The 72,089-nt window shown below is 37.4% G+C and overlaps 2 protein-coding genes across 2 annotated transcripts; one reads left to right on the forward strand and one right to left on the reverse strand.

The window, feature by feature from the left end:
- Positions 1-1,069: 1,069 nt before the first annotated feature.
- LOC134387757 (V-set domain-containing T-cell activation inhibitor 1-like) lies at positions 1,070-18,496 on the reverse strand. The gene is made up of 5 exons (XM_063110217.1): positions 18,445-18,496; positions 8,549-8,953; positions 7,286-7,570; positions 6,008-6,063; positions 1,070-1,222 (listed from the first exon to the last, which is right to left on the reverse strand). The coding sequence occupies exons 1-5, from the start codon at positions 18,494-18,496 to the stop codon at positions 1,070-1,072; spliced, it is 951 nt and encodes a 316-aa protein (XP_062966287.1).
- A 12,013-nt stretch (positions 18,497-30,509) lies between these two features.
- Positions 30,510-51,469, forward strand: LRRC58 (leucine rich repeat containing 58). Its single transcript, XM_063109500.1, has 4 exons — positions 30,510-31,056; positions 41,387-41,515; positions 42,196-42,473; positions 45,237-51,469. Exons 1-4 carry the CDS (start codon positions 30,557-30,559, stop codon positions 45,443-45,445), a joined length of 1,116 nt encoding a protein of 371 aa, XP_062965570.1. The 5' UTR covers positions 30,510-30,556; the 3' UTR covers positions 45,446-51,469.
- Positions 51,470-72,089: the final 20,620 nt, after the last annotated feature.

Genomic DNA, 72,089 nt, shown 5'->3' on the forward strand with positions numbered 1-72,089 from the left:
GAAGCTTGAGTCGTGTCCCCCCCTTTTTATGTATTAGAAACTTGGTCCCCACTGTGGCTGTCGAGAGGGTGGGAAATCCCATTATCATAATTGAAAGGGGGAGCCTCGAAGAGGTGATTGGATTTTAGGATCATGCAGTAGTGAACGGATTAAAAATGGTGGTTGCGGGTGTGGTTCTGAAGGCTTTAAAAGGAGAGTCTCTCTGCTCTCTCTCTCTCTCTCTCTGCTCTCTCTGCTTCCACCACCTTGCAATGTGAGAGGTCACTGCTGCCACCACCAGATGTGCTCCTTGGACTGTGGATTTCCCAGCCTCAGAAACTGTAAGCAAATAAATTTCACTTTTTTTTATAAATTACCCACTTCCGTATATTTTGTTATAAGCAACAGCAATGGACTAATACAGAAAATTGGTACCAGAGAAGTGGGGTGTCGTTTATAACAGATACTTGAAAATATGGAAATGGCTTTGGAACTGGGTGTTGAGGAAAGGTTGGAGGAGTTTGGAGAACTCAGAAGAAGACAAAAATAAAAGGGAAAATTTGGAATATCTTAGAGACTTGGTTACGTGATGGCAAGCAGAAAGCTGATAGAAATATGGACAGTAAAGGCCATTCTGAGATGGTCTCAGATGCAAATGAGAAGGGACTTATTGGAAACAGGGCAAAGCTCACCCTTGCTGTAAACTGGCAAGGAACTTGGCTGCATTGTGTCCATGCCCTAGGACTTTGTGGAAGTTGGAACTCCGGAGTTGTGAACCAGAGTATCTGGCGGAAGAAATTTCTAAGCAGCAAAGCATTAAAGAAGCTGCATGGCTACTCTAACAGCCTATGCTGAGTTATGACGCCAAAAGCACAACGTAAAGCCAGAATATAAAAGGGAAGCAGAGTGTAAAGATTTGGAAATTTTGCAGCCTGGCCATGTGGTAGAGAAGCAGAGAGCATTTTTAGAAGAAAGATCCAATGGTGCTAAGAAGATAGTAAAAAGGAAAGGGAATATTAGAAGGGGGGAAAGGCCCTGAAGGCATTGAAGAAGCCTCTTGTGCCAACCCTTCCATTTCAGTCTCAAAAGCCTAGGGAGACAAAATGATCTTGGGGAACAGGCTTGAGGAGCCCTCTAAGGGGTCGCTGCCTAGGGCCACTTTGGCAAGGTGCTTCAAGCACCAGCACCCTGGCTGCTTTGGCTGCTCCAGCTGTGGCTTAATTGACTGCAGGTGTGGCTGGACCTGCAGCTTTGGAAGATAAAAGCTAGAAGACTTGGCAGCATCCACATGGTGTTAGATCTGTGGTGTTAGAATGCCAGAGCTGTGGAGGTTTGGGAGCCTCCACCCTGATTTCACAGGATGTATGGAAAAGCCTAGAGCCCAGGAAGAGATCTGTTGCAGGAATGGTGTCACCACAAACAGCCGTTGCTAGAGCTATGCTAAGCAGAAACACGGGGTTGGAGTTGCAGCAGAAAAACCCCACTTGAGGCCATGCCTAGTGGAATTTTGGGAGCACCATGGAGACCCCAGCAACGTGGAGCTACCAGCATGTAACCCAGCCTGGGAGAGGTGAAGCATGTTCTAAGACCAGGAATGCCATAGGAGTGGAGCTACCTGAAGATTTGGGGACCCAACCTCCACACCAGTGTGCAGAGGATGGCAAACATTGAGTCAAGGTACATGACTCACCAGCTTTGAGATTTAATGCCTACTCTGCTGGGTTTCAGACTGGCTTAGGTCCTGTTACCCCTTTCTTTTGGCCTGTTTCTCCCTTTTCAACAGGAATATGTACCCTATGTTTGTTCCACCACTGTATCTTGGCAGTAGATAACTTGTTTGATTTCATAGGTGCAACTTTTAAATTTGGACCTATGAGTTGAAAAAAGTAAAGAGTTTGGGGATGTGTTGGGAAAATAGAATAATTTAATCAGGCCCCCTCACCTTAGGTGCAGTTGGGGGAGGTGTGGCACATTCTTTGTAAGCAAATTGTGTGGGGGGGGGTGGAGTTGGCACCCATGTGTGGCACCATGACTTGGCTGGCATCTGCCTCGGACGTCTGCTCTGCACAGCCATGCTCTCCAACCTACAGCTTCCAAGGACCCGTCTGCTGGTTACCTAGCTCACAGACCTGCGTGTGAGGGGTCTGGTGACAGAGCCTGGCATGTGAAGGGTTTGTGACCCAGTCTGGGCAATGGGCTTGAGAGGTCTGTGAGCTCTAGACCCAACCCTCACTCGACAATTGGCCCAGTTGGCAGGATTACAAGCAGGTGAAAGAGCTTGACAGGATGAAATGAATGTATTTGTATTTGAAAAGGACATGAATTTTGGGGGGCCAGGGTGAAATGCATTGGACTGAATGTCCACCCAAAACTCAGCTGTTGAGGGTGGGAAATCCTATTATGGTAATTGAAAGGTGGGGCCTTGAAGACGTGATTAAGTCGATGGTTTAATGGTGGTCCTGGGTGAGGTTTTGAGGGCTCTAAGAGAATGCATGAGGAGCTATCTCTCTCTCCCTGCTCCATTTTCTGCCATGTGTGACCACCGCATTGCTGTAAAACCACCACCAAAGAAAACCCTCATTGTTAGGTACCTGGAACTGAGAGCCTGACTTTTAGAAAATCCCTGTCCTTCAGCTTTGTTTCTCTAAGTTTCTGTTTTCCTAAGTCTCTGTTCCCATGAGCAGGCTGTACCCAGAAGAAATCTCAAGGGAATTTAGAAAATACTTTGAGATGAATGAAAACGAAAATATAACATACGAAAACTTATGGGATGCAGCTAAATCAATGCTCAAAGGGAAATGTACGCTGCTGTAAATGCCAATATTTAAAGAGAAAAAAGATCTCAAAGCAACAACCTAACCTTCCAAAATTAAGTTACTAGAAAAATAAAACTGAACCCAAAGCAAGCAGAAGGAAAGAAATAGTAAAAACTAAAGGGGAAGTAAAATAAATAGAGAATAAAAAAAAAATAGAGAAAATAAACAAAACCAAAAGTTGAAGAACTAAAGAGTTAACACCAACCCCTCACAAACTCTTCTAAAAATCAAAAGATAAGGGAACACATTTCAACTTATGCTATAAGGCCATATTATCCTTCTACCAAAACCAAACAAAGACATACAAGAAGAGAAAACTACAGACCAATATCCCTTATAAATACAGATGAAAAATCCTCAATAAAATACTAGAAACTGAATCCAGCAACATATAAAAAAGATTATATATCATGACCAACTGGGATTTATCCCAGGAATACAAGATTGGCTCAATATATAAAAATCAATCAGTGTAATACATCATATTTATAGAATAAAGAACAAAGACCACTTTATTATCTCAATAGATGCAGAAAAAGCATTTGGCAAAATCCTAAATTAATTCATTATACAAAGAAAACTAAGCAAACAAGCAATAGAAGAGAACTTTCTCAACCCGATAAAGTCCATCTACAATAAACCCACAGGTAACACCATACTTAATGATGAAAGAGTGCTTTCTGCCTGAGATCAGCAACAAGACAAGAATGTCTGCTCTTACTTCTTCTATTCAGCATTGTACTGGGGGTTCTAGCCAGGGCAATTAGGCAAGAAAATGAAATGTAAGTAATCAAGATTTGAAAATAAGAAGTAAAACTATCTCTATTCATAGGCAACATTATCTTGTATAAAGAAAATACTAAGGGATTCACAAAAATTAATTGTATTTTTTAATATTATCAACAAACACTCTAAAAATGAAATTAAGAAAACAATTGCATTTATAAAGCATCAAAAAGAATAAAACAGAGGAATAAATTTAACAAAAGAAATACGAGATTTATACATTGAAAACTACAAAGCATCAATGAAAGGAATTAAGGAAGACAAATAAATGGAAAGATATCTGTGTTCACAAATTGGAAGACTTAATATTTTTAAGATGGCAATATTCCTAAAATTGATCTATAGATTCAGTACATTCCCTATTGAAATTCCAAGTGCCATTTTTGCAGAAATTGATGAGTCAATCCTAAATTTCATGTGGAAATACCAAAACAAGAATACCCAAAACAGTTTTGAAAAAGAAGAACAAAGCTGGAGAATCCTCACTTCCCTGTGTCAAAACTTACTAAAAAACTATCGTAATCAAGACAGTGTGATACTGGCATAAGGACAGATACATAGTTCAATGGAATATAATTGAGAGTCCAAAAACAAATTCTTACATTTATGTTCACTCGATTTTCGAAAAGGATGTCAAGACAATTCAACAGAGAAAGAATAGTCTTTTCAACAAATGGTCCTGGATCAACTGAAAATCTCCACACAAAAGAATAATGTTGGACTCCTATCTTATACCATATATAAAAATTATTTTTAAATGAATCATAGACCTAAATGTAGGAGGATGTATAAAACTCTCGGAAAAAAACATAGGAGTAAATCTTTGTGAATTTAGGCAATGATTTTTTTAGACATAACGCCAAAAGTGTAAGTGACAAAAAAGATAAATTGGACTTCTTCAAGATTAGGAACTTTTCTGCTTCTAAGAACATTATTAAAAAGTGAAAATACAACCCACAGAATAGGAGAAAATACTTGCAAATTATATATCTGATAAGGGATTGGTATTCAAAATATATAAAGAACTCTTACAAGTCAATAATAAAAAGATGAATAACCCACTTTTTAAAGGGCAAAGTATTTAAATAGACATTTCTCCAAAGAAGATGTACAAATCATCAATAAGCACATGAAAAGATGCTCAATATCATGAGCCATCAGGGAAATACAAATCAGAACCACAAATACCACTCACACCTATTAGGATGGCTAAAATAAAAAAGACAGATAACAATGGGTGATGGCAAGGATGTTGAGAAATTGGTACTCTCATGTATTGCTGGTGAGGATGTAAAAGTGTGCAGATACTTTGGAAAACAGTCTGGCAGTTCCTCAAAAGTTTAAAAAAACTGTTACTACATGACCCAGGAATTCCACTCATATATGCTCAAGATAAATGAAATATCCACAGAAAAACCTGTACATGAATGTTCACGGGAGCATCATTCATCATAGCCAAAAAATGGAATCAATCGAAATCTCCTTAGACTGATGAAGAGAAAAATTGTGGTATATCCATACAACAGAATATTATTCAACAGGGAAAATGAATGAAGTACTGATATATGCTACAACATGGCTGAATCTTGAAAACATTATACTGAGAGAAACCAGTTACAAAAGACCACGTGTTGTGTGATTTCATTTATATGAAAGGTCCAAAATAGGCAAATCTATATAGTCAGAAAGTAGATTAGTAGTTGCCTCAGACTGGGGAACATAGTATAGAGAATGGAGAATGACTGCAAATGGGTATGGCGTTTCTTTTCAGGGTAATGAAAATGTTCTAAATTTATATAGTGGTGATGATTGCACTATACTGTGAATATACTAAAACAATTGAATCATACACTTCAAATGGGTGAATTTTATGCCATGTGAATTATATTTCATAAAGATGTTAAAAAAAATTTTAAGTATAGCTTTTTCAGACTATAAAAATAATACATGTTCGTTATAGAATGTCGCATAAAACAGACAAGCACAAAGAAGAAAATAAAAATTGCTTGTAATCCCATCATGCAAAGGTAACCAGTAATTTTTGCTAATAATTATGATAATAATTATAATAATAATAATACTTCCTATCTTTTAAATCTGCATATAGGTAAACAACTTGGGCTCATGCTACACACAAGCTTTTATCTTGTTTCATAAAATTTTAAAATATTATGAGCCTTTCCTCATGTTATTAAAAGTTTAAATGAATATTTTTAACAGTTATATAATATTCACAGATAATTACTCAAAGATCTGGGATTGCTATAGTGTTTTGAATGTTTTGATTAATTGCCAGGCCCATACAGACTAGAACTGAAAGGTGACCCACCAGTCTTTGCATGAAGTCAGACTGCCTTAATACTCTTTGTATAGAGGCTCTATGACTTGCGCAACTACCTCACCTCTCTGGACTTCTGTTTTCTTACCCCTACATGCTGTGGTTTGTAGAAGATGATGGCTAAAGTACCTGCCAGGTCTAACCCTACAAAGAGGTTTTAGTAAGGATCTCTAAGTTGCGGACACAGGAAAGTAGAAGGAATTAGTTTACAGTACAAGTTTGCCCATCATCATCACTTCTTTCTTGATGGAGAGATAGGTGGGGCCACATGTGGCTGCACAGATCAATGACCTCTGTGTGAGGCTATGGACACTATAACACAAAGAACTTAAGGCCCCTGAGTCAATCATGATATAGTGGAAAGTACCCAGGCCTTCGTTAATGGTTAGACCTGGGTTCAAGTCTCAGGTTCTAAAAGTATCGGCTGTGTAGCCTTTAGTAAATAATTTACCTTCTCTCAGCCTTAGTTTCCTCCTCTGCTGAATGGGGCAATATTAGTATATAATTCAGAGGTCACTGTGGGTTAAATATTGTATGAGAATACAGTATGTGTTCAATCAGTACCTGTTCTTTTTCTTACATGCTTTTTCAAATTGCTGCACTGGGGATGGTTTAGAAGTAATAGAATAGCTACAAAAAAATTATTCATCAGATTTTCTCTCAAGGACCCTAACAAGGAACTGCAAAGTTCCACAGAATGCAGTTAGAAGGCCTTTGATGTAGCAACATTAAGACTGTCCAGGATTCATGAGTGGGAGAAGTGGTTTCATTTCCTGCCTCATTACTTATCACACAGGGGCTCCCATTCTCCCAGCTCATATGACTTAAATCTGTTCGTGCAGTCTACTTTGGATTCAAAAAGAATGGGTTCGGATCTTGACTCTTGTGCCTATTAGCTATGTCCTTAGTCAGATTACCTAACTTCTTGGTTTCCTCATATAGAAGGGGGGACAGTAATAATTACCTTACAGGGTTGAGGTAAGGACTTAAAGTGACATATGTAAAGTACCAGACACCTGGTGAGAGGCTGATAAATGGCCACCATGACTACACTGTCTGTCACATCATAAAGCTGATATTTTTACCAGAGGAACAGGGGCTTCATCAATAGTAACAGCCACATCCGTCAGGATGAAAGCTGTCAGTCCTTGAAGCATGGTCTTTTCTCAAACCCAAAGAGACTCCACCTCACTACCTTCTCTTGACTCAGGCTACAAGCTTACGTTCCTGATGCTTCTTTAAATCCCCAAAGTGCCTAGGAGTGCCCAATATATCTGGCATCTAGTAAATACTCATATTAATGAATGATGACTTTTTAGAGTGAAATGCATCTTACTTCCACTCTTCCTTTCGGATTTCCACTTACTCGGGTACTTGTGGATGATTCTGAAGGGCTGGTTGTTTACATCTGTCTCTCTTATGCGGCAGACATATTTCTCATTTAACTTGACAGGGTATTTTAGGACAGAGAACACCCTATAGAAGCCGTTCATCTGCTCCTCCAGGACCTCCACGGTACTGTGGTTGCTCAGGTCCCTCTCTGCCCGGTCCAGCCAGGTCACACTGGGCATGAGGTACCAGCCCTTGGAGATGCACGTGGCCACATCCTCATCATCAATCCTGTCAAACTGTACCTGGGGCATTTCAGAGTCTGGTTAAAGAAAATAACAAAACAATTAGTTCCTTTTTTATTTCAGTCCCAGAAGGCTCAGGCTAGCAGAAACCTTGCCCTCAGTTGTTACACTAACTCCTTATGTAGGCAACACATCTCGAGTCTTACTGTAGTTAAAATTTTGACCCAAGCATAGTAAGAGAAGAACAGAATAAGGATACATGTATGTTCCTGCCCCCCAGGTATCACCTACCACTGCTGTCTTTATTACTGGAATTGTCCCCTCTTTGAGTGAGTTCACTCCAGACTCTCCACTGACCTCAGACACACTGCTGAGAATCACTGAAGATAACAAATGATTCTCACCACCACCACCTTTCCATTTCTTCCCACTTATCCTGGAGGAATTCTGGCATGCCTCCCCCAATCCTCATGAGGTCTCTGGTGGGAAAAGGAAGCTCCTCATGCAATCCTGTGAAGGGTAAGGATCCTTGGGGCTCTATGGAGACCCACTGATCCAGTCCAACCTATATTTGAATAGTGAAAAAAGTGAAGGCTAGAAAAGCTAAATGAGTTGCCCAAAGTCATCCAGAATTAGAACATGGGCCTTCTGACTCCCAATGCAGGGCTCTTCTCACTAAACCACATGTCATATCTGAGTTTTCAGGTAGAACTATTGTGTTGTATTATATTTTGGTTTTTCAATGTTATAATTTGTTTGGAGAGTTTGGGATAAGACCAGTATTGTTTTTTGTTTGGGGTTTTCTTTTTTTGTTTTGTTTGTTCATGTGAATAAACAATGCATACAGATACAGATAGAGCACCTTTTGTTCAGAGTAATGTTTTTAGCTAAGATTAATTGAAATCTCAAACACCTGATTCTCATCAGGAGAATAAAAAGAACCTTTAACAATTTGAGTAGAAGACAAAAAAGTGAGAACATCAGAAGAGAAAACTTACAACTTATCCTTATAAACAGAGACAGAACTTGAAATAAAGTTCAATACATTCCCTTACCTTCTACTATTAGCTTAATTACACTTTTGCCTCTTCCATCTGGTGTGATGGCTGAGCACTTGTAGATAGCTTCATCTGTGAAATCCACATTTCTTAGCAAAAGTGATAGAGTCCCCTCAGAAATTTCATCCTGATCCACAGAGACTCTTCCCTCATACAAGGAGTTTTGATCTTCCAGTTGTTCTGTGTTATTGTGAAACTGGTAAACCAACTTTGAGAAAATGTCAAAAAAATCATAGTATCTGAAAAAGCGATAATATTCTTTATCATCCTCTACCTCATATTCCTCTTTGATGTCTTCTCTTTCCCAAGAAAACTCAAGATTTTCTGTGCCCTTCACAAAGGAGAAATGGCAGGAGAGGGTAACATCAGTGAATGGGTGGGCCCGCAACTCTTCTGCATACACTGGGAATGTCAAATAATTGAAGTTAGTAACGACCAATGAACACTGCATCAGGTAGGGTTTCATAACAGATAAAAGAAATCACTCTAGCTATTTCAAGCAAAAAGGGATTTAGTACAGGGAACCAGACATTTACAAAATCATTGGAAGGCTGGAGGAATGAGCCCAAAGAAGAATGCGGAACGTGAGACTTGCGATATGTGTGTTCTGTCCTTCCCCACATTACACTAGGCTCAGGACAACACTGCCAGAGGAGCTGCTGCCTCTGCCTTATCAAGAAGCTGGTGATTCAGGAAGTCAAATTGCTAGAGTCACATGGTAAAAGAAAGGATGCCACATACACTATCACTTTTCAATGTTGCCAATTTAATTCTTGAGCAAGTGTATCTGATTGGCAGAGCCAAAGTCACTTCCAGAATCCTAATTGCACAGGAATCTTGGAAATGTCATTTTTTACTCTCCAGCTTCAGTAATCCAGGAAGGCACATCAGAAAGACAGAAGCAGATGTTCAGTAAGTAAATCTATTTTACCTGCTGCAAATACCTGCTCTAGTCTGAGCAGAGTTCTCACTAGTAGGGGCTGAGGGCTGTGAGGAATACAGCCATGCACTTTGTACTATTTATAGAATCATGACATGGAATAGAATCCTGATATGTTATAGCTAAAAGAAAGCTCAGAGATCATCTGATTCAATGTTTTCAAACTATTTTCCCCAGACCACCCCAGAGGTTGCCACTGGTGTCTAGGTAAAGATCAAATCAGTGCGATATCCACTACCTTACCACTTAAATCAGAACAATCCCTCTCTAATTTACTTTATAAATTAGGCTTCCAAATCAGAATTCCTCTGTCAAATGTCTCTGCTACTAACAGACAAAACTGATTCCCAGGAAACAAAGTAAGATATTGGTAGCACTGCAAAAAGAAACAAGACCTCTCAGAGTTTAAAAAAGACATTTAAGGTTATAGTTACCAAACTTTTGAGCTAAAAGGCTTATTAAATTCCCAACTTGAGCAAGACAGAATAATGAGATTTAAGCATTATAAAAGTAGGGACTCCAATAAGAAGGCTTTTTTTTCCTCTTAAGGACACTGTGCAGGTAACAAACACTGGAAAAGAGGAAGAGTCGGTCAGTGTTAGCCTAAGTAAGAATACTGTTTGATATAATGAGGTGAGATGAAATAGAAGCCAAAACAGATGAAGCACCAAGAGCAAATCCAAATGATAAATTAGTAGGCAAGGAAGCTTCCAAGACACCAGCCTGGCAAAAAGCAGCCTGAGAGACATTCAGTTGCAGACATTCTAGCTGAATAATAGATACAATCTGCTCATTCCAGCAGTGGCAGCCCTTGGCTATTGATGGGTTGCCCAGATTTGGTCAGACATTACTCTTTGTGTGTCTGTGAGGGTGTTTTACAATGTGCTTAACATATGAATGAATAGACTGAATAATGCAGATTGCTCTCTCTAATGTGGGTGGCCCTCATCCAATCAGTTGAAGTCCTGAATAGAACAAAAAAGCTAACCCTCCTACAAATAAGAGGGAACCCCTCCTGCCTGACTGCTTGAGCAGTCTTTTCCTATCTTCCAGCTGAAAACTGAAATATGATCTTCTTGGGTCTCAAGCCTTTAGACTCAGACTAGAACAACACCATAGGCTCTCCTCAGCCTCCAGCTTTCTGACTGCAGATCTGGTACTTCTCAGCCTCCATAATTGCATAAGCCAATTGCTTATAATAAATATATACCCCCTCCTCCATTTTGTTCTGTTTCTCTGAAGAACTCTGACTATATCAGGTAACATTTACAACATGCTAAAAGTATTCTAAGAGTTTTTTTGGTATTAATTCATTTAATCTGCATACAAACACTGAGGTAGGTATTATTATTATCCTCAACTTATTACTGAGAAACCCAAGGCATGATGAGGTGAAGTAAGTTGCTCAGGAATACATAGCTAGTGAGTAGTAGAGCTACAATTCAAATCCAGACAGTCTAGCTCCAAAGCCCTCCATCTGAACCATGTTCTTTCATCTCCTAATAGTAGGCACTCATTCTAAGTCTGATGAAGGAATTGATGACTAATTGAATGAGTGAATGAATGAATGAATATAAAGGAAGACAGGGTAGACAGAAGGAGGCAGAGAGAAACAACTTACATAACTTTTAGAAAGATGGACTTTCAAATAAAAAACTAAGGTGCTTTCTGGCTCAAAATTTTTTGTTGTGGTTATAATCAAGAAGCAGTGTTTTGAGGCAGCAGCATGGGGACCTCAGGAGCCAAGGGCAGCCCATGAATACAGCAAGCAAGAGTGCAAAGTGCCCATTGCACAGGCAGCCCACTACTACTGCAGAAACCACTGCCATGCACAGCCACCACCACAGCCACCACCATAGCCACCACTTCTGCAAGGGCAGCCCACCACCACTAAACTGCATTGACCAAAGGAGGGTAACCAGTGGAGCCTGGGGAACGAACTGAGTGAACACCGACCCACAACCCAGTGGCTCAACACACAGGGTGAATTACGCTGCCCCCATCCCCCAAGGTAGTGCATGTGGGGGTAAGAGGTATATGCACAGCCCATACAACTGCCTTGATCCAAGGAGAGACACATGCAGAATCCCCAGAGAGTGCAGAAACCCAGGATAGCCAAATAGAGTAGTGAAGAAAATTCCCACCCACCACCAACACATCCCCCAGTTGGAGGAAGCAAGGATGAAGGAAGAGTCTCTGCCTGTAGGAAAGAGGAAAGAGAAACCCCATACAGGGTCACCCATTCAACTTGAGGCACTCCAGTATACCCCAGTGTACCCATCAGAGTCACAAGACTCTAGCTGAGGTGCCAATAAGCCTACTAAGGGTCTCCCACCCCAGCCAAAGAGTGACAGGGCACTCAGGAACTTCTCCCAAGAACTCAAGAGCTCACTCATGTCCTCAACAACCCAACACAGTAAGGAATCACTAACTGCCCCAGTGCCTAGGCCACAGAGGCATTCACATGCAGCTCCAACATTGAATATGGACATGGAGACTACACTACTGCATCTACCTGAAACCAATACTAAAACACCCTACTCAATGGTCAATATAAAATGCATCTACAGGAGGAAGCCTCTCTCCTCAAAGCATAGTCCAGAGTAACAGAAAAAGCAACGCTCTACCAGATGACCAGACATCAGCATAGAGATAATAGAAATATGAGAACAACAAGAGAATATGACACCACCAAAGTAATACAATAATTCTCAAGTACCCGACCCCATGGAACAGGAAACTCTGGAAATGACTGAAAAGGAATTCCAAGCAACAATCTTAGGGAACTCAATGAGATACAAAAATATTTAGCTAAATGACACAACAAAATGAGAAAAACTACCTAGGATGTGAAGGAGGAAATTTACAAAGAGATTAATACCTTAAAAAAGAATGTAGCAGAACTTATAGAACTGAAGGATTCATTCAATAAAATAAAAAACACAACTGGGAGCATAAGCAGCAGACTAGAAAAAGCAGAAGAAAAAAATTCTGAACTTGAAGACAGTCTTTTTGAAATAACCCAGGTGGACCAAAAAAAAAAAGAATTTTTAAAAAATGAAGAGCTAGCAGATAACATTAAGCACACAAATATCCAAATCATGGGTGTTCTGGGAGGAAAGAAGAAAGAAAAAGGCATTGAAAACATATTCAACAAAATAATAGTGGAAAACTTCCCACGTACAGAGAGACATGGACCTTCAGAACCAGGAAGCTCAAAGATCCCCAAACAGATTCAATTCAAAAAGTCCTCTCTGAGACACATTACAGTCAAACTGGTAAAACTCAAAAACAAAGAGAAACTCCAAAAAACAGCAAAAGAAAAGCATCAAGTCACCTCTAAGGGAGTCCCTATCAGACTAATGGCAGACTTCTCAATAGAAATTCTACATTCCAGAAGAGAGTGGAATGATATATTCAAAACACTAAAAGAAAAAAAACCCACCACCCAAGAATACTATACCCAGCAAGGCTATCCTTTAGAAATGAAGGAAATAGTGTATTTCCCAGACAAACAAAAACTAAGAGAGCTTACCACCACATGACCAGCCCTACAAGAAATCCTCAAGGGAATCCTGCATCTGGACTCCAAAAAATGATAACCACCACCAGGAATACTCAAGAAAGAATAAAACTGCCTTGTGTTGAATGTCCCCCCCACCCCCAACTTAATCCCCACTATAACTGTTGAGGGTAGGAAATCCTATTATGGTAATTGAAAGTTGAGACCTTGAAGAAGTGATTAGATTGTAGGACCATGCCTAGTGAATGGATTAATAATGGTGGTCAGGGGTGTGGTTCCATGGGCTTTAAAAGGAAAGCACATGAAGAGTTTTTCTGTCTCTGCTCCACCATTTCACCATGTGATACCCTGCCATCACTGAAGTCACCACCAAAGCCTTCCACATGTATTCCCTGGACTTTGACTTCCCAGCCTCCAAAAGTGTGAGGAATAAATTTTGTTATCTTACATATTACCCAGTTCCAAGTATTTTGTTATAAGCAACAGAAATGGACTAATACAAAAACCCACTGGTAGAACAAAATGCAAACGGGAAAGAGAAAGAAACTATATCTTATGACTTCAAAACACCAACAAACACTGAAGACAAACAATAAAAGAGGAAGAAAGGAACAAAAGATATTTAAAACATTTAACCTAAAATCAGTAAAATACCAAGAAGAAGAAAATACCTTTCAATAACAACCCTAAATGTAAATGGATTAAATTCCCCACTCAAAAGACACAGACTGACTGATTGGATGAAAAAGCTAGACCCAACTATATGCTGTCTACAATAGACTCAATACACCTGTATAGACACACACAGACTAATAGTAAAGGGATGGAAAGAGATATGCCATGCAAATGGAAACCAAAAATGAGCAGGAGTAGCTATTTTCAGATCAGATAAAATAGACTTTAAACAAAAAAACCATAAAAAGAGACAAAGGAGGCCACTGTATAATGATAAAAGGATCTATCCAGCAAGAAGACATAACAATCATAAACATATATGAACCCAAATATATAAAGCAAATGCTATTAGACCTAAAGAAAGAGACAGACCCCAGTACAATAATAATTAGGGACCTTGACACCCCTCTCAGCATTGGACAGATCATCTAGGCAACAAATCAATAGAGAAACACAGGATTTAAAATACACGTTAGACCAATTGGACTTGGCAGATATATATAGAACATTTCATACAACAACTATAGAATACACATTCTTCTCATCAGCACATGGAACACTCTCCAGGACAGACCACATGTTAGGTCACAAATCAAGTCTCAACAAATTTTTAAAAATTGAAATCATTTCAAATATCTTTTAAGACCAAACAGATTAAAACTATAAATTAATAAAAAGCAAAACTCTTGAAACTATACAAATACAAGGAAATTAAACAACACACTCCTGAACGGTCCAAGAAAAAATTAAGCAGGAAATCAAAAAATTTCTTGTAGTCACTGAAAATAAAGACATGTCATACTAACACCTGTGGGATACTGCAAAAGCAGTATTAAGATGGAAGATTATTGCACTAAATGCTTCCATCAGAAGGAAAGATTTCTATATCTCAAAGAACTAGAAAAACAAGAACAATCCAATCCCAAATTAGTAGATGGAAAGAAATAATTAAGATTACAGCAGAACTAAATGAAATAGAGACCCCAAAAATGATACAAAAGATCAATGAAACAAAAAGTTGTTTTTTTGAAAAGATAAACGAAATAGACAAACCATTAATGAGGCTAACTAAAAAAGGAAGAGAGAAGACCCAAATAACAAAAATTGGAAATGAAAAAGGAAACATAATCAATAACACAGAAATACAAAGAATCATAGAGACAATTACAAACAACTATAGGCCAAAAAATTGAAAACCTGAGAGAAATGGGTAAATTTCTGGATACATATAAACTACCAAGACTGAACCAAGAAGAAACAGAAAACCTAAACAGGCCAATCACAAGCAACAAGATTGAAGCAGTAATCATCAGCCTACCAACAAAGAAAAGCCCAGAAATAGATGGCTTTACTGCTGAATTCTACCAAACCTTTAAAAGGAGAATTAATACCAATTCTCTTCAGACTCTTCCAAAAAATTGAAACACTGTCCATTCTCTAAAACTCACTCCATGAGGCCAGCATCACCCTGATACCAAACCAGACAAAGATACAACAAAAAAGAAAACTACAGGCCAATATCTCTGACGAACATAGATGCAAAAATCCTCAACAAAATATTAGCAATCAAAATACAGCAATACATCAAAAAAAATTCTACACCATAATTGAGTGGGATTCATCCTAGTGATGCAAGGATGGTTCAACACACATGCCAATAAATGACATATACCACATCAACAAAATCAAGGACAAAAAACCATATAATTATCTCAATAGATAGAAAAAGCATTTGACAAAATTCAGCATACCTTCATGATAAAAACTCTCAACAAATCAGGTATAGAAGGAAAATATCTCAACACAATAAAAGCCATATATACAACAAACCCACCACCAATATCATCCTGAATGGGGAAAAACCCAAAGCTTTTTACTTAAGAACACGAACAAGACAAGGATGCCCACTCTCACCACTCTTATTTAACATAGTATTAAAAGTACTAGCCAGATCAGGCAAGAGAAAGGAATAAAGGGCATCCTGACTGGAAAAATGTAGTCAAACTGTTCCTGTTTGCACATGACATGATCCTATATACAGAAAAATCTAGATTCTACAAAAAAAACTCCCAGAGCTGATAAACAATTTCAGTAAAGTTGCAGGATACAAAATCCACACACAAAAATCAGTAGTGTTTTTATACTCCAATAACAAACTAGCAGAAAAAGAAATCAAGAAAGCAAGCCCATTCACAATAGTCACCAAAAAAAAAAAAAAAAAAAAAAAACCTACGAATCAATTTAACCAAGGAGGTGAAATATCTCTACTACAAGAACTAGAAATCATTGTTCAAATAAAGAGGACACAAAAAGATGGAATGGAAGTCATAATGTCAAAGGGATACCTGCACTCCCTGTTTATCGCAGCTCTATTTACATTAGCCAAGACTTGGAACTATCCTAAATATCTGTCAACAGATGACTGGATAAGGATAATGAGGTATATATACACAATGGAATACTACTCTGCCATAAAAAAGAATGAAATTCTGCCACTCACAGCAACATGGATGAACTTAGGGAAAATTATGTTAAATGAAACAAACCAGGCACAGAAGGAAAAATACTGCATGTCCTCACTCATAAGTGGAAGCTAAAAACAAATTGTAAAAAAAGAAATATACAACAATAACAATAATTCCTTGAACTTTCAAAAGGAGAGAATAGAACGGAGGCCACCAGAAGTGGGAAACAGGGGAGGGGGCATTAGCAAGAAATTGTCAAAGGGTCACAAAAAATTATTACATTGTATAATGTTGAATATACTAATTATCCTGATTTTAACATCACATATTGCACACAGGTATTGATATTCAATGTTGTACCCCATGGATATGTACAATCAGTTACATTTCAATAAAAGAATTTTTTTTTTAAAGAAGCAGTGTTTTATATGTACATTTTTAAAATCCTGGTCTGAATAGTTGTAAATCCAAGTTCTAGTTCTAAGTACTCCCTTACTAATCACCTGCCATCAGGTAAGTCACTTAATCTCTCTGGGTTACCTTCTCCTTGTATATAATTAGGATAATAACACCTGCCTCAGGGTTGTTATGAAATACCTTGGGGTCTTAGGGACTGTGTTCATATGACATGGCTCAGTCATTTTCCAGAGGGACAGAAAGAGTAGAGCAGATGGGTGGATACTTTAGTAAACTGCCCCCCAACCCCCACTCCGCCCCATCTTTCTCACAAGAATACGTAGCTTACTCACGAAGGGTCCTTGTTTCTGACTTCTCAGGTTATACCCAGGAGATCTTGCTGCAGCTGTACCCTTTCCAGTCCCAAGTGAAAGGGTCTCAGACTCAATAATCCAAAAGCTCTAGCCAGTGGATCATGAAACATGATCTACTGCTGAGATAACTGGTAATACAAAAGCCAACTTCTCACTGATGCGTTTGCAGATAGTCCTACTTGAATATGAATAAATCCGTTGTCTATTTCAATCTGTTATTCCTAAACCACTGTGTCTTTAGCTTCCCAAGGCCTAAGAGGCTGAGGCAAAAGCTTTGCACAAAGCTAATAATGTGGGAAAACACTTTGAAATCTGTAGAAAAATGCTATGTTTAAAGCACCTGCTCTAGTACCTGGCACATAGAATTAGGTTGTCAATATTGCTATAAAATGTAAAATATTATTAGAACTAACAGACATACCTTTATCTTTCTCACCTCCATACACACCCATTCCTTTAATTTATTTGGTTGGGTTTTTCCTGAATATGAGTGGATTACCACTTCACTTTGCCTTACTGCTTCCCTGTACACACACAAATACACACACAGAGTAATAAAGCATCAAGAGAAAAGAGCCAGTAAATGTAATCTGGGTGGTCCAGGCCTTGCACTGACTCACGGGTTGATCTCTGGATCCTGAGAATGCCTTTAAGTTGCTGCCACATTTAAGAGACTGGCAGAACTGCTGTAGATTGCTGAGATGGCACTTCTCTAAAGACCATAAATGTGTTTGATGACTTTGTGGAGACATTGTATTGCAGGTTTTGAATTCATGATATTTCTTTTAAGAATTTTTGCTTATATGCTTTTGGTTAACTGAATTACATTAACATTTTCAACATCTATATATTGTTCATCACTGATATTTTTAAAGAATTGAGTACAAAGAGTTACACAAACCCTGCACTGACTGCCCATCAGATTTTTCAGGACAGACCTGATTTTGAATATTCTGGACACCATACCAAAAATCAGCACTTATCAGAGTCACTTGAAGAGGGAGTATGCCTAATTTTTTTTTTTTTTTTTTTTTTTGGTTGGGGGGAGGTTCATATTAAAGATGTGAATAAGGTTAGTCATCCAGATATGGCCTCAAATGGACAAACTAAAATGGAGGGGGATTTTTATCATTAAAAAAAAGTAGAATAAACAAGAATGCTTTATAACATGTCTGTTACATTCTCTATTCATCTGCTTTTCACCATTTCCTATAAGCCAATATAGTAGGTATTCGTTACTCCCATTTAACAGATGAAAAGACTGAGGTTCAAAGAGAGTAAGTCATTTGCCTATTTGTTTACCATCTTTTTTTTTTAATGGCAGCTGGCCAGTAGGGGGATCTGAACCCTTGACCTTGGTGTTATTACACTGTGTTCTAACCAACTCAGCATCTGGCCAGCACATTTGCCTATATGTTTGTCTATTTGTTTGTGTGTTTTATTTATCGCCAAACTACTGTTTTCCTCACTGTCCACAAAATTGTTTCAGAAATACCTAGAAAGTTTTTTGAATGACTCACCTGTACCATGAAGAAGTAAAAATATGTTGACAATCACCAGAAAGAAAGACATTCTGTAAGAAACAAAAGGAAAGGCAGAAAATTTGCTTCAGCCAAGAGAGAGTGTGGACTAGCATAACTACAGCCACACCCTGCTGGGTCTGAGGAAGGCCCTCACAGCACCACCTCCAGGCTCGTGGCTCACCAGGCACTTCTTTAGCAGAGGCTTGCAGCATCACAGTTTTCCATGTGGGAATGTCTATTGAGTCAAGTGCACTCAGGCTGAACTTGTGCAGATTTGTTTGATTTGCTATATAAACCTGAAACTCTATTTCTATAATATGCAAATCTGTTTGTCTAGCTGAGTCACAGTTGAATTCATCTGGTCCAGAGTCAGCCCCGAGATGATATTTAAGGGGCCAGTGGCAGCTTCCCATGCATTGCTCACTGACCTCTCTGGATGTTGCTAGGGAGGTGTAACTAGTAGATATACCACTATACCTAGGAAGTTATCGAGCATTGCTTTCCACACAGAGAAAAATAACCAAGAGACAATGTTAAATGAGTCTTCCAGCCAGAGCTGCTCTTTAATGGGAATAGTATTAACGAATCTAGTACAGCTCTGGAAGGGTTTGGGAAAAAGGGCTCAGGTAACACTTAGCCCATTCAAGACGTTCTGACACAAATGCACATCTATATTAAAGGTACTCATATTTACGAGCTGAATCCAGCCTCCCTCTCTAGTCTCATTTCTCACTACTCCCTATACTTTAAGGTCCACCAGTTTCATCTCAAAGTCATGGTACTCTCTAAACCCTTTGTGCCTGGCACATCCCTCATCACCACTGGCCTCATCCGCCCCCACTACTCACTCATTCAAACCTCTGCCTAAGTAGCACTTCTTCTCAAAGCCCTCCCTGATCCCATGCCCGGTTTATTATTCCTTCTTCTTAATCTTGAACATACTTTTATCATTGCATGAATCACATTATATGGCAATTATTTCTTCACACATATTCTTTTGTCCCTTATTATTTCAAAGAAAGAAGGGTAAGATAATCATACCTTCTTAGCATATGTTCCTGCCTCCTCTTCTTCCTGTTATTTATTTGGGAGGGAAAAAAATACAGTAATTCTCCAGGCTATCTATGATACCTCATAATTATAGTAACTATACGTTAAATGCTTACAAATGCCAAATTTAATCTACAAAATAAGTCTATGAAGTAGGTACAATTGTTATACCCATTTTAAGATAAAGGAACATAAATAATTCATCTAGGGTCACAAAGAGCAAAAACTCTCACCTTTTAGATTAGCTGAAGTACGTGCATTCCACCTAAACTCTGTCCTGACAAACCTCTGAAACTTCATCTACACACTGTGAGGAGCCCTGTCACCCAGGGCATCCACCAAGAAAAGAGGAAGTTCATGGCCTGATGAAGCAGGATTTATGGAATATTACAATAAGTCTCTTGCCTAGAGGCCTATTAGACCTTGGAAAATATGTGCTCGATGGGTTAAATATTAACAGATACAGACATCTTCAAAAGATGAAGATAAAGGAGCAGCTCTTGCCAGCCAATAACCAAATAAAGCATTTCTAGGATCAGTGGGACAAGTGGAAAGATTCATTGCCAAGTCTATATATTCTCACTAGGAATATGACCAGTGATTGACATCATCTACTGATTTAGAAAATCTTTCTCCATGGTAAATGTAGTAAAATATTTTAAATATGTATATAAAATAACGTAAAATGTAAAAAAGGTAGTATGGCAGATAGCAGCTACTAGAGCTATAGTTAGGAGAGAGAGACTACAGTCAAATGTAGTTTTCATGGGGGGAAAAGTTGTAGGAATATAATATGCCTTTTTAACTCAATAAAATTTTATCTATTTCCAAAATATGAAAGTTTTTCATCATTATGAAAGGCATAAATCCTCAAGCCTTCCTGATTCCCCTGTCCCAGTCAGATATAATCTTTGCTTCTCTGCTCTTTCACCACATTTTGTACTGTTATAGCATCCTTAACTCATTTAATAAAGCTTATTTTTAATGACTCTAACAGTAGTATAGATTCATTGTAAACATTTTTTTGGAAAAAAATTTTTAAAAAAGGAATATTAAAATCACTTTTAATTCATCACCCAACCACTATTACCATTTTTGTGTATTCCTTTCAGTCTTTTATATGTGTACTTTTTAAGAGAGTTCAATTTGTATATACAGTCTAGTGTCCAGTTTAATTTCCCTCATGATACTATATGGGAGCATTTCTTCATCAATAAATATTCTTAGGGGCTGGCCAGTTAACTCACTTGGTTAGAGTGTGGTGCTGAAAATACCAAGGTTGAGAGTTCAGGTTTCTGCACCATCCAGCCACCAAAAAAAAAATAAAAGAAATATTCTTATACCCTGGTCTGCTCTGACTTACAGTAAATGAGATATATGCATATCTCATCACCCCTACTAGACTGTAAGTTCCCTAAGGGCAAGGCTAGGTCCTCCTTGCCTTTCATATATCTATCGTGGTATTCCATATATGTTAGGCACCCAATAAGTGTTTATTGAATTAACTGAATTTAATTGAATTTGGTGTAAGAGTCTTACAAAGTTTCACTACATAACAGAAAAAAAAAGGAAACAAAAAAACTGAAAAAAGAAATTCATACACTACTTAAGACAAGTATAAACTATACCAAAATAGAAAATCCTAGCTGTACGCCCAAGTCTTGCCTCTAGGGCTCAAACCCATTTCACCTCCAGTTTGCAGAAAAACTATGAGAAGTCTATAAACTAACTCAAAAAAAATGTAAATAAATAAATAAGATTGGCCAGTTAGCTCAGTTGGTTAGAGCTTGTCTTTGTAACATCAAAGTCAAGAGTTCAGTTCCCCACACCGGCCAGCTGCCAAAAAATGAATAAATAAATAAATAAAAACTAGTTCTATGTGGTAACATAATGTAAATGGAACAGATACAGTTGGAATAAATATATCAACACTTCAGTCACATTATTAAGTCATTTGACTTCCCAGTTCACAATCATGCCTAATAATTTCTCCCAAATAAATAGTCCCTTTATTAAAAGAGCTTACCTGTATCACAGCTGGTCCCTCTGATCAGCTAAGGTAAAGAGCAAGTGAGGTGGAGTCAGCATGTCTTTGAAGCGACAGTTGTGTGGCAGTCCTCAGGGAGAGGGCTTGGTGATACTGTTATTACCAAACCGTTGCTACAAAAGCTCAGCAAAGAGATCCACGAGGTTTAATATTTCTACAACTGTATTTGTTGGCTAAAAAAAGTGTTTGCAAGGTATTGTGGTGGAAGAGTGGAACTAAAAGAACACCATAATGTTAGTGTTGGGGAATTATTCTGTACCCATTTTTTAAAAACCACATTTTTGAACAACATGGGAAAATACTCATTACATAATATTTGGTGAAAAAATCAAAATATAAAACTTAACATATGTGTACACGTGTGATTTCAACTTTGTGGGAAAAAATATGTGCATATAGGAAAGGAAGAAAATACAACAAAATGTTAACAGTGGTTATTTCTGGATGGTGAGATTACGTGATTTTGGTTGTTTTCATTTCGTATCTCTGAATTTTCCATAGTGACCTTTTACATTTGCATTAAAATAAATACTTCATAATTGGAAAATAAAGAAATGAAAAGACAAACTTTATACATATAATGTGGTACAGGGGGTGAGGGAACAGGAAGGAGAGAGCAAAAGAGATTTATTCCTTATTCTCTCTCACTTAGGGATACGGACGGCTTGCGGCGTCTCCTGTTGGAAGCCTTTTCCTCTAACCTTTAGGCTCAAGTTTTTAATTAAGATATGTTTCCCTCTCCTGTCCCACAGCACATAGATTACTATCTGGGTCTGAACTGGGTTGACCTAGTCCTGACACTCAGCACAATCCAAGTGAACTATAGACGAGGGTTTGAAGGAACACTTCTCATGGTAAACAGACTTATTAGAATAGGGAGAATAAGATGTAGACAAGACCAGGAGGCCTCCTGCTGGGAACTGATGCCGGAGGCAGCTTCGCCCTGGGTTCCTCTCCCCACTGGAATGTGAAGGAAGCAGTTAGTCCCTGGCTTTGAGTCTTCAGAACCTCTCAGTTCTTCCAATCACTTTCAGTGGCTGAGTGAAAGAAACACCTAGGCAGTTTCAAACTAAACTTAAAGCTACACCCACTACACGAACTGTTGAGGGATGTTCGTTTTAGTTTTGTTTTTGTTAAGCTCCTACAGCAATTAATGTAAAATTTTTTACATAGTAGGGTCTCAGTAAAATAACTGGGGAATGGAATATATTGGAATGAAAAAATTGTGATCAGCTCGTGTCACTTCTCTAATTCATGCTAAGGGGTCTGAGGATTGACCTACATTTTACTTTTACCCAGAGGCAGAGGAGGAACATCCTGATTCTACCACTGTATTGAGAAAACTTGAAGAATACTTTGTATTCAGATATCAAGCCATATCTACTGGTGCCACATTCCACAGACTCCCCTAAGCCTTGCAGTCCTTTCATGTGATGTCTACATGAGCTAATAAGGAAATGGCATCTGGAGCTTCCAGGAAGGGAAGATTCAGAGATGATCTCTTCTGGTATTCGTACTTCTTTCTCTCCGGCCCAGACAAGCCTATCATTTCAAAGTTTACTACTCCTCCTCTACACCATAACATAACAGCATACCTTAGATTTTGGGGGCAACGTTACAATTTTAAAATATTTTCTCCCATTATTCTCCAAAGTGTGGCAATACTTGGCTACTGTAACCACCAGCACTAAGCCTGCCAGCCAAACCAGATTCGTCACTGTTTCTCAGACATATGCTATAATTTTCTCCTTACTTTGCCATTCTTTCTCAAGAAATACCTTCTTTCTTTCTTTCTTTCTTTCAATTTCATATGCCTCATCCCATCGCTACCAAAATCCCACCATCCCCTGAAGGCTCTCCTAATTGTGGCAACCTAAATGACCTTTTTGCTCTAACTCTGATAATCTTTGGTTATGCCTCTTTATGACAGTTACCAAATGCTACTTTATATTTTAGTTAATTGGGTTTACCTTTTTTTAATAACAATTTTATTGAGATGTAATTCATATACCGTACAATTTACCTACTTACAATGTACAATTCAATGGGTTTTCGTATATTCAGAGTTGTTCAACCATTACCACAATGAATTTTTGAACAATTTCATCACCCCAAAAAGATACCCTTCACTTATGAGCAGTCACTCTCCATTCTCCCTTCCCTACAGCCCTTGGCACCACTAATGTACTTTCTGGCTCTACAGATTTGCCTTTTCTGGACATTTCATATAAATAGAATCATATAATATGTGCTCTTTTATTACTGGTTTCTTTCACATATGTGTTAGCATAATGTTTTCAAGATTCATCCATGTTGTACTGTGTATGTTTTTTTTTTTTCTTTTTCGTTTTATTGCTGAATAATGTTCCATTGCACGGATATACCACATTTTATTTATCCATCATTAGCTAATGGAGATTTGGACTGATTCTACTTTTTGGCTATGATGAAAAATGCTGTTATGAATATTCATGTATAAGTTTTTGTGAAAACGTATGTTTTCATTTCTCTTGGGAATATACCTAGGAGTAGAATTGCTGAGTCATATAGCTCTATTTTTTTAACTGTCTGAAGAACAGCCGGATTGTTTTCCAAAGTGGCTGCCCCACTTTTCATGCCCACCTATGAGGGTTCCAATTTCTCCACATCTATGCCAGTACTTATTACCTATCTTTTTTATTTAAGCCATCCTAATGGGTGTGAGTTATATCTCACTGTGGTTTTCATTTGCATTCCCCTGATGGGTAATAATGCTGATCATCGTTTCATGTGCTTATTGGTGATTTGTATTTCTTCTTTGCCCTTTGCCCTTTTTTAAAGTGGATTTTTTTATGGATTCATGTTTAGTCTCTGTTACTATACAGAAAATCTCTAGAAGGCAGTGAATGTATTTGACCAAAATCATGAACACTGGAGTTATATTCCACTATGTTGGTATCCAGTTCCATTATACTGTGTGACTTGGCAAGTTAATTCATTTTCCCACTCCTCAGTTTTCTTGTCTGTAAAATGAGGATAATAATACCTACCTTATAGAATGGATGTGAGGATTACATAAAATAATGACCACAAAGCTCCTAGGACAATGCCTGGTGCTTAGAAAACAACTAATAAATTACCTATTATTTTAAATAATCTTTATACCTTCTAATGTATAGTTTAGTTTCTTACACACAATAGGTGCTCATTGAGTATTTGTAAATAAATAAATTGGGAATTAAAATTATCTTGCTCATTTACACTATAGTTGTAGTTATGACTAGCTAGCTATGAAAAGGTCAAACAACCCAATCATGGAAAAAACATAAGCTGAGCAAGTGGATAAAATTTAAAAGATATATAGTCACTCAAACTCCAAAACAATCACCAAGGAAAACACTCACCAGGTCCTAGAAAAAACCCAAAATGGAGAGAATTTAATGGGAGTAGTCATGAGAATGTTTCTACAGTTCTAACAAATGCTTAGCCAAAGACATACAGATCAAAAAATATGTCATTATTTGAATCTTTAAAATAAAGAGAGCCCAAATTTCATAAAGAAAACTAGTTTGGGGAAAGATATTCAGGAAGGCATGTTAATCTATCAATTCTACAACAAGAGGAACCTGAGGCAGAGTAAGGAACTGCTGATAACCAAACTGCTAGACCTTACCTGACAAAACTGGCTGAAGACATACTCTAGGCCCCTGTATATACGGAGGCTGATTTCCTGATGATGGATTGAAAGACTACAGTTCCCTGTGCCTTCAGCACTGCCTTAAACAGAACATAACTGGGTTTTTTTTGAGATTTGGACTACAGTTGGCAGAAAGATGGCAGAATTTAAAACTATTCTAGGCCAATTTGGATAAGCCAAACTGAGAGGGATTTAGCAGTGGAAATAATTCAATACCTTGCATGCCAGGCTAAGCAATTTGCCTTTAACTGATAAGCAATGAGGAGACATGGTGTCAGGACAGGAGGGAAAGAGATGAATTGAAACAACGAAAGCAGTGCTTTAGAAAGGTTAATCTGAATCGGAGGTAGCTGGAATGGAGATAGAAGTCCAGTTCAGGAAACAAGAAGTTTCCTTGATATAACTTAAAGTCAGGTAGAATAATAACCATAAATCTTGGGCAAGGAGAGTTCAAACCAAAATTTCAAATCCTAATCCATAAGACATGGACTAGCCTAGAGCAGAGACCCATGGTTTATGTAGGAAATTGTGCAATCATTAGTAAAGATTGTTCTTACCTTTGTTTCTCTTTACCCTGATCATGATCTAACAAGTAGCAAAGAGTAATATTTATAACAATAACTACTATTACTATTACAACTAATAATAATTGCCTTTAGTTATGAAGTATTTCCTTTTGCTAGGTACTATGCTAAACACTTTAAATTTAAACCTTACAATGACCCTATGAAACAGTTAATATATAGTTGTCCCTTGGTATCTGCGGGGAATTGGTTCTAGGGCCCCCCATGGATACCAAAATCCTCAGACGTTCAAGTCCCTGATACAAAATGGTGAGGTATTTGCATATAACCTATGCACACCCTCCTGTATACTTTAAATCATGTATAGGTTACTCATAATACCTAGTACAATGTAAACGCTATGTAAACAGTTGTTATGCTTTATTGGTTTTTATTTGTATTATTTTTTATTGTTGAATTGTTATTTTTAATTTTTTTTCAAAATATTTTTCATTTGCAGTTGGTTGAATCTTCAGATGCAGAACCCCCAGATATGGAGGATACAACGGTACTGTCTTCCAACTATCATGGTTTATGAGAGGGTTCTCCATTTAGATTATTTCTTGGTTTTTCTACAGTCAAGAGGTAAATAAGGACCATCTAAGTCAGGTATGCCAAAAATGATTCATGCATTTATTGCATCCACTATTTACTGAGTGCCTACTATGTCTCAGGGGGATGCCACGGTAAACGGATGCAGTTCCTGCCCTCAGGAAGTCTAGACAGGGTGGCTGATGGGGGAGGGCCATTCACGTGGTCTCCTTTCTTTTTTCAATAACATTCGAGTTAGGAGACTTATCTTGAAATGTATTCAATTTGACCAAGCGTGTCATAATGGTGAAGTTTAGTGAATATGCCATGTACTTTTCCATTTCCCTGTAATCCATATTCCTTTCCCTAGGTAATGTCTTCTCTATCTTTCACACTCTCCAGTGCCCCAGCTGCCCTCTCCTTCAGCTAGCCACTGACAGACTCTATCACTACGGGGGCCCACAGCCACTACAGGGTTTTCAGAACTTTCCAGGATGACTGGATGGTTTCAAGGCCACAGTAAGGTTGTGGGATGCTGCTTAATTTAGACCCATCTGGCTGCATTGAGGAGAGGTGCAGCCATAGTAGCTAAGATAAAGAGAGGATTTATTATCATGAGCAGTAATGAGATTCTCACATTAATTCAGCTGTTAACAAAGCTTGCTTTAATGAAGCTGCACCTAGAGAGTCATTCTGGATGAAAAATAGCCCTAGATTTCAACAGCAGTATTTTACGAATCTTTGCTTTTATGTTCCACAATTGACAAAAATTGGCAAAGCTCCACATGTCTGCTTCTCTCTGATCTGCTACCAACTACGATTTCCCTATGAGTTCCTTGGATTAAATTCCCAGGAGAGATGAGAAAAAAATCATCTCTGCTTCTCTCCTTTCGAGCAGTGCCTTATAAGTGATAGGTTGCTGATGGGCTCACCTTGGTCAGATGTGCACCACGGTTCTAATCAACTGTGGTCCTGGAGCAGGATCATGTGACACAAGCATGGCACCCCAAGTTTTGTTTGGTTCAGGTGCTGTGGTGTAATGGAAAAATCATGGACTTTGGAATATGTATTAGTGCTTTCCTGTTGCTTATAACAGAACACCTAAAACTGGGTAGTTTATAAAGAAACAAAATGTATCTCTTACAGCTTTGGAGGCTAGGAAGTCCACAGCTCCAGGGACGCATCTGGTGATGGTCTTCTTCTTGGTGCGGTGACTCTCTACAGTGACTCAGGGTATCACATGGTGAAAATGTGGAAGAGGCAGCTAACCTCACTTGGTTTCCTTGTAAAGCCATCAGAACTATGCCCAGTACTCCATGAATGGGTCAATCCACTCATGAGGGCACAGTCCTCAAAATCTAATTGCCTCCTAAAGGACCCACCTTTCAAATACCGTAATTGGATTTCCCACCCTTTAGCACTATTCCAATGGAAGTCAAACTTCAATGCATTTTGGGGGTACATGCAATCCACATCAGACACATAGACTTAAGCTGAATTTCTACTTTGCCTTTCACTCTGTGTGTGATACCAAGACATTTACTCATCATTTCTGAGCTTGAGTTCCTTCACCTTTAAAATGGGATAAAAGAAAACATCAAAAAATAAAAGTGAATAAAAACTTCTTTTTATAAATTTGGTGTGCTAAACAAAATTACATTTATAGTTTTCAATGTGCTGCTTGATAAACCTAAGTTCCTTTTCAACTAAAACTTAATATTTACAAATATATTCGTTATTCAAATGATATAGAGTACATATCATGAACCAGGCACTATGTTAGGGTCTGGGGATAGAATAATAAATGAGACAGGCAGTTCCTCTCCTTAAGGACCTTACAATCCAATCTAATTATTCAAAAATATCAGTCAGTTACACACAATCCAATCAATCAAAATTATCTGAAGAAATCATGCTAGGCAATGGTGGGGGGTGGGGTACAGGGAAAATTAAAAAATGAATAAAGAGAGCCATTTGCCTTGGATTGAACATCCCCCCAAAACTTAATCCCCACTGTAAATGTTGAGGGTGGGAAATCCTATTATGGTAATTGAAAGGTGGGGCCTTGAAGATCAGATTAAGTTGATGATATAATGGTGGTAGTAGGCGTGGTTCTGAGGGCTTTAAAAGGAGAGCTCATGAGGAGCTATCTCTTTTTCTGTTCCACCATATTCACCACCTGATACCCTGAGTTGCTACAGTCACCACCAGGACAAGACCCTTACCAGATGTGTTCCCTGGACTTTGGACTTCCCAGCTTCTGAAACCGTAAGCAATAAATTTTGTTTTCTTATAAATCACCCAGTTCCAGGTACTGTGTTATAAGCAACAGAAATGGACTAATTCACCATTCTATATAAATAGGAGCCTACTCTAATTGTACATAAGATATGCATTTCACACTGAAATCTTATAGTTTCCTTGCCAATAGCTTCAAAAGCCAGAAACACAATTTTCAGCATTTAGTTCCTCGGGTAGCCTAGCTGTTCAATGTGGTTATATTTATCCTAGATAGTTAGATAGTTAGAGTCTTTATTAAATTAAAATGGTTTGTACTACAGCTCTGCAAGCAATAGGCTTTCAAAATTTGTCAGTTTACTTATTAACCTACACAACTTTTTTTCCCTACTTCCTTTCATTCATTCCATATAATGTGGAGTTTCTCTCCTAAGTATTTCTTCAAATCTTTCTACTTCTCTATTATCGAGGTTATCTTTACCCCCTTAATTTCACTGATTTGTAATCTTAACTCTATTTTTGAATAACGTTCAAGTTACTTCTTTTTCTCTTTTTACATTTCATTCCTGTTACTTTATTTTTTATCACAGACACGTCTTTTAATCATAAAGCTGAATTATTTTAAATATTTGCGATTTTCACATATTAGGGCTACTACCAGAATGTCAGTTTGATCCAAAATAGTGTATTTTGATAAGAACCCTTTCAGAACAGATGGCTGCAGAACATTTGTCAGTTTTAAAAACAGCCCATCTTTGGGTTAAACTGACAAAGTGTATCCTATGACTGCAACTCAACCATACATTAAAGTTTGGCTGCGGGGTTTCTCAAATAAATGGCTGGCAAGAGAAAACTTGCTTTCCTCTTAGGAGGAAAGCAATTTAATTTTTAGGAGGAAAATCATTGATTATACACATCCATTTAACTTTCTTATGCACAAGCTTTGTTAAAAAGAAAAAAAATAGCTAAGTCTCGTTCTCATTTCTATTCAAGCCTTTTCAAAATGATAAATAGTAATTTTAGAAATGATGGAGTTTGGGACAAAGATGAAAATTTATGTTAATTAGAATTACTAAATTAAAGTCAGAATCAGGATTTTCCCAGTTAAACTGTAGTAAAACTACAATTTTACCTGCAGTAAAATTTCAATGCTTTCTGAGTTCTTAAGCCGACAAATTACTTTGAGCTATCTCAAATCAAGGAAACTTCCTCGACTCCCAAATTCTTTCCTAGTCACTACCTTAGACCAAAACCCACAGAAGTGCTTCAATAATTAAAACTGGCAAAACGTCCTTACTGGATATACATTATTCTTATCACACTTTTTAAAAGAACAACAATTGTGCTGGGCAAGCAAGGCAAATATTATCCATATCTTATGGATGGGGCAACTGAAATCAAATCGCTTGCTCGGGGACACGAGTCTATTTAGCAGCGGAACCGAGTAAAGATACAGGGGTTCTGATTTCTGGTCCAGGGGCCTTCACACTTCGAAGTCGACTTTGTTAATCCCCTGACTTTAAATTTCTGGGGTGCAGGCTAGGGGCTCCACTTCTAAACGGAAAGACAAGTGGGCGGTGTGCATCGTGACACGCGAACCCTCAAAGCCAGGTAGCCAAACAGCCTTTGGGCTGTTTACTGTCTTTAGCAAACTTTAGTAAACTTTTTTTAGACCGAGGAGGTCTAAAGCCAACGACGATAAAGGGCGGACGTACAAACCCGGCCTGGCTCGGAAAACAACCCGGCGGCCTCAGGTTCTCTGCGCCCGCCCGTCCCTGCCTCTCCGCGCCGCGCGCCACGTGAGGTGTTGTCCGCCCCCGAGAGGCGCGCGCACCCGGGAGCCTCACGTCGCGTGACTGGGCTGGGCGCACGGGGTCAGCATCCGCCCGCGCCACTTCCGACGCAGCCTTCGGTTCAGGTTCCGGGGCGCCGCGGGGCTGCCGTCGTGAGGATTGGGCGCCGCGCTCTGCGTAATACGGCGCAAGGCGCCGTGCGGCGGCCAGGATGGAGGAGGCCGGAGCGGCGGTGGCCACGGCCGGGGAGGCCGAACTGAACTGGTCCCGCCTCAGCGTGGCCCCCGAGACGCTGGAGTCGGAGCTGGAGGCGCGGAAGGAGGAGCGGCGGGGCGCGCGGGAGGCGGTGTTGCGGTTGCTGCTGCCTCACAACCATCTGGTGTCGCTGCCGCGGGCTCTGGGCAGTGGCTTCCCGCACCTCCAGCTGCTGGACGTGAGCGGTAACGCGTTGACCGCGCTCGGGCCGGAGCTGCTGGCGCTGAGCGGCTTGCGCACGCTGCTGGCCAAGAACAACCGGCTCGGCGGGCCCGGAGCGCTCCCCAAGGGTCTGGCCCAGTCGCCGCTCTGCCGCAGCCTCCAGGTGCTCAACCTCAGCGGCAACTGCTTCCAGGAGGTGCCCCCCTCGCTGCTGGAGCTGCGCGCGCTGCAGACCCTCAGCCTGGGCGGCAACCAGCTACAGAGCATCCCGGCCGAGATCGAGAACTTGCGGAGGTGAGCGGATCCCTGCCGAAATGGGGAGGCTTGGGGCGGTGTCCGGGAGCCCTGTGGCGCCGTGCGTTTGTCACGTAACTGTCTTCTTCCTGGCCGAGTTGTGTCCGGCCATCTCAGCTAGTTGTAGTAAAGAACTAATAAGATTGTGGGTGCTACAGCGTTTACTATGTTATGTTTGGCCTCTGCAGATTTTCGAAGCAGTTTTTCTGTCTTCTTTCTTGGGTCTGGGGGGTGATCCGAGCTGAGTGGGTACTCGGATGTAAATCCGAGGTTGCCACTTCCTCGCTCAAGTCTTCTGTGGTTTTCCATGCCTGTAGATCAAAGTAAATGCCTTTTAGCATAGCATACAACGTGCTCTGATCTGACCCTTGCTTTCCACTACATTTCCAGCTCCCTCTTCCCTGTAGCAATACCAACAGTATAATAATTTGTGGACTTCAGTGAGCCATGCACTTTCCCAGCATGGAGGGAAAGCTGCTTGTAGATGCTGGCAACAGTAGGCACTCACTAAATATCTGTTGAATGGATGCAGTGTCTCTGTACGTGTGTTCTTCGCTTTGCTAGGAATGTTTCCTTCACCTGGCAAACTCCTATTCATCCTCCAAAACCTATCTCAAGGGTCACCTTCGTGATTCCTTCCCTTACTGATCCCTGCCCAGCAATTAATTATCGCCTAAACTGTACTTCATCTGTATCTCATTCATCCCGCCATTGCATTTACCTTATTGAATGTAATTCCTTGTTTACAGGAATTATGTCTTACGTACTAGATTATTCTGTATATATGTTGATTTTTTTAAAAAATTTTTCTCTGCTTTAATTTTCTTTTCTTTTTTAAATTTTCATTATTGTTTTGTTTGTTGAATTTAATGGAAGGAGGAAGCAGAGAAACAGGATAATAAAAGTTCCTAAAGGTGCTCTGTGGAAGAGCGGGAAATAGAGCAAGTATATTGTCCAAAGTGAAAAAGAAGTATCATCCATCTGTAAACTATTTTAACCTCCTTTATTGAATTTTCAGAGATAACAGGATGTTAGAGCTGGAAGGACCCTCAGAGTTAAATGTAGTGAAAAGAACATTGGCCTGGGTATAAGAACTCTGGGTGTCCCAGCCTTAGGCGAGTAACTTAACATATCCTAACCTCCTAACCATGCCTTTCTAATCTTTAAAATGAGGCATTTGGACAAGATGTCCCTTCATTTGCCAATCTGTCAGGCACTGTCCTAGGTGCTGGGGATGTGATGGTGAACATGAAGCTGCCCTCACAGAGCTAACATACTAACAGAGGAGATAGACATTAAACAACTTACTGCAAACCTCATTATTTAATCATAATGATTTTAAATTTTATGAAGACATGAGTGCCTTGAGACAAAATAACAGAAGGACCTGATTTATTTTAGTCCTTGAACAAGTGACATTTGAATTGAGCTTTTGAAGGAAGAATAAGAATTTAAGAGGGAGGAGGCATAGGGCAGGCAGTGGGATCAGTCCAAGTAGAAGGAACAGCACATGTGAAAGCCCAGAGGCAAGGGGAGAATAACTACCAAAATTCTGAAAAAAGGACATTATACTAGCAAGAGGGAAAGTGGCAAATGTAAATTTGAGCCAATCAGGCCATATTAGAACTTGAAGACTGTAGTAAAGTTTGGATTTTATTTTAAGTGCACTGGGAGAGTTTTAAGCACATGTGTCTTGTTACTGTGCAGAAATGGAGTGGGGAGGGGATGGAGAGATGAGAGGAGATTTTGAAAGCTGGTTAGAAGAAGGCCATTGTAGTAAGATGAGATGATGGTAGCCTATGCCAGGGTAGTACTAGGAGAGATGATAATAATAAATAGAAGGGTTGGAGAGAGACTTAGAGGTAAAACTGACAGGCCTTGGTTCCTTCTAATTTTAATGTTATATAATTTCAGCATTCTCATTTGAATTTTCTCAGTATACTAAGAGGAACCCAAGGCAAGTATTATTTCCACCATATGGGGAAAAAGATAGGCAAAAATCTCATTTATTGAATATTTACAGTGTAGTAGACCCTGTCATAGGTGTTCTTAATATGCTTTTTTAATTCTCACAATGATTTATGAAATGACATACTCCCCGTTTTCAGAGGAAGAAACTGAGGCTCAGAAAAATTAAGTCACCGATCACAAAGCCAGTAAGTGGTGGAACTGGATTTGACTGCTGGGTCTCTGACTCCAAACCCATGAATTTTCCACAGTGGCAGGGTAGAACTAGAACCTGAATCCTTGGATTTCTGCAAATCTTAAAAAAAAAAAAAAAGTTTCTCAAAGATCACTTTCAGAGTATCAAAGTATAATAAAATAAGCAGGTGTTGTAAATCTTATTTATCTTTATGATTAACTTCATTTCCCTGGAGAGTAAATTAAAATATCAGTGTGAACCATACGGTTGTGGATGTAGATTCTTTTCCATCAAAATATGAAGTTATTTTTCAGCAAATAAGTATAACTGTTTGGCTAGTATATGGGCAAAAATGTTTTTGTTTTATAATACTGAAAAAGTAGGCGTAATTTGTATTTTGAACTATTTCTTCTTCTGAACTCTTACTCTTTAATTCCTCTCAATTAGCTCAGACATTAATTAAGAAAGAGCTTAATAATTTATTAAACACTGGGTAATAGACTTTATTTAAGTAAATGAAATCTTCAGGGTAGTTTAGCATCCAGGATGCTAGATATTTGGAGAGTAGGCTAGAGCACAAGTGACTTTCATTGGTACTCTTCTCCACAGTCTTCCTCTTAAGTAATGCCTTTTTCTGTTCATGACCTCTCTCTTGTTATCTGTTTGATGTGGTTTTAGAAGATGAAAATATGAGGATTGTGACAAAACAAAAGCTAAAAATTAATGCCCTGGAATGTTTTGAAGCTTGTGTACAGTAAGTTCATACCTTGGGAAAGAGATAGGTAACCCAACTAAATGATAAATAGAATGTGATAAAATTTAAATAGAAAACACTTTTGCTCATTTAGACTCATATATTAAGTTGGTTTCTGGAGCTCAACTTCTTCCCTCTGACTTCTTTCTCTTATTACCTTAGTTTGGGGCAAATACCAAGAGATGATGCCTCTATTCATGTGTCCACTTTTGAACATATAATATACTTTAAAATTCTGTGGTGAGTTATAGTATTTGAAGACAATTTAATATGGGGGTGCTCCTTTAAGAAAACTACTTTATCCACAAATGTATGTTTCTTATCTTGCAGTGTTTCTCTGTTTTCTGCCCCTTTCTACATCCTTATATCACTTAAATTCCATCTCCCTTTAACCAACCATATAATATAGTACTAATGTATATTTTTATTATATTTAATGTATATTTTTATTTGGGTGGAGAAGCTATTTACACCTGTGGTTAAAGTGCCACCCTTGGCACTAAGGGGGCATAACGTATCTTTCAGTGAGTCATTAGCACTTGATGGAGAAAAGGAATCCACCACAACTGAAGTACCCCTAAGGATTGGAAAGGTGATGTACATTTCAAGAAAGAAATTTAGGGATGGTCTGTTAATGCTAAGCAGAAAGGAAATGAAGAATTTCTTTCATAAATTTAATAAATGGTATTACTGTTTTCTGTACTTGTCAAACAGTGTAAGAATAGAATTGTTTCAACCCTGATAAACAGGTGCAGTGTTGACAAACACAAGAACTTTTAAACACTACAGGTTTGCTTCTAATTCAACAAGTTCCCTTTCTCCTTACAGAAACGCATGATTGCAAACAGTAGAGTGTGTTTTAGAAATTTAACTCCCGTAAATCATTGAAAGGCTTTAAGTCCCTAGAACTTTGGAAATTGAGTTTGAAAGTGAGAAGTAAACGTGAAAGTGTAAATTTAATACGCTAGCTGTGTAATCTGATTAGTGATACCCATCAATTGCAAAAGAGAATTTACATAATTTCAAAATCATGGACTTGGTTATATTTTAGAACTTCAGATCCTTCTCTGCCAAAGTTATGGTAACTGCTAATGTTTGGCATTCTTTCTGTCTGAGTACCTCCCCTGCCCACTCCCAAAGCATTGAGAGAAGACATTGAATAGTAACTGACCACTAAAGACTAGGTTCTCTTGGTTCCTGATGATATTTACACTTTTCTCAGACCCACACTTTTCTTTCTTCACTTTATTTTCTTTTCTCCCCCACTAGACTATATTTCAAGTTGTTATTTAACTATTGAATCTTATATTGAAAGGACTTTCAAGTTTGCTAAACTTTTTTCCCTGATAGTCTTCTCATTAAAATATTTTCTATTCCAGGGTAGTTTCTGTTATTTGAACTCCAAATATTCTATTCAAGTAGCTCTCACCAAGGAAAGTAGGGATTTCTGAGTAACTGAGCATCAAATGATGCCATACTCAATAGGATCAAAAAACCCTGCCTAGGAACCTTTTTTCCTCCAGTACTTATGCAGTTACATGTGGATTTCAATCTTGTAACCAGACAATTGATTTTTGCTACAAGTTAATCTTTGAAGAGAAAAAATAACATATCAAAATTAAAGTTGTCTGTTTATTTTTTCCAATCATAATAAGTCTAAAGAGAGAAATGCAATCTTGAAAAGCTTTATATAATCAGAAATAGAAAAAAAGTATTCTTATTTTTTTTAAAAAAGAAAAAGACTTCAGATTCAGGTGGGCTTTTTGCATCACCACATATCAAGGAACGCCAAGATTGTGAAAGAAGAAATTCAACAAATGGAACAAATTACACCTGAGAAAATATCTATAATAAGGCAGTCTGTAAGGGACATTAAACTATGTTTCCTAACTTCAGAGAGGTAAAGGAAGGAACTTTATCAGTGCAACAGTGTAGGGCATTTTAAAACTGACAATTATGAAAACCCCAATTAGAATTCCTAGAAATGAAAAAATATAATTATGAACTCACTAAATGGGCTAAATGAGGGACTGAAGTCAGCTGAAGAGAGAATTCATAAGCTGAAAGATCTTACTGAGACATTCGCCTGGAATGCAGAACAGGGGATAAAGAAATGAAAAGTATGAAAGAAATGTTAAGACATGGTGGATAGATCCTGAAATTCATACTGCTAAAGGCAGTTTTAGAAAGATAGAGAGAATGAAAGACAATGTGTGAAGTAATAGTGGTTGAAATTTCTGACAATTAAAGAGAGGTCCCTAAACTGATATCTTGACATATTGTAATAAAACCTCAGAACAGTAAAGATAAATAGAGAAAAAGAAATTCTCAAAGCTCCTAATGAGAAAAAAACAGATTGCCTATAAAGGAACAATAGTAATATTGGCTGTAATAAGATAATAGAGCAGCATCTTCCTAGTGCTAAGGAAAAGTAGCTGCTCACCTAAAATTTTATGCTCAACTAAACTCTTATTCAAGAGTGAGGGGAAAAAAAATAAAAACATCAAAAACAAAGGTCTCAGAGATTTAACAACCTTGAGTCCTTGCCAAGGGAACTTCTAAAGGATGTACTCTAAGAAAAATGAACTTTAAGAGAGAAAGCAAGCCTTCAAAAACAATGATGAACTAAGAAATCAGTATAACATATTGATAAATTTGAATAATGATCAACTGGCAGTAAATTTATTTCCAATCAGTAAATTGGTAGAAAATCAAGGTAGAACTAATTCTAGAAAATGATATGAAGAGAACAGAGGAGAAGGGAGCATGGGTGCATGTTTGGGAGTGAGAGCACAAAGGAAATTGAAGGGGGTAACTGCTGGCAAAATAGAAATAGCATATACAGTTCAAAATAATAGAGGGAAAAATGAAACAAGGAAACTAGATGAGTACAACAAAAGGCAGAACTGAAAGGAAGAAAGATAGTGAGATATACCCTGGTAATATGAAACACGAGTCCAAACATATCCACAATCAAGTTGTGCTCTGTTTACAAGAGTTACACTTAATACAAACATACACCACAAGTTAAAAGTAAAGGTATAGATCACAGCCCAATCAGATAGCAGCAGTTACTGAGGTGGGGAGATGGAGGTGCCAAAGTGACTAGGACTTGAAGATCAAAGTTCTAGAGAGACTTTGAGCCCCAAAATCTGCACAAAATTTCTCCTCAAGTGACTGAATGCCTCCTTAGCTGTATATACACACAGTGAGTCTCCAGGAAACCTATTAGAAAACAGCAGCTGGAAGACTAAAGAGTGGGGCAGAGATTTCAACAGCGACATCGTGTTAGAAATCAAACTCTGCCAAGATAGACGGGCATTGATAAACACCAGGCTTGGTAAACACTCCTAGGCCATGCACTAAGGCATAGAAATATGCCCTAGGATTAAGAGAGGAACTGAAATAAATCATCCCTTACAAATTTGTTAGGACTGCCATAACAAAGTTCCACAGACTAGGTGGCTTAAACAACAGAACTTATTCTCTCACAGATCTGGAGGCTGGAAGTCCAAAATCAAGGTGTCAGCAAGGTTGATTCCTTCTGAAGGTTGTGAGGAAAAGATCTGTTCCAGGTCTCTCTCCTTGGTTTGTGTATGGCTGTCTTCATCCTCAGTGGTGTCTGCTTTTATGCATCTTTGTGCCTAAAATACCCCTTTTTATAAAAACAGTGGTCATATGGGATTAGGCCCACACTAATGACCTCATTTTAACTTAGTAAAGACCCTGTCTCTATATAGAGTCACATTCTAATACTGAGGGTTTAGGACTTCAACATGTGAATTTTGTGCAGACACAATTCAACCTGTAACAGTTTACTCTCTAGCCCCTTCATGTCCTTCACACATGCAAAATAAATATATCATCTCAGGATCCCCAAAGCTTTAACCCATTCTAGCACCAACTCTAGGTCCAAAATCTGATCCTAAATATTATCTAAATTAGATATGAGTAAAACTTGGGATATTACTCATTTCAAAGCAAAATTTCTCTCCAGGTATGAACCTGTGAAACTAGACAAGTTATCCCCTTCCAAAATACAATACAGTGGTGGGACAGGCCATGCAAAATCTATGATTAGTTGCAACTTTGAAATCCTCTGTAGGCAATAAACTAATACAAACGTTATAGCTTTAAAACAGATACAGAGAAAATGTGACCTTGTAAAGATATAAATTCATTAACAGCCAAATTAGCAAAATAACTCACAAGCTGAAACAAAGTACAATTATTTTTTAAAAAGTAAATTCTAGTTACTCAAGAAATACATGTTCATCTAGAAAAACATGGAAACAAAGATCTCTCAAATAAGAAAACAAGATCACTTAATCCCAACATGGTTAACATTTTGGTTTGTATTTTCCCAGACATTTTTCTATACAGATAGATATTTTCTATACAAATACGTATTTTCTGTAAAATTAGAATTATGAACATACTGTTTTTTCCTTTTGAAATTAGTATTCATTTTGATTGCAGTAAAATTTTCAGAATATAATGCACTAATCTTAAGTGTACAATTGTATGAATTATAATGAATTATACCCATGTGACATCCACCTGAATCAAGATTTCCAATACCCACAGAAGTTCCACTGTGGCTCCTTCATAGGCAACCACTGTTTTAACTTTTATCATTGTAGATTAGTTTTTCTTGTTCTTAAACTTTATAAAAATAAAATCATGAGGTGTGTATCACGCAAAAAAAAGTAAAAGTAAAGGGATAGAAAAAGATGTACCAGGCAAATCTGTTTTTTGTCATCTGAACTACTACATTAGACTCCAGTCTGCAATTCCCACTTCCACTCCTGCCCATAGTGCTCCCCCCATCACTTCTCTAGGTGTTTGCCACACAATAGCTGAAGTGATCTTGCTAAAATGTAGTAAAGATACACAATTAGCCTTTGTTCAAAATTGGTCCTACCTAGGATACAATTCAAAATCCTTGCAAAGTTCCAAAGGGCCCTCTGTGATCTGGCCATCCCAGGATACCTCTCTGACTACCATATTCCCACTTCAGTAACTGATCTACCCACATTGGCTGTGTTGCTGTTTCACAACACACCAAGCACTTTTCCATCTCAGGGCTTTGTAATTACTTAGTCATTTCATTCAGATCTCTGTTCAAATGTCATCTCATAAGAAAAGCCTATCCTGACCACCCTATTTAGAGTCCCTCCTCCATTACCATCTCATTTCCTTCCTTTTTCTTTATAGCACTTAAAACTATCTGGCGAAATAAACACTTGTTTATTGATTTATTGCGAAATAAACACTTGTTTATTGATTTATTGTCTGTCTCTCTCACTAGAATGTAAGCTTCTTCATGTCACGAACTTGATCTTATTTACCCTGTATTCCCTAGAACTGTGCCTGGCACATGGTAGGTATTAGTTCTTATTTGTTGACTAGGCATTTTATATGTTATATAATAATAACAGTCCATTTTAAAGAAGATGAAACTGGACCACAGCAAGATTTAGTACCTGGCTCAAGTTTTTATACTGGTAAGTGGTGGAACTGGTATTGAATGAAATATGAGTAAATACTAACAAAAATAAAACTGGTAGGCAGTATTGATAATCAGAGGAAATAGATTTCAAGGCAAAATGGTTTTAAAGGAACAAAGAGAAACACTTCATATGTATTAGGGAGCACTTCAATAAGAAGTTTTAGCATACATGAACTTGAATGTATCTACAATATAGCTTCTATATTTTGAGGGGAACAGGAGCGAAAACTGGCAGCACTCTGAATGGAAGAAGGAAAACCATGGTTATGGTAGATTAACCACAAGACCGAGAAGGCAAAATAAGAGAAGCTCTAAAAAATTTGAAGTACTCAGTTAACAAGATCAATCTTAATAGCAGCATACTCTTTTTATACATATAATACAAGATCAAAAATAGACTTCTCTAGAACACAAAGGAACAAAGTTGTACAGAACATATATTTAACAACACCAACAAAGTTCCCAACAGATTAATGAGAGAAAACTATATAACCTGTGAGAAAAATGGGTAAATTTATATGAACAGACAGTTCTTTAAAGATATACAAATGGCCAAAAACATATAAAAAGATGCTAATTTTCACTTGTAAGTAGGAACTGTACCGTTTTTCACACCATCAAATAGTAAAAACATAAACAGATTAAAGCAGGTGATAATACTAAGTGTTGACAAGGTTGTAGGTTGAGGAGTGCTTTTAAATGCTAATTGTGGATTTGTAAATAGCCATAGCTCTGCAAGACAACTTGGCTTTATCTATTAAAATTTTGCTTTGTACTCTTAAGATCTGCTACTTCTCAGGCACCTCCCCTGGAACTCTGATGTAGTTTATTTGGATAGGACCTAGATTTTGTAGCTTTAAAAGTATTCCGGGTAATTCTTACCATGGAAGTTTGGGTAACAGTTCAGTAGGCTGTTTTCTCCCACGTTTAAAGGTATTTTGAAAGAATGACGGTACAATTGAGTTAGTAGATTTAACAGAAAGACAAAAGTAACATAGTAATAGAAAAGATCTCTGTGTGTGTATACATTTTATTTTTTATATATATTGTAAGAACTGATTGTCACCCCCCTGCAAAAATTTTTGGTGGGAGCCTTTCTACAATCAGCACAACAGAGAGTAACATATTTGGTTTGATAGATGCTATGTCTAAAATGTTAACTTACTGTTGGAAAACGGTAATTATCTGGAACTTTAATGTCGTATAGTGTCAATTTTACATAATTTATTTAGTCAACCTCTGAAGAATGTATTTGCTGTAATAAGAGCAAAGAAGAAATGTAAAAATTTCAGACATGGTTTTCTACTCTTTTTTAAAAGGCTAGTGGTTTTCCCATTGCCTTCTAGTGCATCAAATCCAAGCATACCAGCATGGGATTCAGGGTGCCTGTAATCTAGCCTTTCTACAGCCTTACCTTGGATTCCTCCAGATGAATTCTCTTCTTGCATTAAAAGTTGTAATCATTGTGTCTTAAAAGCCCTCTCCTCCACCCTGATGTGTCCTCTGTCTTCCCATTTAAATGGGCTAAATTCAGAGCCTAGCTGAAGTTAACACTTTTGGGAAGCCTTTTCTAACCAGAACTGCTGTGACCTTTTCTTATTTCTCTTCTTTCTCATCTTGTATCATTTATGGATTGTTCCTCTTATTTTAGTGTTTTAATCATGTAATGCTTATTTTTGGCTTTATTTTGTATTTAATTATAACCTTGTCTAACTTTAGTGTGTCTTGTCTGCTTTGCTATAGTATAAGTTCCCTGAAGATTGCATTATTTCTGTAGAGACTTGGATAGCAATTAGCAAGTATTAAGTAAAACATTTGCTGAATGAATAGATCAAGTGTGTTCATTGTAGTAGAGTAGTAGAGACAATGGGATATCTTGTCTAACTTTTATTTTATTGTTTTTGTTCATTTATTTTTGCAGTTTAGAATGTCTGTATCTCGGAGGAAACTTTATCAAAGAAATCCCACCAGAATTAGCAAATCTGCCTTCTCTGAATTACTTGGTGTTATGTGACAACAAAATTCAAAGTGTGCCTCCTCAGCTTTCACAGTGAGTAGTTCCAGGCAATTTGTGCATATACAGACATCTGTGCTTAGGAATAATTGTCTTGCATTCACCACATTTTATATGTAGAAAAGAATTAGGTATTCTCAAAGTAAACAATTCACGATAATTACAGTTCTGAGGTTTGCTGTGAGCTGGGTTGTTTATTTAAATTTTACTTTTAAATGCTCTAGTTTATTCCTCAAAATATTTGTTCATTCTGTTTTCTGAGTCAAAAAGTTGAATATTAATTTGGCATAGATTTCCCTAGGTTTTATGGGAATTTTAGTGATTTTATATTCAATATGAAGCATTCCTATCCTAATGAGGCTTTATAATATGAGGGATCTTCATTCCTATTGCATCTGAAATCTTTTCTTTCTTAGGTATCTGAATGATAAAGCATACTTCCAAAAAGAATCTTTAAATCTAATATTTATATCAACTAGCACATAAGAACACTTCCTAAGTATTCTAAGCTAAGATTCCAGGGGCAAAAGTTCTTCATGACATTTACAAATGTGGACTGTGATCTAGTTTAAGCACCTTTTTATTTTACTTACATTGACCTTAATCTTACACACACACACACACACACACCTAACTTTCTCCGTAGTTAGATTGCTTACTGCCATTGATTTTTGTACTGCATTCATTCTAGGATTTTTGTACTACATTCATTCTAGGTTGCATTCACTTCGTTCCCTCAGTCTTCACAATAACTTGCTGACATACCTGCCTCGAGAGATCCTCAACCTTATTCATTTGGAAGAGTTGAGTTTACGAGGAAATCCATTGGTTGTTCGTTTTGTTAGAGATTTAACCTATCATCCTCCAACTCTCCTGGAATTAGCTGCGCGGACCATTAAGATCCGAAATATTTCCTACACTCCCTATGATCTTCCTGGGAATCTTCTTAGATACTTGAGTTTAGCCAGCAATTGCCCAAACCCAAAGTGTGGAGGTAAGTTAATTCAATGTTCATGTTTCTCACTCATTTTAGCTGTTTTTTAATTTGATGATTTGTGTTGTTTTAATTAGCTAAGTCTTCTTTCAGAGAAAAGTAGCTAGCCTCTGTCTGTTTCCCTTATCCTTTCACCCTTTTATCAGAAAGTAAGACATTTCACTCTCTGTAGATTTTTTTTAAATCTTTTCATAATATTTGAGAATTTATACATAAGGAAAATATTCAGGAAGTCTCATCTTGTCTTAGAACTATCATAAGATAATAAATTTAGATGGTAAAATGAGAGGAAACACATAGGAAGCATAAACAGACCTAGTAGTTTAAAAAGAGTTTCTAAAATGTTTGATACCTTGCATATTTATTTGAAGGACATTTTCTTAGACTCATCATTCTTTGTATCAGATACCTTTATAGGGTATGATTCAAGATGTATGAGAATGGGCCAATTTGAGGATGTACCCCAGAACTTTATATTCTTTTAAATCCAAGGTTCAAAATTTCTTGAGTTTAGAACATTTGTAGAGAATAAAACAGGAGAGAATTAAACAAGTGATATAAGGCAGAGTACGGTAAGTATCCCAAGGAATTCAAAATGCTATTGGAGATCAAAGGAAGGAGAGAGTACATTTAATTAGATCTAGAAAAATGAGATGATTTTTGAGGTATGAGTTAGATTTTGATAGGGTAAAATTGAGGATAGGAAACTTTTCAGATGGAGAGAGCAAAGTGGAGACAGACAAGTGTGGGGCAGAATGTTGGATGAGTGATAATTTGGCTCAAATGTACAGTTAGGAGAGTAATGAGAGACAACAGTGAATAGATACATTGAGGTTAGGTTGTAAAGGGCCTCAAGGGTCAGAGTGGGTGAGTGGAATTGGTGATTGACAGCAGGTCGTGTTATTTTGGCTCTCTCATAAAAGACTACTTTTTTAAAAGTCCAATTTAATGGGGGTATGAAAGGTTTTTTCTGTTCTAGTACATAGGTACTGAGGAAATGAAGCATAAAGATGATCAAAACCAGGCGAGATTTTCCCTAGAAGTCCCATCTTGTCTTGAAATTGTTATAAGGTTAAAAAGAGAGAAAATAATTAAACTCCTTGAAGATGGTTAAAAAATAAAAGAGACACTTTTGGTTTAAAAAAGAAAAAAAGGTAATACTCTAGACCATTATTGGCCACTCACTCTTAGAAGTAGAGGTTGTAGTGCTGTGCCAGATTAGAAGTGCTTAAGCTTGTCTCTGCAGTTCTCTTTTCCTGAATTGACTTTAACCGTGGCAAGGGAAAACATATAGGGCAGCATTCATACCAGGCCCTCAGGCCTAATAGTCTAAATCTAGTCTTTTCTTTGAATCCATCTTTTTCTGGAAATGGACCTCTGCAAAAGTTGTCTTTTCTCTCTTAAATGGTTTCTTAATGACTTCTTTAGTATACTGATGTGCTGTTTATCTTAGGAACCAAAATGCTTTAAAAATTATCAGTTTAAAATTTGAGGTAACATGAAATGAATGATTCAGCCTTTTCCCCTCAGATTCATTAGTTATTGAACTGTAAGTTAAATAAAGGTAATTTTATATTCTGAGAGATGTTTTCTCTTTGTATAGTCTGAGATCTTACAAATGACAAGATAATATTGTACCATCTTAGCTCATAGTAACTCTGTAATGCTTTATTTTATTACTTCTATTGTTTTCAGGAAGCTAACACATTTTGGGGGATTTATTATCAGTCAATTGATTGACCAATTTTTTGAATTTACTTTCCTAAATTGTTCAAAGTAATATACCATGAATTTCCCCTTTTAAACTATGAGTTATACTTACTGCAAGATCAGAAAAATAAAAGGTTAGTAGGAAAATATAAGGGGGAAAAAGAAAAGAAATAAAAAAGCATTTATCCTTTGCTTGGACCACATCTTTTTATTTTCATCTCTTATGTGATAAACACATAGTAATTGGTGCCAGAGGAAACTTAGGTTGAGATTCCTCTCTAGAGAGGCAGTGGAACCCAGAGTTCTAGATGTTCCAATTATACTGCAACCAATGGGACAGGCTTTGTGTGTTAGAGCTGTGTAATATTTTTTTAAGGATCAACCAGAACCCAGAGTCACAACACCCTCTACTCTCCTCTCAGCTCTAGCTGTATTTTTTCTTAGCCTGAAGGGCCACAGTTCAGGAACACTTAATTACGAATCAAAAGAGCTGAATACTAGTTTCAGTCTACCTGACAATATATTATTGTGTCAGAATCAAGTGAGATAATCTTAGTAAAACAGCTTTGAAGCCTGTAGATTTAGAGCCTATAGAAATGTAAGATGGCATTTCATTTCTTTCAATTTTGCCTTCCCAATACATAAGAACAGGGATATCAAAAGCTACCTCCTTTCTGCAAATTTGTGTATAATACTAATTCTTCAAGATAATTATGAAAGGAGTTGTATTGTTTTATTTTGTTTTAGTCTCCTAACTGTAGGGTAGTACCAGGGAGTTGCCTTAGGGGATAGAACAAGGGCACTTCAGTAGCCACTGTCACCCAGAGAAAAGAAGATAAATAAATCTCCTGGGTTTCTCTTTGCAGCCAAGTTGCCACCCTTAAGACCTGCCAGTATTTCTGTATACAGCTATAGAAGCAACTACTACTTTTGCTTAAGATTCACAAAAGAGTAGACTGTATATGACATTTCTCCGTAATGCTAGAGAAAGGGTTGAGAAAGAAACTAGTTCCTTGCTTTGTAGTGATTACTTTGTATCCTTCTTCTCTCTAGGAGTCTACTTTGACTGCTGTGTCAGACAAATTAAATTTGTGGACTTCTGTGGAAAGTATCGCCTCCCACTGATGCACTACCTGTGTTCACCAGAATGTTCTTCTCCTTGCAGTTCTGCCTCTCACAGCTCCACATCCCAGAGCGAATCTGACTCAGAAGACGAAGCTAGTGTTGCCGCACGCAGAATGCAGAAAGTTCTACTTGGTTGAACAAGAGTGCAGGGTGGTGTGAAATACTGAAAAACTGAGCAAAGATGGTTAGAGAGAAAGCTTTACGTTCACTAGAAGCCTTATCTTCATCTTAATTGTCCACGAAAGAGTCGGGAATGATGTAAAAGATTTTGTGTTTCATCTACCCATTCAGTAGGAATGAGTCCAATTCCATGTTTGGATTCTTTGAATATAATTTACTCTGAATGGCAGTAATTTGGCTGATTGTTTGCAATTTTCACTCAAATTTGGCATGAATCACACACCAGAATGGTATATTCTGAAGAGCAGTGCTATAATAAGCCATGAATAGTGTAACTTGTGGCAGTTGAGATGAAGAAAGTGAGAAATTATCAAAGCCATAATTATTACCAGACTTGTCCTTGGGTTTAGGTTGAACACTGTGCTACACACAGGATTAGCCCTCCCATCTTATATTGCTCATATGTTTAGATTACAGAGCTATTCGATAAGTTCAGAGATGGTTACATAGGACCTAAGCCTTTCTAACCAACTAACTGGTAAAATAAGGGATATAACTTTTAAGTGGAATATTAAAACTTTTCTGTTCTGATTGTTTGTTCTATATGATTGTTATTAACCTTATGTAATCCAGCAGTGACTGCTACAGTGCCTTAATCCTAGCAAGGATATAGAAACTTATTCAAGAAATAATGCCAGAGCAACCTGTAACCAGACTTATTATGCAGAACACTAAAATATGCTTTTTTTTTTTTTGGTGGCTGGCCGGTATGGGGATCCAAACCCTTGACCTTGGTGTTATCAGCGTAAAATATGCTTTAACAGAGCTAGGTAAACAACTATATATCTAACGTCTGAGCTCATGGCCACCTTAACATCACTTTTTTGTTTAAATGTGCAATGATCCCTTGTAAGTGAATTACTTTTACACTTAATGGGAGGCCACAATCTGGATCAGTCTGTTCATAAGCTGTAATAATAGTTTTTGATGGAAAAATCTAGAAGAGGTATAAACTAGGAAAGCTTCTTTATATCTTGCATTAAATGAGTGGGCAAAAAGTTTAGAATTCTTAAGAGTCAAATATGACTCCTTTGCTTATATACTGAACTGTAACTTTATATGTTTTAAAGAAAAACTACTACAACTAGAAAAACATAACAAGCCAAATAAAATTGGGGCAGGAGGCACTGTGTTTATTATACACGATAGAACAGTTATAAAACTAGTTTAACCATGAATTTTTTTGAAGATGAAGTATTGATCAATAGAAAAAAAAGTATTAAATATATTGTATCCTTAAGTATAGCAGAAAAATAGTTTCACAAATGAATTGCCATTAGAAATTACAAAATTTTTATTAATTAGTTTAATATGCAATAGAAAATGAATAACAGTACAAACTATAAGTTGATATTATAAAATAATATAGAATAATTCTTACAGGTAATCATTAGATAACCCACCTATAACAACATGATGGTTTGTTGGTAAATGTTAAATATGCAGTAATGTACAAGTCAGATATACATTAGAACATCAGATGATCTCTTCTGACTTCTGACATTCATGACTGGGCACATCATTTCTTGAAAGCAAGTATTTGTATAATGATATATACATATGTTAGGTTTTTTTCATATATAGTATATTTTTACTTTAGAAGAAAATATAGTACAGGATAATTCAGGGTTTGTGTGTTTATCTGTACGTTAATTCATGAAACATGAGAGTTTCATGAACTGCAGTCGTGAGACGCTGCTATAGAGTGAATCCCTTTACCTTCACCTTGTTAAAATGTAGTAAGATTCTTTTGTTGTTTTCTTTTGTTCTGTTTTGTTTTTGGTTCTGGCTGGCATGGGGATCCAAACCTTTGACGTTGGTGTTGTCAACACCACACTCTCCCAAGTGAGCCACCAGCCAGCACCTTTTTCCCTTTTGACTCAGAAACTTTCTACATCTATAGAATTAATCTGTTTCTCCTGCCTAGCAGAGTAGTACATGGATGATTATATCATAAAATGGAAGTAATAAAGTCTGCTTATTTCTCCATGTGAGCCACAGCAAACTGCAAACTGCAAAATTGTGAAAAGTAAAGATGACTTAGGCGGTACCTATGTGACAACCTAAAATGTTTTGTAGGTGACTGACTTACAAAACATTAAGGTACATGATGTATTTTCATAGAATACAGTGTATTCATACTAAAATATTCAAATTGTTAGGACCAAATTTTTCTGGCTTAAATGCTTCTGCTCATTTCCTAGTTGATTAGTAGCTTACTCAAGTAACAGCTTGAGTAGTTCTTTAAGAGTTAATTTTTGTAACATAAATGGGTAGGTGTATAAATATAGTACTTCACTTTACATACCCTTCCCAGCTTCCTAGAAAGAAGCTATACTTTTGATCTTTTACAGTTGTAAATAGGTCTAACCAGAAACAGTTTCTAGCCTTTGCCATATAATGTAGATGTATTCCAGTGTTTCTTCAACAAAAAGTTTCTTATGGTTTTCTGTATGTACAGTTGAAAAATCTATGATCCCTGTGCAACTGTCTTTGGTAACTGTTAATGAAATCTACATTTTATCTGTTTTATCTTTTGTTTTGTTTTAATCTTTGACCTAACCTTTTACAAGAGCTACTAATAATTTCTAAGATTTTCCCTGTTTCTTTTCCCTACTTTCCCTTTTTTCATAACTGATGATTATAGTAACTGGAAGGTGAGATACAAAGGCTGACTATTATTTAAAATGACAGTCTCTTTAGTCGCTAAGTCACATGTTTGTATTTAGCTGCAGTTAATAAGCTTTAACAGTTTCTTTTTTAAAAGATTTACACAATTGTCAAAATCTAATTTTCATGTTTTTGATAGTGCTCCACTTGGACAATTTTAGTAACCAAAACTTCTGTAGATAAAACTATGTAAGCAAAGTATTAATGTATTTAGAATGGAATTCTTCAGTGCTAGTATTTTAATTGGAATGGGTACACTGTACATTCTTAGTAGTCTTTATTCTTAGAATTCATTTCTCTGACTATCACCAAACTGAGTTGGTGAGATAGTCGTAGGATTTTAGGAAATAGGAAGATTAGCTGATAATATTTCGATTCCATGCTGCCAGGCATTGGCTGACATGAGGACCAGGTGGTATTCCCTGTATTCCAGTAGTATAGGTAGATTCCGAGGTTGACTGTTTCTATTTTACTTCCAAATATGTGCTGAAGGTGTCTCTTTTTCTAAAGTTTTTGATACTTTAAGTTACTAACTGTAAAAGTAAAGACTTGCATTGTATACAGTACCTCAAATTTGAGAAATTTTTGTGTTGATGTAAATAAGTAAAAGGCAGTTCACAATAGTGCAGTATAATACTGGAGACCAATTTTATCAGACATTGTAAATATCAGGTTTAAACAAAAGAGAAGGGAAAGACTGATTGCTGGAATGTTAAGTGAAAGAAATTTTTAAAAGCAACAGGGCAGGGAAAGGGAAATCACCAGATACCCAGAGAAATCCCTGAGCCAAGAAAGCTATAGTGAATTGTTATAGTGAATTGTTTAAAATTATTATTAAGTGGCTACCATCCTTTATCACTAAATTTATTCATTATCTGCTATTGGGAAATTGTCCACATCCATCCATAATGAAGGACCAGAAAGTAGGAGATTTTCTTACAGCCAACCTTACTCTTCCTAACGGGAGAAAGTAATACCTCATTAACTTGGAATTTGTGGTACAGCAGGTAGCCTTGGTTAATGTTTACCTTTTCAGTATGTAAAGAAGAAAAAGCAAATAGTGCAAATAAAGTTTGATGTTTTAAAAGCATTTTAGCAATAGCTAATTATATAAAAAGTTAATGATTATTATTCCTAAATCTTTATAAGGCCCCTGTTGATAAAACTTTTATTCGTTATAGTGTGTATAAAATAGGTTACATTTAGTTAGAAATACCTAATTTTTATCTAAATGATCTCTGTTCTCATCCAAAGTAGAGATTTTATTTCGTCAGTAAAAATGTTACTCCCCATTTAGTCTAAAGTAGTGGGCTTTTAAGTTGTGCTGGGTGTTTAACAGCAGTAAGGGCTATTTAGGTTTTTAGGCAACATGCTCTGTAATGCATAGTTCTGCTTACCTCTGTATAGGAAAAAGTACTTGACCTTCCCTGTTGCTATATTAAGCACTATACTTTATATAACATTAATGAACTTAATAGCATGCAGTTTTGTATTTTCATTATAGTCCTGATTTTTTTAAAGGTAGCAGTGTCTTCAGTTGTGGTCAGAAAGTATGTGCCTTAAATCCTCCACTCTAGACCCCAGAGTTTTGGGGAACTACAAAGGTACTTCAAAAAGTTTGTGGAAAAGTAGAATTAAAAGATAAAACTAATCTTTCCATGAACTTTTTGAATACCTTCATATTTCATTTAATAAGTTGTCTGTGACAGCCTTGTGACCTTTTGCATTTGACTTAAGAGAGAAAGACTGTGATCCCGAGAGAATCCTTCCCTTAAAACATGAGTCAAGGGCTTCTGGGGAGGGAACCTCAGTCATGCATTCTATCACAGAGGTCAAAGCTGTAAGGATCCAGGTACCCTGAAATAAAATCAGTAAAAGTACATAGAAGGTACTTCACAAAGTTGATGGAAAAATAGAATTAAAAGATAATATGACTCCATGAACTATTTGAAGTAACCTCATATTCTCTTATATATTATTTTATTTAAAAAATTATGTCTGATGCCAAGAAAGAATGACAGCAGTTTCTAACCAATTTTATATTTACAGCATCATATGAAGATATTGTTACTGTGAGGCCTAACATTTTGCCACTGGTTTTCTTTGTAATATAGGTTGAAAGGGGGGGTATGTTTTAATACTTTTGCATATAAATATCTTCCTTTGTTTTCTCCTTGGTCTATATTTACCAAGAATTGATGTAAAAAATAATAATAACAGCTCACTAACAGACATTATGCATTATTGAACACTCACAGGGTAATATTGATTTAGGTGCTACGAGACTTTTACCTAGCACTGGTTAGTTTTAATAATTCATGTAAGGACAATATTCAATCTAGTAAATTTTAAAATCTATTAGTTTAATGAAGTTTATTTATATAGTGTCATACCAGAAAGCCATGGTGGAAAGACCATCTGCATTCACCAGAACTTACTTTGTTCCTTTGGCTGTGAATAAATTGGATAAGACTGTAAGACTTTTATTCTAAATCCCATCTAGGGGAGGAGACTGGTAAAATTGGCATTCCTATTGCTGGCATTGCAAAAACATTACTAAATTGGTTAATTCCATCTACACCTTTTGTTTAAGAGAATCCTTTCGCTAACTTAAATGGTTAACACTGATGCATCATTTGAGAAAGAATATTAATCTCAGCAGCCACTTTATAACAATCATGTGGAGACTTGTGTGCCTGCAGTTAAGGTTTGTTGTACTTCTGAGCCCTCTTTGTATTCATGAGAAACAAAAACATAATTGGGAGAAGATTTTAGAATAACCAGTATTTTAACTTTTCATAAAGTTTGGGGTTCAGAATATCACAGAGGATACTGAGAATATATTGGCTTTTTCTTAGGTCAAATTATTTTTTATGATCTTATTTCTTAATTTTCTGTATTCAAAATCTTGTGGATTAGGAATATCTACTATAGATATACAGATAATTAAAACTTAATGGTAAAGTAAATGTAATTCAGCAGTGTGATTCAACAGTTCTTATTTTCAGGACAAGATATTATTTATTAAATTTATATATTATCTGGTAATGGTAAGTGCCCTAAAAAGAATATTTAAGCTACTTCAATTCTAGTACCTCTTTCACTGCCTCCCCCCTACCACCCAAGACATACAAAAGAATGTGACCTTATGTTAACCAACCCTCTGTATGAATTTTGCCTTATCAAACAATTGTGCCTTGTTTTATTAAAAGTGTTTTGTTGGAATCTAATTCTATGTTCTGGAAAAGTAACAGTATTTTAGTCTTAATAGACAAGCATTTACTTTTTTAAAAAATCTAAAATTCTTATAATGATGGTATTTGCCTGATTACTTGTTATATCATTGTTTATCTGTTTACTGGATTTATTCAATACGTGAATACATACATTAAGCATGTGTTAGCATTCACTGCCGGATACAAGGGATGAAAGATGAATTAGGCCAGGTCCCTGTCTACTAGAGTTCCTTTTGCTTCCACAGTCTCAACAAATTTATGGATTGTGTTAGTCCCTTTCTGTTGCTTAAAACAAAATACACAAAACTGAGTACTTTGTATGAAAATGAAATTTATTGCTTACAGTTTCTGAGGCTGGAATGTCCAAAGTCTAGGAAATATATATGGTAAAAGCCTTGGTGGTGGCAATGTGATGCAGGGTATCACATTTTGGAATGGCGGAGCAGAGAGTAACCTAATTCACTCTCTTTTTAAAGCCCTCCAAACCATGCCCCTGACCACCATTATTAATCCACTCACTACTGCACGGTCCTACAATCCAATCACCTCTTCAAGGCTCCACCTTTCAATTACCATAATAGGATTTCCCACCGTCTTAACAGTCACAGTAGGGGCTAAATTTCTAATACATAAAAATCGGACATAATTCAAGCTTCAGTGAGTTTTGGGGGGACATAATCCACTACATGGATGCATGTTCTAATGAGAAATTGGTGAGATCATCTTGTTGACTAAAGTCAGTCACTTCTTGCATTTAGTCCAGAGTCATACAATCTTAACCCAGGGTAATAGAGTGCTAACTAAGCACATTGATATTACAGTACTTCATATTCCTGTTCTTAGAGTCATTATTTTGGTGACCTTAGGCTGCCTGACATTTTTCTAGATTCCAGAATATAGAACAATATTGTGGTTGATTATGACTTGGAGTAAACAGTGGGTAGGAAGGGCACATTCTTTGCAAAACAGCTAATGTTTCAAATTTGCTGAGATGGAAAAAGCTTAGCACTTCAATGGCTGATCTATAGGAAGGCTTTTTGGCAAATATAAGACCAGAAATTTGAGGGACGAGAAGAAACATTGAGTATAACTCTGGGTTCTTTCCTTTCCTGAGATAAAACTATTCTCTAACTTGCCCAGTTCTTAGAACTAGCGTTAGAAGAAAATTTTGTTCTTCAATGACTTGTCTAAGTCTTTGTAGATACCAAATAGAAAGCCATAACATTTCAGGTTTCATTTCATTCATTGTATGAGCTTTGGATGTGTCCCATCCATCGCACCAGTCATTTCCAGCTTCGTGAGCAGTTTATCAGCATCCCCTAGAACGTTAGAACTAGAAGAAACCTTAGAAGCCTGAAACCGACTCACTTGTGTGAGAGATGAAAAGAATTCAAGCCCAGAGAGACTTGTCCAAGATTCCACATAGCTGAATCTTGAATTCAAGCTTCTGAATTCCCATTTCATTGCTCTCCCTGCAGGGACTGAGTTTACCCATAGATAGTATTGTATAGGGCTGACCAGAGCACACCACTTCGGGCAGGCAGAAAGGAGGATAGGTCAAATTGTAAACCCCTTACTATTGCCCAGTAGAGTGGCCTGGACCAATTATTTTCAGACTCTGGACATCTAAGCAGTTGAATTAGTCTTTCTCCCACAGGGAGGAAAAATACTATAAAGGTTTTTCTGGGCAGCTGTTTTCAAACCTGGCTGCACCAGTGGGGCTTTCAAAATATACAGATGCTCTATTCCCAAGCCAACTGAAACCTCATCTTTAAAGGTGTAGTCTCTGGCATCCATAGTTGTAGAAGCTCCCCTACGTGACTTGGTTGCCCAGCAAGGGTGATAACGAGTGGTTTAGTCAAAGCCCCCTTATGGTGACTTGAGATCAGAGGGCTAGGGTTTTTCTTAACAGATGAAGAAATGGGACCAAAGTGAAGTGACTTGCCCAAGTTCTCTTACATAAATAATGACAGAGCTGGGGCTAGAATCCTTTCATCTATCAAAAAAAATTTTTAATCTAATGCCTACTTTAGAACAGGCACTGATTGCTAACCCCATGTTCTTTGCTTCTTCCTGTCAGTCACTTTTTTTCTGAACTGAAAGTGTTTTGAGGGTGTGAGATGGTATATTCAAGTAGATTTGCCACATTAAAGCCAGCTGCAACTAAGGCAGAGTGTCTGCCAAACTGGAAAACAAAAGCAGCAAACAGATCAACTTAACCAGAAGCATTCAGGGAAGGATAGGCTGGTCAAGTATTTTAGGTTATAGAAGGCAGAAGACATCCTTTCCATGTATGAGGAAAACCTCATGCACTGGTTCTTTTGACTGCAGATAAACAATGGCTAACATAAGTAACAGTGATGAACAGTATGACATTCCCCCCCCAAGTAAGAAAATGTAGATATCTTCCTAGAGGATGACACTATAGCTAGTCCATAAACATAGATTTCCAAGGTATGAAACAAAAGTTCAACTCAAACTACAAATTTTTATAAGCACTATGCATAATTTCCACCCTAGTTTCTTTTAGATCTAGCTGTGAGATTATATGAATATTTTCCTGTTTAACTCTGAATAATAATGCAATCTTAAGATCTCTGTAAATACGTAGAAGATTTAAATGGAAAAGAAAACCTATTCATGATCCATGGGAACTCCATGGAAAAGAATATATTCTTAAAATGTTATTGTGGGCATTTTCTTCCTACAAATAGAGACTTGAGTTTAAAATGTTGCTTTGGGAGTTTTAAAAGCTGAACTAAATAGAGATATGTGAAATAAGTTTAACTTCTTGGAAGTTAAGCTTATTTTACAGCTAGAAAGTTTCTACAATTTTAGAATTCTGTTGTTAATTTTAATCCTATTGTAACCTTGACAATATCTCCAAGGTTCTTCTTAACTTTAACAGTCTACAATTATCTGTGTTCAAAAGTTCTTTTCTATTTTTGTAGCTCTCAAATATTTGTAAATTCTTGGGGCACTCGCTGCACCCTTTTTAGTCATCTCTATTTAGGTCGTTTACTCTTTCCCCCGAAGCCAATGTACATGCAGCTGGGGTGGAGTTAGCAGGGTAATGAGAACTTTACCCCTCATCTGCAATTAAAATTCCACCCTTTATATAATTTCCAAGGGTTTGTTGTAGCGGATGACAGATGTCAATGGGAAGCTTTGAAACAAATAATCTTAGTGTATTATTTCTGCTGAGGGAGCATCTCATAAAAGAAAGGCATGTGTGTAATTGACCAATGGATAAGAATGAATCAGATGATTACTAGATGTCTATGGCTTAAGCTGTGGCGTAATTGTAATTACATTTTTAACCCTGGCCTGCTATAGGAATTTCTCTCTAGTTCTGAACAATCACAGAATCAAAGGTTTAGCAAAGAGTTGAGAGGTCATCATTACACCACTTTATGCAAGAGGATATAATAATTCAACCATCAGGGTAAGAACCTGTCCTATGTTTGAATACTCCTTTAGCAGTTGTGAAGCTTAACAATTGTCATGGGAGGAAATATTTTCTAGGGTTCTTGCGATTTGTGCTAGCCAGATTACATATGTAGGCAACTTTAAAATTATGCCAGCAGATAGGCACAATGACACTGATAAGACAAAATGTATAGTCATGTGAGAGTGTGTGCGTGCACACAGACGTGCACTACCCATTATACTATTTTTGTACCTTTGTCTGGCTCCAAAATGCTGCTCCCTTTCTTTCCTTACTTTCACCCAATCCACAACTCTTCCCATCTTTTAAGTGCTGTGCAACACCTAATAGAAAGAGAAAATGAAAGAACAACAGAATCAGAGCTCTATGCAGTTGAGACATAAATCCAATAATATAAGGGCTGGACATCAAGCTGTGATAAGTTGAGAAAAGAATTCTTAACAGTGAAGCTTCAGTTTTGGGTTTTTGTTGGGTTTTTTTTTACATTTATTAATGTTTTTTTACATTCTATGATGTTGTGGAGCAGTTGGGGGGGAGGGAGAGAAGGGAAGTGGGAGGGAAATAGGGTGGGAGAAGGAGGAAGGAGGTGGGTCAGGGTTGAGGGCTGTGGCACCCCCTTCATTCCTGCAGGGGAGACCAAGGGGTTTCCAGTGGGGTCTTGGTCATCACTGGGCTGGCTGCAGGTATCAGGGGAGTGTGGCTGAGACCCTTGGCCCCACACGTCCCTGGCTCCGGAGAGCTGGGGCTTGAAGCTTTCAGTTTTGACACTAAGATGCACCCAGACTAGTATAAATAAATACAGGACTTGATGTATCCAGGAGAAAGAAAGACAAGGTGCTTCCTAGCCACTCTTGGTTGAGTGTTCCTTGATTGCCTCAGTGAGGAAGATTGGTGATTAATAACTCAACCACAGTGAAGTCATATATGCTTATGATTTGTAAATTGCCACTTATGTATGTGTACATGTTAACTGTTATAAATTTATCCTAAAGAGAAAATTTACTCTTTTATTTATTCTTTGTTATCCTTGTGAACTCTCAGGTAATATAATCTGTTTAAGGTACTGTTAAGGAGAGGAACTTGAATTGGGTCAAATCAATATTTACATTCAGACACTTGAATTGGGTCAAATCAATATTTTCATTCAGATAAGCCCAAATCCCTTATGCAGTTCCACATATCCCATGGAAATGTACACATATCTACACCCAAAGATTGAAGTTTGATCATTGTACACAAGAGAAGAATGTGCCTGTTACTTTCACCTGACCACATGACAGAGGAGTAAATGAGCTGATAAGTGACACTGGGGCAGTGCTGGGCCCACTGTGTGGCAGGATTGCTTTTCTTCTCCTATGAGAGATGTAGGATCAAAGCCATCTTAGAGTAAAGGCCAACTCATGGATCTGACATAAAGTAGATCTCTTCTCAAATCAAGATGTAGAGGGATCTGCTTGTCATTAGTGAACCTATTACCCTGAAAAGGGAGATTTTCCTGTAGTTGCCCTTTATCTCCAGGTAGCCAACATCTAATCTCTTTTCTTTATGCAACCATGAGCACTAAGACAAGATTAGGCAATCATTCATATACTAACTCATACAGAAATACAGGCCATATGGGTGCACAACTTAATAAAATTAGGCAGCTAGGAAGGTGGGATGGTCATATAAGATGTAGACACTGATTTAAGGAAATCCCTTAGTACTAAGAACCAATCTTCAAAAGACAGCAGAGTCACTGAAGATTTTTGGCACTGTTATCTTGTTTTCCTTCTTTTTCTTTATTCTCATTGTCTTATTCTCCCCCACCTCTTCTTCCTCTTCTTCTTTATCTTCCCTTTTCCCTTCCTTCATTATAATGATGCATGGGTCACAGGGTTAGACGTGGAAGACACAATAGTTCCAAGGGCTTAGTAAGTAGTTGGGAACTAGAACACTGAGAAGATGGCAATTTGAGTATAATTGCCTTCCCTCCAACTAGCGACTCCAACCTTTAGTCAAGTGACAGCTAAGACCTGTGGGTATATGAATGAAAATGAAGCTGTGGGCTCTGTATGAGTCCTAGAGGAATGAAACTGTGCTGAGATCCCCCCACCAAAGACTACAAGAGAGACCATTGTTGAAAATTCCCAGGACAAGAACAAACATAAATCCAGAGAAACCTTGGCTCTCAGAGATCTTGTGGATCCTAAGGGTAAAGGCTGATTTCAATCCTACTGAATGTGTGACTTCTTTCTGGTCCCAAGAAGACAAGAAGGAACTAAATGGTGGGCTATGTCCTCCCTGCCTCTGAGGCTTAGAGAATTTACAAAGACCAAGGAGCAAAGGGTCTTCCTCCCTGATTCAGTAGAAGAGTTGTAGACAGTTTTTCTCCACACAATGAACTCGAAGAGAGGAGACCACTTTGCTTTCCATCACATCTGTGACTGCTATCTCTTAGGATACCGCACAACCAAGCCTAAGCCCCACTGAGTCAACAAAGGAAATAACAAATAAAGGAAGAAAAAAATAAATTAAAAATTTTCCAACTTAATTCTGGACATGAATGAAAGGAGAGGATAATCGCTGGTGAGACCCAAAATAGTGGGCTGGAAGATCAAATGGAGTAAATATCTCAAAGCAAGGAAGAAAGATATAAAGCGATTAAAATCATGAGAGAAAGGACAAAGGACTTGAGGATAGATCCAAGAAGTTTAGCATATTATATATTAGGATATCTGGATGGGGAAAAAAGCATATAGAAAGAAAGGCAATAATTAAAAGGAAAAAAATTTTTTGGACCAAGAAATATCCGAGTCTACAGACTGAATGGGTTCTCAGAGTTCCAGGATGGATTGATAAACACACATACACACACCCCTAGCAATATCAGCAAGATTCTGGAACTCTATGGAAAAAAATTTTACCAGCTTCTACATAGAAAGAATAAATTATTATAAAGAAAACAGAATCAGATCTCTTCTGTATCACCAGCAGCTAGAAGTTAGTGGAACAACATCCACACAGTTCTGATAGAAAAGGACTCCAACTCAAGAATTCCTTGACCAGCCAAGACATCAGTTAGTTAGTTGTCAAGGTGAAAGGAAGATACTTGCAGATATTTAAGAAGTCAAAGGCTAACACCTACATTTTTCCATCTAAAGAAAATACTTAAGAGATTAGCCAAAAATAAATTAATGATAACAGAGACTGCAAGATGATTTTTAAAAAGGGAGGAAATGGTAGTGAGCAACAAAACTTAGAATAAATAGATCAGTATAAAGACAGATATAGATATATAAACAAAATATATGATCATAGACTGAGAATGTGTATGTGTAGATACCAAACATACAGCTAAATATATAAAGCAAAAACTGTAAGAAATACAGGAAGAATTTGATAAAATGCAATTATATTGGAAGACTTTAACATGTTTATTTCAGAATTGGACAAATCTAGTATATAACAAATGTGGGATGACATAGGAATTGAATGATATAATTAATAAACTTGATACAGTATCTATGTATAAGGATCTAACATCCCTCAAAGAACAAAACGTGTTTTGGTGCCCATAGAATATTTACAAAAGTCATTTTTGACCACAGAGAAAACCTTAGCAGATTCTAAAAACCACGTTCTCTCATCTTAATCCAACAGATTGAAAACAAGTAATGTAAAGATGACCAAACACCACACATAGAGGAAATTTTTTAAAATCATAAAATACTTATAAAGCAGTGTTAAAAGAGAACACTTTTTATCAAAACCCAAAAGTCACAGCGGAAACTGTACTCAGAAGAAAATGTACACCTTAAATGTTTTCATAAAATAATTTTAAAAATAAAATTAGTCTTATCTTAAAAAATTAGGAAAAAGCAACAAAGTAAATTTTTAAAAACTAGGAAAAGAGGATTAATAAAGATAAAAGCTAAACATAATGTAATAGAAAAGAAGTAGGAAGTACAAATAAATATAAAATCCCTTGCAAAAGATGAATAAGAGCTGGCCTGATTAAAAAAAAAAAAAAAAGACTGAGCAAAAGTAGATAAAATTAGGAATTCTGTAGGATACTACATATAGAAGAGAAATTAAAAGTATAATAAAAGAAACACATAGCAACAAATTGGAATCCCAAAGAAAATGGGTAATTTTCTAGTAAAAATACAAATTACCAAAATGGACAGTGAAATAAGGAAAACATAAATAGACCAATTAGCATAGAAAAGCTTGAAATGGTCCTTGGAAATCTTGCATTGGAAAAGATCGCAGGATTACATGGGTTCAGAGCTGAGTGGTAGGTGACCTTTAATAAATTCTGTTATTTAAATGGTCAAGGCCTAGGGAAAAAATGGGGCTCTCCTCAATTGATTTAGTGGTTTAACATCAAAGGTTGATATAGTTAACGTATTTAATCTAATCTAAGATGTCAATGATTGTAAAATTCACATTTTATGTAACATTACAAAAGTACTTTCTTAGCACTTAGAATTTTTACTTTAAATTTACTGCAAGCACTGGAGTAGGTTTATTTTAAAAGATTTTTAACATCTATCACTTTTGTGCATTCATAAAAAAGAAAACATCTTCATACTCAGAGTCAAGCTCTCTGAATCAGTTTTTATTTTAAAGCTGCTGATGTCAGTGTTTTTCCATATAATATTGTCCTCTGTGCCGTCAAAAGCATTGGTAATATGACCTTTTCCAGAAGAAGAATCCATTATTGTCTCTGGGATTTTTTCCAAATTGCTGACATTCTTGTGGGAAGTTTTGATGCTGTAGCTTTCTTGCTCTTGCCAGCAGGTGTCAATGGAAGGTTTCTGACAAGTTCACACAGGCACAGGTGATGATAGCTATGTTAGGATGTAGGCCTGGCCAACAGCAATTGTCAGCAGCATCCTGATTTCAGAGATACTAAAATGTGAAAAAATATGTATCACGGAATCAGTGAAGTATAGTAGTACAAAAACAGGAAACTGTAGATGAATCTCACATGTGTAACACAGGCACAAACATTCTAGATAAGGTATTAGCAGCCAGAATTCTGCAATGTAACAAAAAAATTAATGACCAGACACTGGGCCCTCAATTCTGAGGAGCAGTGGTCAATTAACAGGAAGCAAAATTGAATGAAGATAATGGAGCCATGACTAAAACAGTGCTGGTGTCACTGTTTATTTTTTAGAAAAACATTTCCTTGGCCAGGGGCCTGGAGACCCAAGTTATAATCCTAGTTCAATTACCTACCACCCATGTGACTTGGACCATGTCATCTCTAGTTCTCAGTGTCTTTGAGTAAAAGGAGGGCTACCCAAGGGCCTTTTCAGCTTTGATATTGGAGTCTAGGAGTCTGGGACAGTTTCTCATCCACCCAGAATCCAGCCCGGGTTTTATATAGGATCTTGTGCAAGTCAAGCCCTTGGTTACTCAGGTAGAAAACTGGTCACACCGCCCAATAAATCCTCCTGCTCTTTAATTTCACACAACAGTGCAGAGTCTAATCACAACTCCAATGGAAATAAAAAATTGCCAGGTTCCCCTCCCCAACTTATTGCAGACAAATATGCATGTCCTGGCTCCTTTCTGAAGCCCCCATAAAAGCCTAGGGAGGCCTCCTACGCAGTAGCCTTCAGTGAAAATCACAAGACGAGGCATTGAACTTGTTTTCACTGACACCTCAGAGCTTCTCACACACTCAGACACTCTCTCTTCCTGAAACTCCTTATTCTCCTCTTGGCATTTCTCTATTTAAAATAAACTTACATAATTTTCATTATGGAAAAATATAACATAAAATTTACCATTTTCACCATTTTTAAGTGTACAGTTCAGTAACATTAAGTACATTTGTACAATGGTAAAGCCTATTTACTTACTTTTTCTGTTCTTTAAAATAACCACATTTCCTTAGTAACAAATTCATACATCTAATGATATGAAATGAAAAATAAAAGTCTCCCAGTCATTCTTTCCAAAGGAAATTACTCTTAAATTTCTTGTGGATCCTTCCAGCAATATTTTTAATTTATATACCAATATATACGAGTATGTGTACTTTTTTATATTTTTACAAGCAGTTTTTTTATCTTAGAGGATTTATACACATTGTGCTGCCCTTTGCTTTTTTCATTGGATAAAATGTCTTGGAGCTGTTTCTACATCAACACATACTGCTCTACTTCATTCTTTTTGTTGTTTTAAATATGTGATTATGAGATAATTGATTTAACATATTGATGGCATTATGTTGTTTACAGTTTTTTGTGGCTATTGTTTGTTTTTGTTGTTACTGTTGCTTTTGCTGTTACAAATATCATCCTTGTGTATATAATTCATCATATATTAGCTACTATGTGTAGTCTCAGTTCCTAACTGTAAAATAGCAAGATTAAAGGGGATATGCATATAACTGGTTTATTTTAAATACTCTCTTCTTGGTTGAGTGTAAATGTGATGTGGCTTTGCATTTCTAATCACTGCTTTCATCTATGGTATGTTGAAGACCCTTAAGGGCATCTTGGGCAGATTCCATAACTTCCACTGCATTTAAAACACAAAGCTGATTCAAAGCTCTCCCCTTCCCTGGGAAACTTGGAGGGGTTCCTTCAGCGATAGAAACAGGGAGGAGAAGTGGAGGTGTGTGGGGAGAGGCAAAAACACCTTTTGACTTGAAACATCTCTTGTTGGCTGCGCCTGCTAACAAAGGCGAATGGTTGATGTTATTTGTGTGGCAGGCATCAAGATTCTGAGTTCTTTGGAGAAGTCTGGAGGCCTCCCTCTCTGTTGCACAGTTCCCGGATCTGACTCCAGCTCAACCTCTTCCACCCCACCTTCTACCACACTGGATCACTGGGGTTCACTTCATAGCTGTTGCTCCCAGCATGGCTGACCTTTTTGGATAGGGTACTGGCAAGAAAAATCAACCCCAGATACATTTCTGCAGGGTCCTCTCAACACTCTCAACAATCGAGTGTCCTTGCCACACCAGATGGTGCAAAGCAGAATGCTGTGCCCTTTCTCCAACTCTTTCTCCCATGTCAGGTAAGCACAGGGGAAAATAAACTTGTCTGTGCCTAAGCAGAACTCCTAATGGGAATGGGGTCCCTTTCTTGCTGGCATTCCTAATCTTTATTAATGTTTCTCTTAGAGTTCCCATTCACTTGGATTCAGGGAGGGTAAATCATCCCCCCTTCTCTCACCCAAAGGAAAAAGGAAAAGACTTTCACTGTGATCACTATAGTCTTTTCTCACAAGACCACCACAGATCACTACTCCCATTCTTCTTCAGTCTTCTTAAATGGACTCAGCATATTGCTGGGGTGGTGTCACTGCTAGTAGTGCCAGTTTTGCTTCCTTTCAGAAGCCCCTAGGCAGGTGTTTGAGTCCATCTCCAACTGATGAGTTCATTCCTCTACTTAACATGTATACATACCTAGTTTTTTCCTTACCTGGTGTCTTTTTTCCTTACCTAGCTATAAGTTTTAAATGCAATTTAGGAACAAAAAAAGTCCTTCTCTATTTCTTCTTATATATATTTAGCTACTTAAAAATTATTCTACGAAGAGTTGTTCCAATGTACATTACCACCAACAGCATATGAGAATGCCTGTTTGCCCAAATCCTCCCTAACACTTTCTGAAGACCAAAATTTCTGGAAGAACCAAACCTTTCACTTTGTCTTCTGTAGGAACAGGAAGAAGGAAAAACAAGCCTGGGAATGTGAAGCATCAATCCCCCTGCTATCATGTGAGTATCTCCTTTGTACATGTTGGACTATTTTGTGTGAGTATGTTTGACCTTTTATAATTAGTTATAGAGTAATGACTTGCCTCTGCCAGCATGAGAGCAGGTATTACTAGAGGCAGTGAATCTATTGTGAATGGCGGGGCCTGCAGTGGGAGAGGAGAAACCAGCATCCCTTGAGGCCAATGTTGAGGTGCTTAGAGAGAGACCCCAGGGGGAGCATTTAATAAAAAAATCTGGCTGGCCCTTTTTCCTGATTCCTGGGAGGTAACATCTAAATCCTTGGAATTTCCAAAGACATTTTTCTCAGAAATGGAAAAAACTATTCAGACATTTATATGGAACAATAAAAGACCACGAATAGCCAAAGCAATGCTCAGCAAAAAAAATAAAGCTGGAGGCATAACACTACCTGACTTTAAGCTATACTACAAAGATATAATAACCAAAACAGTATGGTACTGGCATAAAAACAGACACACTGACCAATGGAATAGAATAGAGAATCCAGAAATCAACCCACACACTTACTGCCATCTGATCTTTGACAAAGGCACCAAGCCTATTCACTGGGGAAGGGACTGCCTCTTCAGCAAGTGGTGCTGGGATAACTGGATATCGATATGCAGGAGAATGAAACTAGATCCATACCTCTCACCGTATACTAAAATCAACTCAAAATGGATTAAGGATTTAAATATACACCCTGAGACAATAAAACTTCTTAAAGAAAACATAGGAGAAACACTTCAGGAAATAGGACTGGGCACAGACTTCATGAATACGACCCCAAAAGCACGGGCAACCAAAGGAAAAATAAACAAATGGGATTATATCAAACTAAAAAGCTTCTGCACAGCAAAAGAAACAATTAAAAGAGTTAAAAGACAACCAACAGAGTGGGAGAAAATATTTGCAAAATATACATCTGACAAAGGATTAATATCCAGAATATATAAGGAACTCAAACAACTTTACAAGAAGAAAACAAGCAACCCAATTAAAAAATGGGCAAAAGAGCTAAGTAGGCATTTCTCTAAGGAAGATATCCAAATGGCCAACAGACATATGAAAAAATGCTCAACATCACTCAGCATCCGGGAAATGCAAATCAAAACCACATTGAGATACCATCTAACCCCAGTTAGGATGGCTAAAATCCAAAAGACTCTGAACGATAAATGCTGGCGAGGCTGCGGAGAAAAAGGAACTCTCATACATTGTTGGTGGGACTGCAAAATGGTGCAGCCTCTATGGAAAATGGTATGGAGGTTCCTTAAACAATTGCAAATAGATCTACCATACGACCCAGCCATCCCACTGTTGGGAATATACCCAGAGGGATGGAAATCATCAAGTCGAAGGTATACCTGTTCCCCAATGTTCATCGCAGCACTCTTTACAATAGCCAAGAGTTGGAACCAGCCCAAATGCCCATCATCAGATGAGTGGATACGGAAAATGTGGTACATCTACACAATGGAATACTACTCAGCTATAAAAACGAATGAAATACTGCCATTTGCAACAACATGGATGGACCTTGAGAGAATTATATTAAGTGAAACAAGTCAGGCACAGAAAGAGAAATTCCACATGTTCACACTTATTGGTGGGAGCTAAAAATTAATATATAAATTCACACACACACATACACACACACACACACAAACCGGGGGGGGGGGGGGAAGAAGATATAACAACCACAATTATTTGAAGTTGATACAACAAGCAAACAGAAAGGACATTGTTGGGGGGGAAGGGGGGAGGGAGAAGGGAGGGAGTTTTTGGTGATGGGGAGCAATAATCAGCTACAATGTATATCGACAAAATAAAATAAAAAAAAAAGAAAAAAATAAATAAATAAATAAATAAATAAATCCTTGGAATTTCCAGAGTGATAGGAATGTCTTTGTTATTCACAGTGAGCCTCTTAGACCACACCTGATAGTTTGTGCTAATGAGGTAACTCATGGTGGGCCTCTAGATAGTGTATGCTAATGAGATGATTCAGGAATAGGGGCTGGCCATGCCACAAAGACCAGCTATGTGTTTAGGTTGGGTTTTAAGTGATGTGGTATCAGCTTGACTTCCAGGAAGGGGAGAGAGGCTAGAGATTGAGTTCAACCACCTGGGCAATGATTCAATCAATCATGTCTATGTAAAGAAATCCCAGTAAAAACTCTGGACACCAAAGCTCTGGTGAGCTTCCCTGATTGGTAATACTCTGTCTGTTGTCACACATTGGTGTGCTGGAGGGTAATGCATCTTTGAGGATGATGGAATCTTTATGTTTGGGACCTTCCCAGACCTTGCTGTATGCATATCTTTCTTTTGTAGTTCTGATTTGTATCCTTTTGCTGTAATAAAACTAATTGTAACTACAGCACTTTTCTGAGTTCTGTGAATCATTCTAGAGAATTATCAAATCTGAGGAGATAGTGGGACCCCTGACTTTGTAGCCAGCTTGTCAGAACTGAGGGTGGCCTGGGGACCCATGAACTTGCAGCTGGTATCTGAAGTGAAGACAATCTTGTGGAGGACTGTGCCCTTATCCAGAAAGTTTTGGCCTAACTCTGGGTGTTAGAACTCATTATAGGGAGGGAGAATCTCTAGGCAGAAGTTGGGACTGTAAGGACCAGCCACTCCTGCCCTTGTGGACAATCTACTTCCATTACACAAAAAGTTAAAAATTAATTTTCATCTGTGCTCATTACTGAAGAGTTGAACAGTCCTGTGACTTAGCAAATGGACTGTACACCTGGAATGTTTTACCCTCTCTGCTCTAAAGACTTGGCCCAATACACTACTCCTACAGCTCAAGGGAAGATAGGTTTATCGGGGGCCATAAGTTATTCAACTTTGTGTCTCTCTCAGTCCATTTTCTGTTACTATAACAGAATAGCTGAGTCTGGGTAATTTCTAAAGAAAAGAAATTTATTTGGCTCATGGTTCTGGAGGATGGTAAGCCCAAGGGCATGGTGGCAGCCTCTGTGTCAAACACGGTGAAGGGCAAGAGTGTGTGTGTCAGTGCAGGTCTCTCTTCTTTTACTTATAAAGCCAATAGTTCCACAACAGGGACCCCACCCTGATGACCTTATCTAATCCTAATACTTCCACTTCCAATCAACATAAGAATTTTGAATTAAGTTTCCAACACATGAAATTTGTGGGACACATTCAAACCACAGCAGTCTCTGAGAACTTGCAACAGTGCTTCCCTATGATAGATATTCAAAATAGTAGTAGTGGTAGTAGCAGCAGCAGCAGCAGCAGCAGCAGCAGCAGTAGTAGTAGTAGCAATCTAACAGAACTCAGAAAAGTTCACATATGGTGGCCAAAGGTCTTGAGAATCATTCATCTTATGGGTTAAAAAAGGAAAGGATCAGGCCAAAACAATAAAGACTGAAAAGAGATGTGATGAAATTTTATGAAATCATGAAGGGTGTGGATGAGGTAACCAGAGAGTGCTTACTCTCCATTAAATTTCAAAGTATTAAATCTTGAAGTAGGAAAATTTAACACAAGCAATATATGCCATGGGTAATGGACTGAGATAATCCATTAGTTAACGAAATAGTGCGAACTGAAAATATCAAAAGGGTTCAGAGGAAACTCAAGAGAGGCAAACTGAAATAGATGATTTATTAAGGAAAATTTAATATTTAGGGAATTTATCATAACTTTCTGAGGCCATGGAGCAGAGCCAAACATTCATGCAATATGTGCTTAGGATTCACTCCAAAACTTGAGCCCTCAGCTGAGATAAATGGAGATGACTCAGTATCATCTCCCAAAAGGAGCGACCCAATTACATCAGTCCTCGCTCAGCCTGCTTAGAATTTTCTGAAGCTCATTTAGTTGCCCAGTCATGTTGGAACTCTTGACCTGCCCTCAGATGTCAGTTTACACATCCCAAAAGAAATAATTTTAGTCCTTGCTATTGTGTCCCTGACAAACTTCCATGTCTCCTGGTACTCTCAGGTACTCTGGTGAAAAGGGATACTGACAAGTCTTGGCAATTTGTTATTATTTATCGGGGAATCCAGCTCCAGCCAAAATCCTATGTGTGATCCTTCAGGCCTGACCATAGGCAATTACTAGACTTCTCCTGGCAGGCCTCATGGGGGAGAAGCTGCCCACCCCACACCACACTTGATGCACTGCCAGTGCACCACAATTTTCTGGAGGGAGTTGTAATCAGTCGAGGACTCAGCCCATCTTCTCCCTACCCCAACCAGCCATGTGCACATACATGATTACATTCCTAGCCCAGGTGCCTCCATTCAGAGGCCTCCTTATTGGGAGCCTTGCTGAAGCTCTTTTCTCTACCTTGATTCAGTCTCTTTTCACTCCTAGCCCCTCAGTCTTTCTCCCTCCCCAAGCCCACAGGTCCATAAAGAGAAAGGAGGAGCATTTGAATCCAGGTTCATTGACAGTGAGATGTTTCCCTTCATGTGCACTGCATTCACCTAAAAAGTTTTCAAAATATGTACATTAACATTAGCATTGCGCAAATAAATTTTGTTGTATTAGGCAGATATTTGAAATGATAATGGACATAACTGAAAAGATGTTTATTATAGATAGTTCAAAGTAACATATACTCTATATTTGCATTCATGTAAAAAAGTATGCAGACTGAATAATACCAATGGTTACCTCTGGGTAGTAAGGTTATACATATTTGATTTCCTTACCTATCTATATTTTCTAATCTAGGATGACCATGTATATTTCTGTACTAAGAAAAAACAACAAAAGTTATTATTTTTAATATACATTTTTCTTGAATGAGCAATTTTATATCTAGGAATTCATCTTAAGGATATAATTTTAGGCATAAGATTTAGCTATAGTTATGTTTATTGCAAGGTTGTTTATAATAATGAAAATTTAGAAATAACTCAGTTTCCAGTGTTAGGAGATTGGGAAAATAAATTTGAATATATATACATAGATTATAATATTAGTCAGCTAAATTAATTATTTAATGACCTGGAAAAAGGTTTATAATATATTAAGAGGTTAAAAAAAAAACAGGTTACACAACAGTGTATTTTTATACCTTTGACCCAGCAATTCCATTTCTAGGAAACACTAGCACAAAGAAACAAGTGTAAATATCTTATGTCATTTCACAATCAAGATTGTTAAAAATTAGAAGCTACACAAATTTTATCAACGGAGGATGCTAAAACAAATAATGGCACATTTATATAATGGACTACAACGACTATTAAAAAGAGTGAAATAAATCTCTGAGCTAACATGGAAAATGTCATGACATTCTTAAGTGAAGATATACTTGTATGAAAGGGCTATGAGGTACATTGTAAACTTTACATTTCTATACCATTTCAATAGTTTTCCACAACCATCTGTAAGTTATAATCAGAAAAAAAGATTTTAAGATATATATAATATGATATATGTGTGTGTATAATATGCATAGCAAAAACTCTGAAAGTATTTATCAAAATGTGGACAGTGATTGTTTCTGAGGTGAAATTAGAGCTGATTTTTATTTGATTATTTTTGATATTCTATATTCTTTGAGATTTTTACAATAAATATATTACTTTTAGGGCCAACCCCATGGCTCAATTGGGAGAGTGCGGCGCTGGGAGCGCAGCAACGCTCTGGCGGCGGGTTCAGATCCTATATAGGGATGGCCTGTGTGCTCACTGGCTGAGCGCAGGAGGGTTGCGATCCCCTTACCGGTCACACAAAAAAGAACAACAACAACAACAACAACAACAACAACAACAACAAAAAAAAAAATATATATATATATATATATATATTACTTTTATAATGAAAAAACTTAAAACTGCTTTAAATTTTAAAACTTTCATCTAGTTTTCATTTCTAATGATCTCAAATGCCCTGCCCAGGGCTTGCCCACAGCTCTGAGTTCCTACTATGCAAATGCAGCTTTTCACAGGCAGAGGAAGTTAAAAGCAAAAAAGACAAAGAAGCCCAATCACAAAAGATTACATATTTTATGATTCCATTTCATATGAAAGCCCAGAATAGGGAAATCTATAGAGACAGAAAGTAGATTAGTGATTGCTTAGGGCTAGGGGTGAAGAGTGGGGGAAAAGGGTTAATGGGGATTAGAAGATAATGGCCAAAGGGTATGGGATTTCTTTTTTGTTTGTTTGTTTATTTTTACTTATTTCCTTTTATGCTATATGCCATTTTATGTTGGAAAGTATATACTATATAGTGGCCTAACAGAATTTTGGATTTCAAGAGAGCTCCACAACTATGAGGGCCACGCTGCTATATTATTCCCATTTTCCTGATGAGGACACAGGAGTTAGAACAAGTAGACTGTGTATTGGTCACATGGCTTACAAGTAGAGGCAAGAAGCCTGTCTGCCTTCGTAGTCCACACCCTTTCTGCACTGCTGCTATGATGTTTAGTTATGTTGGAAATGGGCTAGAAATAATCTTTCTTCTCAACAGCCTCTTTATGATGTCTTTTTTTAGAAATTGTGGTAAATATATACATAACAAAATTTACCATTTTACCATTTTTAGGTCTACAATTCTGTGGCATCAAGTTCATTCACATTGTTATACAACTATCATCACCACCCAAATCCAGAACTTTTTCATCTTCCCCAACCAAAGCTCTCTACCCATTAAACACTAACTCACCTTATCCCTACCCATCAACCCCTGGCAACCACCATTCTGCTTCCTGTCTCTGTGATTTTGACTACTCTTGGTATCTCATAGAAGTAGAATCATACAATATTTATCTTTTTGTAACTGGCTTATTTCACTTAGCATAATGTTTTCATAATATTTCCATGTTGTACCATGTGTCAGAATTTCCTTCCTTTTTCAGGCTGGATAGCACTCCGTTGCACACATATGCAACATTTTGTTTATCCATTCACCTGTTGATGGACACTTGGGTTGCTTCCAAATTTTGACTACTGTGAATAATACTGCTATAAACACAGGTGTACAAATATCACTTTGGAGCCCTGTTTTCAATTCTTTTGGATATATACCCAGAATTGGAATACTGGATAATACGGCAATTCTGTGTTTAATTTTTTTGAGGAACCACAATACTTTTTTCCATAGTGGTTGCACTGTTTTACATTCTCACCAGCTAGTGTTTCTTTTTGAGATAATCAAATTATTCTAAAATTGACTGTAGTGATGGTTGTACATATCTGTGAACACAATAAAAACCATTGAATTTAAGCTTTAAATGGGTGAATTGCATGTTATGTGAATAAATAAATAAAGCTTTAAAAAAGGAAAAAAGACATTTGCTTAAGGGCACTAAGGTTGAGCCCTTCTCAATATCCATCCCCAGGAAGGGCTGGATAACCAGCAACCTCAAAGGACTAGCAGTTTGCATCATCTGTGCTGGATTCTGGACATCTAGTTTCAGGGAGTCTGGCACTCTTGTTAAAACTCTCCCTCTGGCTGCATGGGGTCACAGTGCATAAAATATTTGGTGACGAAAGTGGGTTAGAGAGTGTCCATTTTATTAACTTAATTATTCTTAATATAATGTTTACGTCTGTTTCCCATAGGTGTTCCCCTCTATATCTTGTTCCTGCTTGTCCCATGGAACTCACAGTGTGACAAGTGAGGCGTAGGAGACAGCTTCCTGCTGAGACTCATAATGGCAACCCTTTCCAGTGGCCTCCCATTCATCTCAGCAAACACCAACAATAGATGTCTCCTACCATTTTAAAGGCTTGCTGGGGGTTGAAAAGTTACCTTAGATTAGGTGTATGACTATAACGTGAAAAAAAACCCTAACAATAATCTGGAGAATGAGATGTTCATAAGGGGATTTGAAAAGCTCCAACATATTCCAGGGAATGTAGAAGACCAAGTGAGTGTGCAGGGCTGTGTGTACACTTGGAAGAGACTTGAGGAAACCCTAATCTCTCACTTCTGGTTGACTTGATGGCTCTGAAATGCAAGAGATGAAGGCTAAGTCAGAGTTGTAAACTGTTGGAGCATTGAAGGCTTGCCCTAAATACACATAGAACTCCTCAGCAAAGGATGGGAAAATTATTGGTTCAAGGCATTTAAGAAAATTTTTGTTCAATCATTATTCAACTACTAATTTATTTATTTATTTATTTATTTATTTATTTATTTATTTATTTATTTATTTATTTATCAGCTACTAATTTAATTGGGCAGAAACTTCAGTGATTGCACAGGACAAAGAATATAGGCTTCATAAAATTAGATCAGGAAAGTCACTAAACAAACAAACAAATAGCAGTAGCAGTAGTAGCTACAACAACAACAATAACAAAAATAAATGAAAACAAACCATGAGGTTGGAATCTGATCTCCAGAGTTGTCACATTACATAATTTACAATGTACTGTTTTTCAACAAAAAATTATAAGACACACAAATAAACTGGAAAGTATGGCTCATACATGGGGGAAAAAAGCAGTCAACAGAAACTGTCCCCGAGGAAGCCCAGATTCTGGACATACTAGGTACAGTTGTTAAGTCACCTATTATAAATATGTTCAAAGAACTAAAGAAAACAATGTGCAAAGAATTAAAGGAAAGAAAATGGTGTTCTACAAAATAGAGATTATCAATAAAGATATAGAAATTATAAAAAAGAACCAAATAGAAATTTTGGAGTTGAAATGCCAAATTCATTAGAGGGGCTTAAGAGCAGATTTAACAGGGAGAAAAAAGAATCAGCAAACTTGAAGGTAGGTCAATTGAGACAATCCAGGCTGAAGAATAGAAAGGGAAAAAAATGAACAAAGCCTCAAAGACTCATGTGACACCATCAATCGTACCAACATAAGCATAATGGGAGTTTCAAAAGGAGAGGAAGATTGAAAATTACAGAAACAATATTTGAAGAAATAATGGCTAAAAACTTCCCAAATTTGATGAAAAACATTAATCTGCACACCCAAGAATTTCAACAAACTAAGTAGGCTAAATACAAAGAGATCCACACCTGGATACATCATACTCAAACTGTAAAAACCCAAAGACAGAGTCTTTAAAGCATAAAGAGAAAAATGGCTCTTCACATGCAAGGGATCCTCAATAATATTAACAGCTGACTTTTCATCATAAACCATGAAGGCCAGAAGGCAGTGGGATGATATATTCAAAATGCTGGGGAAAACAAACAAAAAAACAAAAAAAAACCCTGTCAATCAAGAATTCAAAAATGAAGAAAAAATGCAGTCATTTCAAGAAAACAAAAACTGAGAGAATTTTTTGCTAGTAGACCTGCCCCACAACAAATGCTAAAGGGAGTCCTTTAAGATGAGATAAAAGGATACTAGAGAGTAACTTGAACCTACATGAAGAAATAAAGAGAACTGATACACATAGCTAAGTAGGTAAATATAAAAGACAGTATAAATGTATTTTTATTTTTAACTCTTCTATCTGATTTAAAAGACAACTGCATAAAGCAATAATTAACTATGAAACTGTTGATGGGTTTGCAACGTATGGAATAATAAAAATAATATTTGT

Source organism: Cynocephalus volans, chromosome 1 (genome assembly GCF_027409185.1).
Source record: "Cynocephalus volans isolate mCynVol1 chromosome 1, mCynVol1.pri, whole genome shotgun sequence".
Taxonomy (NCBI): domain Eukaryota; kingdom Metazoa; phylum Chordata; class Mammalia; order Dermoptera; family Cynocephalidae; genus Cynocephalus; species Cynocephalus volans.

What these genes read in the sequence shown, in the direction of transcription:
- LOC134387757 (XM_063110217.1), bottom strand. Translation starts at nt 18,496, where the DNA reads ATGTCTTTCTTTCTGGTGATTGTCAACATATTTTTACTTCTTCATGGT. An exon ending in AATTAAGCTAATAGTAGAAG is followed by an intron (nt 7,571 to 8,548) that starts GTAAGGGAATGT and finishes TTCTTTAACCAG; the next exon opens with ACTCTGAAATGCCCCAGGTA. An exon ending in AATCATCCACAAGTACCCGA is followed by an intron (nt 6,064 to 7,285) that starts GTAAGTGGAAAT and finishes ACCTCTTTGTAG; the next exon opens with GGTTAGACCTGGCAGGTACT.
- LRRC58 (XM_063109500.1), top strand. Translation starts at nt 30,557, where the DNA reads ATGGAGGAGGCCGGAGCGGCGGTGGCCACGGCCGGGGAGGCCGAACTG. An exon ending in GTGCCTCCTCAGCTTTCACA is followed by an intron (nt 41,516 to 42,195) that starts GTGAGTAGTTCC and finishes CATTCATTCTAG; the next exon opens with GTTGCATTCACTTCGTTCCC. An exon ending in CCCAAACCCAAAGTGTGGAG is followed by an intron (nt 42,474 to 45,236) that starts GTAAGTTAATTC and finishes TCTTCTCTCTAG; the next exon opens with GAGTCTACTTTGACTGCTGT.